Genomic DNA, 61,517 nt, shown 5'->3' with positions numbered 1-61,517 from the left:
AACGTCAAGGTTGATAGCCTAACATTTATTAACTTCCAAGAAAATTATCAAACTGCGGAAATATATTTCTACTTTTATCATGTTACTCCACTTAATATAACAGTATCTAATTATTGTGTCAACTAGCTTCTTCCAATTTTATTCCGTAACGCTACTGTTTCTACTTAAGTTACGCATCTTTACTAAATAGAACGCAAAAGGTCGGTTGAACTTTGTAAGCGAGAGAATAATATTTTTAAAGCTTGTTTACAGGATTAACAATACTCGATACAGCTTTCAAAAAAATAAGCTGCCTTTTAAACTTCTAAGACCACATTTTATAGGGCGCATACTTTCGAATTAAAGTCTATATGTAAATATCAATTATTGCTTCATTGGAAGAGATTTGAAAATATATGATCTTTTATACTCTACCCAGTTGTAGCAGGTGAAACAGAACTCATACTGACGTGCGTTGTACTGATAGCCGAATTAGGTCAGAAATGCCTCAAAGCAGCATCCACACTTAAATATGAACCCTTAAACAGCTGCATCACTGTTCAAAGCGTTTGAATCATGAACATATTTTATGTAATGCTTCCAAACACCTGTATCCGTAATAAAAGACGAAAAAATTGTGAAGGATCAAGATGGCGGTCTCAAAGTGCCCTTGTTCGACCTTTACCAATGCCATGTTTAAATAGATGCCAAGATCTCATTGGTTCCTAAGCATCAACTCATAGTACCTTCAACCTTATTGGCTCTTGCAACAAACATCCCAACATACAAAGCCACAAAGATACATACGCTCACACCACTGACATATGAGCTGTTTTTTCAAAATAGCTCAAAAAGCCGGGCCTAGCGTCAAAACATTCACGGACAAAGAAACTACAAACCAAGGCTCCTTGGTTTGTAGTTATCCAGATCCAGGCATTTTAGTTGGAAAAGACCAAAAGAAGCTAAAATATTTACTTAGCCGCAATAAAAAGCTTTAGGCTTTAAGAGTGGTCAAAGAAATTAGTACTTTACAACTGCATCTGAGATCGACAAATTCTAATCAGCAACACGTACAGAAGCATTAACCACAGGAAATAATTACTCAATATGGATGAAACAAACCAACTTCATGACCTCTAAATAAATGTAAGACTTAGTGCAGCAAAAATAAGATCTACTCAGTCAAGTTTAGAACGCAGTGTAGTCACCTATGCGCGAGATAGCAACAAAGAAAAAACCCTGTGTTTGTTCAAGCAAACTCCAATTCCGGCCAAGGTCACGTTTTACATTATATCACGAGCTTTTGTGTCGTGTTTAGGCTGTCAACACTTTATTTCTGATTGGTTGGGAAAACTGAAACCAAACAAGTTGTCAACGGGATGTCAAAATGAGTTGAAGGGGGCGGCAGCTGATAAGGCCACGAATCCGGGCAGGCGGTTTTTATTTTTCTTACAGCTTTGCTGCTCGTTCTCGCGTGCTTCACTGCTCGTTCTCGCCCTTCGCATGCAAATTTCGCGCCTTCGCCGCTTGTGCGCCCGGCTCAACAAAACCGCCATGTTACACAGGCTAGAGACTTGGAGGAATGAGAATGTTTGATCAGAACATTATTCATATTTAAGGAAGGTAGAGAAGGTAGATTATTAAGCTTTTGCCTTGAGCCGTTCAATTTGAATTCAGTTTTAGTCATATGTAACATTAATTTATTTGCGATAAGCCAGCGATTAATGTTGAGCAAGTCTTCATTCAGGGAAGACTGAATGGAGTGGATATTGCCTTTCGAATAAGTCAGACGGGTCATCAACATACAAGTCATTCTTTGTTCAAAATGAAAGAGACAATTAGGCAAATCATTGATATACAGCAAAAACAGTAGAGGCCCTAATGTTGTTCCTTGGGGAATGCCACACTTGAATCTGCAACAGTCTGAAAGATAAACCATTGACAAGACATTTCTGAGTATGATTATCCAAATAGGAGGAAAAACATTTATGGGTAACACTTGATCGACATACCATAAAGATGACTAATTTAGACAATAGTTGCGTTATCATGATCGACTGTGTCAAACGCTTTCTTAAGGTCGCAACAGCGTTAACATTACCTATATCAATATTACAGGCCTCTAATAAGGCTGTAACTGTTGAATGGAGCACATGGAATCCGGATTGGCGCTTAGACAAAATATTACGATCCGATAAATTGGCGTAGAGTTGATAATAGAGATAACTGATATTGTACGATAACTATGTCACTTCTTTCGCCACTTACTTGAATAGAGGAGTAAACCTTGCGGACTTCCAATCCTCAGGAAATATACCATTAGCTAAAGAACTATTAAATGTAATTGAAATAATATGAGGTGCAATTAAATTAGCACAATCTATAATAAGCTGACTATATATTCCATCTGGACCAGCACCTTTAGATTTATTCAGTTTTTTAAAAAGAGACAACACCTGATTACTATCGCCTTAAATGCCAGAGATATTTAAATTCCTGAAAACTGGGGCCATTGTTTAAAAGTATTTCGCAAGCCAGCTTCGGGCCAATTGTAGAGAAGTGAAGCCAGTTTCGGCCAATTGTAGAGAAGTGATCATCGAAAGTGTTTTACAAAGCGGTATTAGTCATAGAAACTCCATTCAGACTTAATTCCTTAACAGATTGACCTGCCAGATTTATGAGAAGTATTAGCTCATTTATGAAGTGCCACGTTTTATGCAGGTTGCCATCAGATTCACTAAATTTGTATTTATAAAATGTTTTGTTAGCCCGTTTGATTTCAGCATTCACTTTGTTATGCATTCTTTTAAAGTAGAACCAATTGTGCAGATCATTGGACCTAATTGCTTAAAGTGCCTTATCATCAGTTAAAAAGGGATACAAAGTTCTAAACTAGGTATGTGAAAGGGGTACCACATTTTGTCAAAAGAAGGTATACGAAAGAGCTGGGTACCTTTTCGGTCAAAATGGTTTTTCATGGGGTAAGGGGTTAATTGGACCTCGGGGCGGAGCCTCTCTGTATAGAACTTTGTTGAGTACCCCGGCTCCCCCGGGGGGCAATCCATCGTGTTGTTGTAGTAATTTGCATGGCTTCAAAATAGGATTATTTCTCATATTTTGATGCCATATTTACCATCTTTTTATTATTTTCAGGATTTTATGTCAGTTAAATTAAACACATACAATAAGTTAGGTAGAGTGAAGCCATCAAAGGAGAAGGAAATTTAGCAGAGTTTTATGAAGTTGATTGCAGTAAAATGGTGAAGGGAGTTAAGATTGTAAAGCTTTCTTGCATGACTAGAGTATCATACCATTACCTTACTAATTTAATTTAGATGCATTCATTAAGTATTGATTACAGTACCCAGTAGAATGGTACAGGCCAGAAACTGTCAACATTCCAAACATTTCGTGCATAATGCTGTAGTGTACCATACCTTAATCACTACTTGTATGAACCTCTGTTACATGGGTAGTCTTTTAGAGGACGGGTAGCTTGCAAACTAAACTGAATGCAGGGTTGGCGGAACAGCATTACAAGAAGATTTACTCCAAAAAATGAACGTAGTTTCCACAAGGTAAAATTCTACAACAGGACTAATAAACTCAATAAACTTACATGGCGTCTGCGAACTTGAATAAATACTGCCTCCGTCACACTTGACGAAACATGACTAACATCAAATTCTCTTTGCTTGTGAAAACTAGTGAAACCTTCGCTCCGACTCGCCTACTTATATACTTTTACAAATACTCTAGAACTTTCTCAATTTAGAAATTCTAAATAGTCTAATTATAGAAAGATTAAAAAATATACCTCTTTACAAACGCTTACACAAGAACCTAAAATAAACAAACTATGAACTCTTGTGAAGCTTCTAGAAAGTCACGCTTAAGTCACTCAATACAATTTTTCGTAACAACCTCTCTAATACATGGTACAGTCAAACCTTTGCTAGTAATGGAGCCCTCCTCTAAGCATAGACTTAATTAGTCATGGTCTCAGTCACTAAGACTTAAGAGTGTATTTTTGGCCATGCACTGCAGACACTTACAAACACTGGATATTGACCTTTGTGAATCAGACCCCTTTCCATAGCAAGAACAAGTCCAGTGGACCCAGGAATTTTCAAACACTACATTAAAATTGACTGTTGTGAAGTGTACACCATGGCCAGCTCTACTAAAAGTGGATGCTAACTCAAGTCATGGACTAAGGCACGTACAAACACTGCATATTGACCTTTATGAAACGGAACCCTTTCCACAGTAAGAACTTGAGTTGTGTGGATCCACGAAGTTACAAACACTGTTTAATGCATATTGACCTTTGTGAAGTGGATGGACACCTCTTCTAAAAGTGAACACTAACTAGTCATGGACTGAGGCACATACAAAATCTGCCTTTTGACCTTTGTGAGGCAAATTAGAACACCTGGATCTTTTACCTCTAGGTGGACACTTCACGTGGTCACCATACAGTAGTGTCCACTAATATAATGAGAGGTTTGACCCTTAAAAAATATAGCTGTGACATAAAGGTAATTAATTAATAAAAAAAGTTGTTTATAAGTTATTTAATGTGGTGATCGTATTATAATTAAATTTACACTCTTTAGGGACATCTTTAACTGATACTCAATGGCGCAGCATCAAGATCTTAAAAGAAAAGGAGGTGCTGATCCTGATCATCAGATGTCAAGAAATCATGCCCCTCCTCCTCCTCTGAGTATTGAAGTGCCTAAAATAAGAGATCTTCCAAACAAGTCAAACCCTTGGAGTGATGTCCAGCTTCCTGTTGACATTCTTTTGCTGACAGTTGAAGACTGCGAGTTTTTAGCTTGTTATACTTTCTTGGAAAATTCTTTTAAAAGTTATGACCAGACCCTGGGATATGTGTACTTTGGGACCATGGGTGAAAGTGGAGAAGAGGCACTGAAAGTTGCTTTGATGAGATGTTATAAAGGTTCTTCTGGTCCAGGTGGCTCTCAAAATGTTATTAAAAATGCAGTGATGAAACTGAGACCCAAGGCTGCTTTTTCCGTTGGCGAATGCATTGGTTTAAAATCAAAAGACACTAAGCTTGGAGATGTAGTGGTATCCTCTAAACTGTCAACTGAAGAATTCACAACTCCAGTAAGAAGAAATATTGGCAACCTTAACTTGTTTTCAACTGAAGGCTGGAATCCACCATTAAAAGATCCAGTTGGTGAAGAAACAGTACAGGTACACCGTGACAGTGTCATATTCAGTGGTAGTCAATTCATCACCAAACAACACCTTATGTCTCAATCGCACGTGATTGCAGTTGAAAGAGAAGGGGAAGGTAAGATTATATGCATATAACTACTATAAAAATTTGATGTAACATTCGATTTGAGGTCTAAAACTCTAAATTGTCACTGAGAAGCAGCTTGTGACCATGCAATGGCAGTACTGTACAGTACCTAATATTGCCAATCATGTTTGACTATAAATGGGACCAATGGTGACGGTGTGATTATAGGTTATTGTGGGGTGTGGTTTATTATCTTAAAATTTTGCCAGGAAGTCAACATAAATTATTATTGAGCTTAAAAGATTATAAATTTCAGTCACTACACTGCAGAGAAAAATTCTGAGTTTATGATCTAAGCTGTGCTAGATTCTTGTTCACAGTGGATTGAATAAGGATCATTTTCTGATTGTATTGTCTGTTTTTTTCTTTCCACTTACAGGACTGTTTGCTGCAGCCCATGATATGAACATTGAATGGGTGATTGTTAAAGGGATATCACATTTTTCCGATGATAGCAACACTTCTGATGAGTCCTGGAAGTCATTTGCTTCCATCATGGCAGCTTCTCTTGTGTCCAACATGTTAAATGATCCTGTTGTTTTTAAAGAATGGCCTCACTATGAAGGTATGTCACATCCCTGTTCTAGTGATTGATTATTAATAGCGATGAATTTTCTGTTCAGATATTTTTGTGTAAACTGTTTCAATATTATCGTTGGTTCACATTTTTCTCTCTGTTTCAAACTCAAATCATACATCAATATTACAATACCAAATAACCAAGGCCAAAAGAAAAATTTGTTTTTAGGGGCTTTTCAAATTTATATTACTTTTCTTCTATACAGACTTGACAGCAAAGAATCAGCCAGAGACAACCACAAAGCCAGACAAACAGATACCAGGTACGTATACTATCCTGTCAATGAAAATACACTGTTATCTAGGAGGATTTCTAGATTAGGGTGTGTTTAAACAAAAAATGGTGAAATGACGTTCCTTAAACAGTAAAACAAACAAATGACTCCCTGTTTTTTTGTCGTGTCTCGTTGTTATTTCTTTGTCTTCTATGAAACGGCAAAGTCTGCTCAGCATGCAAAGCCTCACTAATCTTGTTGTAACAGGGGCGGATCCGGGATTTGTTTTAGGAGAAGGTGCACTCGTCTCTTACTCTACTTCAACACCAATAAACCACATAGTTTTCTTTTTTTTGCAGAATACCAGTTGTATTAGAAAAATGCAGGTCATATCTGAGGGGGGGAGATATGTCCAGGATCGATCTTGTTAGCAAAAATTTGCTAGCAAATGTTTTTCGCAATTGTCGCAAAAGAAATAATTGAGAAAAAACTATGTCAGAAAATCACTAACAAAAATCGCAAAAATCGCAAGAATAACAAATCTAACAAGAATCAAGACTTAGAAAAAAAAGAAGCCAAAGAAGGGCCCCGAAATGTCCGCAAATATCGCAAAAATCGCAAATATAACAAGGATTTTTCTTGCTAGCGACAAACACCCATGAAAAATATCGCAAAAATCGCAAAAATAACAAATCTAACAAGATTCTACACTTAGAAAAAGAACAAGCCAAGGAGGGCCCCGAAATGTCCGCAAATATCGCAAAAATAACAAGGATTTTTCTTGCTACCTACAAACACCCATGACAAATATCGCAAAAATCGCAAAAATAACAAATCTAACAAGAATCAAGACTTAGAAAAAGAAGAAGCCAAGGAGGGCCCCGAAATGTCCACAAATATCTCAAAAATCGCAAATATAACAAGGATTTTTCTTGCTAGCTAAAATCACCCATGACAAATATCGCAAAAATCGCAGATATAACAAATGTAACAAAATTCCTGACTTAGAAAGCAAAGAAGCCAAGAGGGGCCCCGAAATGTCCGCAAATATCGCAAAAATCGCAAATATAACAAGGATTTTTCTTGTTAGCTACAAACACCCATGACAAATATCGCAAAAATAACAAATCTAACAAGAATCAAGACTTAGAAAAAGAAGAAGCCAAGAAGGGCCCCGAAATGTCCGCAAATATCGCAAAAATCGCAAATATAACAAGGATTTTTCTTGCTAGTTACAAACACCCATGACAAATATCGCAAAAATCGCAAAAATAACAAATCTAACAAGAATCACGACTTAGAAAAAGAAGAAGCCAAGAAGGGCCCCGAAATGTCCGCAAATATCGCAAAAATCGCAAATATAACAAGGATTTTTCTTGCTAGCTAAAAACACCCATGACAAATATCGCAAAAATCGCAGAAATAACAAATGTAACAAAATTCTAGACTTAGAAAGAAAAGAAGCCAAGAAGGGCCCCAAAATGTCCGCAAATATCGCAAAAATCGCAAAAGTAACAAGGTTTTTTCTTGCGTGCTGAAAACACCCGTGACAAATATCGCAAATATCGCAAAAATAACAAATTTAACAAAATTTCTGACTTAGAAAGCAAAGAAGCCAAGAAGGGGTCCAAAATGTTCGCAAATATGGCAAAAATCGCAAAAGTAACAAGGATTTTTCTAGCTAGGTTAAAACACTCATGACAAATATCGCAAAAATCGCAGAAATAACAAATGTAACAAAATTCTAGACTTAGAAAGAAAAGAAGCCAAGAAGGGCCCCTAAACGTCCGCAATTATCGCAAAAATCGCAAAAGTAACAAGGATTTTTCTTGCGAGCTGAAAACACCCGTGACAAATATAACAAGGATTTTTCTTGCTAGCTAAAAACACCCATGTCAAATGTCGCAAAAATCGCAAAAGTAACAAATCTAACAAGATTCTAGACTTAGAAAAAGAAGAAGCCAAGGAGGGCCCCGAAATGTCCGCAAATATTGCAAAAATCGCAAATATAACAAGGATTTTTCTTGCTAGCTACAAACACCCATGACAAATATCGCAAAAATCGCAAAAATAACAAAGCTAACAAGATTCTTCATTTAGAAAAAGAAGAAGCCAAGAAGGGCCCCAAAATGTCCGCAATTATCGCAAAAATCGCAAAAGTAACAAGGCTTTTTCTTGCGTGCTGAAAACGCCCGTGACAAATATCGCAAATATCGCAAAAATAACAAATTTAACAAAATTTCTGACTTAGAAAGCAAAGAAGCCAAGAAGGGGTCCAAAATGTTCGCAAATATGGCAAAAATCGCAAAAGTAACAAGGATTTTTCTAGCTAGGTTAAAACACCCATGACAAATATCGCAAATATCGCGAAAATAACAAATTTAACAAAATTCCAGACTTAGAAAGAAAAAAAGCCAAGAAGGGCCCCTAAACGTCCGCAATTATCGCAAAAATCGCAAAAGTAACAAGGATTTTTCTTGCGAGCTGAAAACACCCCTGACAAATATAACAAGGATTTTTCTTGCTAGCTAAAAACACTCATGTCAAATGTCGCAAAAATCGCAAAAATTACAAATCTAACAAGATTCTAGACTTACAAAAAGAAGAAGCCAAGGAAGGCCCCGAAATGTCCGCAATTACCGCAAAAATGGCAAATATAACAAGGATTTTTTCTTGCTAGCTAAAAACACCCATGACAAATATCGCAAAAATAGCAAAAATAACAAATGTAACAAAATTGTAGACTTAGAAAAAGAAGAATTCAAGGAGGGCCCCAAAAGGTCCGCAATTATCGCAAAAATCGCAAAAGTAACAAGGATTTTTTCTTTGCTAGCTAAAAACACACTAGACAAATATCGCAAAAATCGCAAATATAACAAATCTAACAAAATTCTAGACTTAGAAAGAAAAGAAGGCAAGAAGGACCCCGAAATGTCCGCAAATATCGCAAATATAACAAGGATTTTTCTTGCTAGGTAAAAACAGCCACTACAAATATCGCAAAAATCGCAAAAATAACAAATCTAACAAGAATCAAGACTTAGAAAAAGAAGAATTTAAGGAGGGCCCCAAAATGTCCGCAATTATTGCAAAAATCGCAAAAGTAACAAGGTTTTTTCTTGCTAGCTTAAAACGCCCGTGACAAATATGGCAAAAATCGCAGAAATAACAAATGTAACAAAATTCCTGACTTAGAAAGCAAAGAAGGACAAAGTATGGCAGGATCACTAGGCACATGAACCAAGATCGCTTCCTGTTTTATATTTTAAATATTTGCGATTTAAAGAATAAGAAGATTGTGAAAAATCGCATATTGCATGCTTAGGATTTTCACCCTAGTAAAATGTCACTGTTACAATTTGGTCAAATAAAAAAAATAGCCAAATAATTGTGACAGTAGGCTTGTTATAGCGCTTTCTTAGTCGAAATTTAGTGTTCTGCAGTATGCCAATAATGGGTTAGACTGTATCTGTGACAATGTAATTTTCATTTTTTGGGTTTTTTGTAGCTTCAAACGTCCACAAAGGGTATTTCTTAAAATCAGAGGTTGTAAGTGAACCAATCATGTTATGACATTTTGTATTTGTATGGCCTAGGTCTTTTGGTCTCTTTTCTCGGTGGTTTTGTTATTTTTGTTCATGATTCGTGAGTAATAGAGCGAAGGACACATAAATGCACAATTGGATCAATTGTTATTTAAAATAAATGGATTGGCATACACATATAACATTCATTGGGATGGTTGTTGTTTAACTATAAGCCTTGATTTAAAAGGGAAGGATTACAAAGTCACTGGCAATCCCTGTTTAAAAAACTTTGGGTATTGCACAGCGACATTCATGTATAATGCCTGTTTTCTTTCCCCCAATGTGCTCTTCTTGATATTTTGAACGATGGTTGCGGTGGGTTCTTTGGCATGAAAGTTCTGCTACCACCCCCTTTTATTGCTTAAAATTTGCCCCCTTCTGTGGGCGGCACTCCTTTTTATGCATTGTAGCTGTATGTTGATGGAAGAACGAAGCATACACAGATTGATATGACAGTATTTTGCTACTGTCAGTAATTTCGGGGTCCTTCTTGCCTTCCTTTTTTTTCTAAGTCTGGAATTTTGTTACATTTGTTATTTTTGCGATTTTTGCGACATTTGTCACGGGTGTGTTAAGCTAGCGGGAAAAATCCTTGTTACTTTTGCGATTTTTGCGATATTTGCGGACATTTCGGGGCCCTTCTTGGCTTCTTTTCTTTGTAAGTCTGGAATTTTGTTACATTTGGTATTTTTGCGACATTTGCGATATTTGTCATGGGTGTTTTTAGCTAACATGAAAAATCCTTGTTACTTTTGCGATTTTTGCGATATTTGCGGACATTTCAGGGCCCTTCTTGGCTTCTTCTGTTTCCAAGTGTTGATTCTAGTTAGATTTGTTATTTTTGCGATATTTGTCACGGGTGTTTTTAGCTAGCAAAAAAAAATCCTTGTTACTTTTGCGATATTTGCGGACATTTCGGGACCCTTCTTGGGTGGTTTTAGGTAACATGAAAAATCCTTGTTACTTTTGCGATTTTTGCGATATTTGCGGACATTTAGGGGCCCTTCTTGGGTGTTTTTAGGTAACATGAAAAATCCTTGTTACTTTTGCGATTTTTGCGATATTTGCGGACATTACAGGGCCCTTCTTGGCTTCTTCTGTTTCCAAGTCTTGATTCTTGTTAGATTTGTTATTTTTGCGATATTTGTCACGGGTGTTTTTACCTAGCAAAAAAAAAAATCCTTGTTACTTTTGCGATTTTTGCGATATTTGTGGACATTTGGGGGCCCTTCATGGGTGTTCTTAGGTAACATGAAAAATCCTTGTTACTTTTGCGATTTTTGCGATATTTGCGGACATTACAGGGCCCTTCTTGGCTTCTTCTGTTTCCAAGTCTTGATTCTTGTTAGATTTGTTATTTTTGCGATTTTTGTCACGGGTGTTTTTACCTAGCAAAAAAAAAAATCCTTGTTACTTTTGCGATTTTTGCGATATTTGCGGACATTTCGGGGCCCTTAATGGGTGTTTTTAGGTAACATGAAAAATCCTTGTTACTTTTGCGATTTTTGCGATATTTGCGGACATTTCGGGGTCCTTCTTGGCTTCTTCTGTTTCCAAGTCTTGATTCTTGTTAGATTTGTTATTTTTGCGATATTTGTCACGGGTGTTTTTGGCTAGCCAAAAAAATCCTAGTTATATTTGCGATTTTTGCGGACATTTCGGGGCCTTTCTTGGGTTCTTCTGTTTCCAAGTCTTGATTCTTTTTAGATATGCTATTTTTGTCACGGGTGTGTTCAGCTAGCGGGAAAAATCCTTGTTACTTTTGCGATTTTTGCGATATTTGAGGACATTTCGGGGCCCTTCTTGGCTTCTTTTCTTTGTAAGTCTGGAATTTTGTTATATTTTGTATTTTTGCGATGTTTGTCATGGGTGTTTTTAGGTAGCGAAAAAAATCCTTGTTACTTTTGCGCTTTTTGCGATATTTGCGGACATTTCAGGGCCCTTCTTGGCTTCTTCTGCTTCCAAGTCTTGATTTCTTGTTAGATTTGTTATTTTTGCGACTTTTGCGATGTTTGTCACCGGTGTTTTCAACTAGCAAGAAAGATCCTTGTTACTTTTGCGATATTTGCGGACATTTCGGGGTCCTTCTTGGCTTCTTTTTTTTCTTAGTCTTGATTTTTGTTAGATTTGTTATTTTTGCGATTTTTGCGATATTTGTAAGTCATTTTCTGACATAATATTTTCTCAATTATTTCTTTTGCGACAATTGCGAAAGCAATTTGCTAGCAAATTTTTGCTAACAAGATCGATCCTGGACATAAGTGGGGGGGGGGGGGGTGCGCACCCCCTGCACCCTCCCCCTAGATCCGCCCCTGTGTAATGTCTCTTTCTGTTGATGACTTATCGCAGTCATGTGATCTTTCTTGTTCCAAGGTCTCTCCTCCTCCCGGGGGATTCTTGATTTTCAAAATGGTGTCAGTTTCTGCCCCCCCCCCCCCAGGTTCCCCCCAGGGAAGGGGGTACTCGACCAATATTTGGGTATAAGTGAGCCACTGAGGGTTTGAAACCTGACCCAGTTTAGGACAAAAAAAAAAACTTTTATTACTCATGCCCTGTTTAGGACAACACCCTCACTTTTATTACATATTGTTTAGGACAAAGGACAAAAATTATGCACGCCATCTTGCTTTAAGCAATTTATTGGCAATTGTAATTAAGCACATTCACGTTAACATTATTGCTTTTGTATACTTGGAATGCAAACAAATTTTATCAAGCAAAATTATTTACCCTGTGTATTTGTACCTGTAGAACTGTAAGCATTTTTTTTTACTTTGGACTTTTTACTCCTTCATCTTCACATACATTTCCCCACAGACAAGATATAATTCAGCGCGTGTGATGAGCTTGCACACGTACATCACACAAGCTCTGCATGACAACAATCTCATCACCAGAGCCTTCAAATCAGATTATGGCTGCGCAAAAATCGCTGTGCAATGGTGTGGAGTGTGCGTGACAACTCCACCTTAAGAATAGTAGGGAGGAATACTAGTAAAAGAAAAATATGTATTATTTCTAAATAATTTTAGTCATTTTGCTGATTCGTCATTTTGTCGTTTCGCCATTTCGTCATTTCGTCTTTTTGCATTTTAAACACGCCCTTCCAGATTAAATGATTGATGAACATTGCTTTCAGTAGAAATAACATTAATCTTTCAATATAGTTGTTTGTCGCATCTAGAGCACAGTTTTCTCTTATTATTGTGAGATATGTCTTTGCCAAGAGAGCAGTCTATTTTTGCCTGACGTGTTTTATAACCCCTTTTTCTTTCCCGGAAATTTTGCTGAAAAATGCTGTTTTTGAAGCTCATTTTTTTTATCTATTTTCTGGTCCCTTAATATGGCCAAAAAGATCCTCAACTTTGTAAAATGCTGTAAGTCCAACAGTAACACTACACTGCCTTTTATTCCCTATGCTAGAATAGGTTATTAATATGTGTTGTTTTGAAAAGTGACACAGCCCCCTCAACTTTTCCCTGTTGCTTTCTCTTCTCCCTACTTCTATCATCTTCCCTGTATCTATCTGTGTCTATCTATCCACCCACCCACCCACCCACCCACCTATGCTGCCTCAACAAAATAACCTATCTATGACCTGCTTACCATATGAGTCCGCGGCCCATAGCTCAGTGGTTAGAGCATCCTACCAGTATCTGGAAGGTTGTGGGTTTGATTCCAGTTTAAAAGGTTTTGGATTTTTTTTTTCTGAGCATTTCTTTTTTTATACCTAATATTTATTTTTCGCAATCATTCATCCACTTGCTGTTTTCTTTTATTTATTTTTGTCAATTGACTGTCTGCCCCTCCTGGTAAGGGTTGCTAATCAAGTCAGTCAACTACTAAAAAACCTCTAGGAATTGACAAAAAATCCTTGTTAACAGATGCGGTATGCCTTGAGGAGTGCCAGAAACAGCTGCGATCACTTTATGAAACCAGTAGCAAAGTCAAAATCATTCCATGGGACCAGAACTCTGCTGTTCATATTGACAAGATCTATACAGACTTGTCTTGGGTCATGGATGACAGGACACCCAGGGGAGTGATACAGGAAAACCTTGACCACTACACTGAGATTTTTGCTCACAGAGAACCTCGTTCTGCACCCAAGCGAATTTTGGTTTATGGACAGCCAGGTAAGTGAGTAAATTAAGTAAAAAACTGTCTTAATTTAACTGGAGGGTAATTACATGCAAAAACATACAAGAACACAGAAACCGTTCATCTACTAACATAATGAATCTGCACGAGGTTTTAGCGTCAATGCAGTATTTCAGCTGGTGATATAGGACGATAAACTGTAGGCCCCGTCTCACAAGCTCTTGCACATTTAATTAAAAAAATCTGTGGGACTTTAAAGAGCCCACATACTCTTCGTAAAGAGTAGGGCAGGTAGTGCCCGGTGTAGTGGTCTATCTCACTTTCACACTCATGTATGGTGGCATCATTACTCATTCTTCATTACTTGTAAACTGCACTTTAAGCAGTCTGGCAAAGTCCCCCAACCAGTGTTGTAAATTATCCCTGAAAAGCCTGAAGGGAGTGGATAATATGATATTTACATTACATTACATTTACATTTTACATAGGTACATGTTTCTTGAGTGTTTCACTGGCATGTACATTCCAAGTGGGGTAATTTTTAACCCTGAAGTTTGGTCTGTTGCAATAGACTGAAAGTTAAAACAAAGTTTTGCAGTTTTTTATGAGTTTAGCCAGCCTGATAAACAATTGGCTTTATAGAGCAATCAGCAGAACATACACTGTTGGTTCCAATTAATGTAGTAACTGGTAAGAATATTAATATTGTGACTCAAATTTATCTGAAGTTCAAGTTTAAATAAATGTATGCTGAAGGGATAAAAAGGAAAAAAATCATCCCAGGACAAAACTGAACCACAACCCATATAATTTGACTAATTTGATATCAGGTAAATAGTCTGTATATGAAGTTCTACAAGTACTCATAATTGAGTTTACAAATTCATTTCCATTGTCTTTATCTTTCATTGATAATTTGTCATTTGTAAACTCCTCGTATTAAATTACATTGTACCGTTCAGACCTTTTTTCCAAACAACATTTTTTGTTGTATTTCAATTTGATCAAACGTACAGTATGTGGTCCTTGGTCCGCGGAAGTCCCCGATGCCCTTGGTCCGCGTCTTTTCCGAAAATGATAAAATATTTCGTCAAAAAAAAAATACGTTGAATAATGAAAGATATCGTGATTTACTGATTAGCATTCTTTCATATGACGAAGTTTCAGCTTTCTTGCTGCGGGTGAAGACGCGAAATTAAAGTTTGTTGACAGGTAGGTTAATTTGTGGCAACGTAAATTACATGGTCATGTTTACTTAGCCTGCGAATAACTAAAACGCAACGGGAAGACTTGCCTTTTTGCAGAACATGTTTTCAGATCAACTTATTTCTGCTGTTGGAAGCATATTGCTGTAGACTCTGAATTTTTTGTTTTAGCGACTCTTGAAAAATATCACCAAATTTCGCGAGCCTATGACCTTGGTTGAATAAAACTTCCCAAAGTAAAAAGCGACGGCCTTTGTTTTCGAAGAATGTTTTGAAAAGTCGTCCCTATACATGTCTACAAGTTCTCTTTTTTTAATACCTCGGATACATACAGAGTTTTTGGTAATTATTTTCGACGGCGCTAAAAACCGCTGGTCGACGCTCGTGTGGGAGACTCGAAGAGACTGTTGTCTGAAGTCTTTGAAAGAAAAGCAGATTATTTTATGCTCACAACATCTTCCGAAAAAAACTTTAGCTTAATTGCATCAAGAAAAGAAAAAAAACAAGAAATACTGTGAAAATCACGTTTTCGAGTAGAAACTATAACATTTTTACGTTTTTATCGTGCTGCTTACCTGAGACGCGGACCAAGGACCAGATTCGCGGACCAAGGACCATCGAAAACGTTGGCCTTTTTGCGAATTCCAAGCAAACTATTTATGTCTAGAACTTGAAACTTCAGGATTATCGACAGGAACATAAAAGCTATCTTCAGGGAGTATTTCAGCTCGTTACGTGAAGATTCGGGTAAGATATTCAAGTTAATGACTTTTACACGCGGACCAAGGACCACATACTGTACTACTGACATTTATCACATTAAACTACCTTTATGTACTCAAAAACAAGGAAGGAGAAAATCTGTACTGAGAGAATTAAATTTAATGACAACATACTTTAATATGTAAAAGAGACACCATTGTCGATGGATGTAATTCTTTTAACAACGCTGATAATTCCAAAATGTCCCCTTGGCATAATTTTAGAGGCAGAGGGCACCCATCATTAACTGATACTTTGTTAAATTGTTAACCATTTTATATCCACCGCACATGGTATTAAAAGTTGTTCTGTAAGAATAATTTAAAAAATTCCCTTAAAATTAAGTTGTTTGAAAATGAAAGAACATTTCAATATTTTACATTCCATTTCACATGACTTCCCATTATTATAAAGTAAAACAAATCTATTAAAGACGTATTGACAGTTTGTTGTTTAATTGCCACCTAGGTATCGGCAAGACTGTTTTCACGAAGAAAGCAACTTTTGACTGGTCCCAGCAAAGCTATTCAGAATCATTAGGAGCATTTGATCTTGTCCTTCTGGTGAGATTACGTGACGTTAGTAATCTCCAAGATGTTCCGTCCATTCTGAGGGCTTGTGAAGTGCTGGATAGTAATGGTGCAATTTCCGTACACAACCTGTATGATTACGTTTGTCGCCATCAAGAAAAAGTCTTGCTTATCTTGGACGGCTACGATGAGTATGTTTACAATTCAAAAAAAGAGTCGCCTGTCTTCAAAATCTGGAAAAAAAGCCAATTAAGAGATTGTTGTGTTGTAATTACTTCAAGGGAAATGAAAGCTGAGACGTTGAGAAATTGTAGTGATGCTCAATTCAAAATTGACGGCTTTAATGATCAGCGCCAAAAAGAGTTCGCTCGTAGGTTTTTGAAAGATGATAAAGATATTGAAGATTTTTTTATGTACTTACGGCAGCACAACCTAAGTGAACTAGCACAAATTCCCCTTCTTTTACTAATGTTATGCTTACTGTGGACGAAAACAACACGCAAGGCACTACCAAAGGAACGCGCACACATCTTCGCCCAATTTGTCAAGACTTTGTTTGATCATTTGCGTGAAAAACAGTCTGCTGAATCAGTGGTTGTTAAAGATTACTCAGATGAATTATACGCTTTAGGACGCTTGGCCTTTGAAGCCCTTTTGCAAGGCCAGCTTTATTTCCCTTTTAGTCAATTACCTGCTGGCTATAGTTCGATCGAGAGGCTGATTGAAGTCGGCCTTTTTCAGGTTTTAAATATGGCGAGTTTGAATCCTGAAAAAGGCGTGTACTTTATTCACAAATCCGTTCAAGAATACCTGGCTGGGAATTTCCTGAAAGAAGAGCTGACATCTAAAAAGGCTGAAGGCACAAATTCCCTGTCAAAAGTAGACTCAGTTGAAAAGATCTTTAAAATAAATGAAGCGCTCAAATTTGCTGTTGAGTTGTCAGAAGAAGCCGCGCGCGACATTCTGATTCAACTTGGAATAGCGGCGACGAAAGAAGAACTGACAGAGTTTCGCTTCGACAACGAAACACCGTCACAGAAGGACTTGTCAGAAGAACAAACAGATTTTATTAATCTTTGTACTCAGTTATTTTTCTACTGCTCAGCTGAGACAAGAAAAAACCTCTTTCCTACATTTCTTTCCTCTTTAGGGGGAGTTCTTGTAATTAGTGCAGAGCAGCTAAATGTTATCGTACAGGAAAAATTGGTTCAAACTACCGAAACACACAACTACGTTTTTTTTCATGAAAACAGTTTTTTAAATAGTTATACAGAGCAGGACTATAGTAATTTAATTATTTTAGCCCAACAATTAAACGCAGTTATTGTTAGCTCTGGGGGAGAAAAGAAAGCATCAGAATTTTTAAGCAACTTAACATGGCGTAGGATTGATGAATTTTTTTTAAAGAAAGAAAACAACACTCTCCTTTATTTAGCTAAAATTGTTAAATATGAAGAGGAAGGCATTCCTTTTCCTTGGGATATAATTATGGCGCTTATAAGTAAACAAGAGACAAGAAAGAAGACAAACATGAATGGTGCTGAGTCAAGTGAAGAGAGTAGCATCAGCTGTTGTTCAAACCGTCATGGTCTCTCCAGGGTTTGGGAGATTGAAGCTCATGGTGTGAACAGGTCAGGTGTGGAACTGATGATTGAGATGATGCCGTTTATCACCGCTCCACACGTGATAGAGGTTGGGGGTGAAGACGGTGAAATGTACGATGCTGAGGTAACAGAGTCTCTGCTGAGGAGCATCCAAGTAACTGAAGTAACACACAAACTGGAGAAATTAAGACTCTGTGGTATCGATGTAACATCATCACCTGCTGTGGAGTTCATCGACAATGTATTTAAAAAAGCACCAAACTTGGAGTTGCTCGACATGTCATTCAATCCTCTTCTGGGTGCAGGAGTAGACAGCTTGATTAAGCATCTCAGCTGCGCTCCTCACCTGAAGAGACTGAAGCTTCAACAGGTGAAGATGACTCCACAGCAGGTGAAGGATCTGTCATCAGCCATCAAGCAGCACAGCAACATCACTACACTGGTGTCATCCTACCACGTAAGTTTTCCAATTTTATCGCAATTTGTTTCTTTATTGTTTGTTTACAGTTTATTTCTACTCAGCTCTTGCCTTTCGCCGTTTTCCTTTCTTTGCCATTTTTATACTCGACAAAACACGAGATTTACTTTTGAAAACAAATGACAAACTTTAGTAGATTCAAAGTATCGTAGCTAAATCCAAAAAACTGCTTTAACCGAGAACAAGTAAATTAATCTGAAGGTGTTTTGACTGTCCAAAATAAAGGATCAGCGAGCAGATAATATATAGGTTTAGCCAAGGCTAAAAGCGAAGCTCTGGTTAATAATACGTGTAAACAAAAAAATTATATCGTGTAACGCTAAACAGGGACGACAATGAAAATGGCTTCAAAACTAAGGGCCTGTTTACATGGAGTGGAGGACCCCGGTCTGGTGGGGTTGGTTTCTTTTGTTTTCACGCTCTGGGGGACACAAAACAAAAGAAACTTACCCCACTAGACCGGGATCCCCCGCACGCTTTTTTGTCTTTCACTTGCCGTTGTTTTGCACGACTACAACGCTGCGCTGTTTTGTACGACTAAAACGTCAAACTTCATTGTTACACATTATTTTTTTGGAGGAATTGTCGTATGTGCTTACCCAATATTTTGTTTCCTGTGTTCATGTTCGCTTTTATTTTCACTGCCGCTTGCATTTCTCATTTTCTCATCGCCGCTTTGAATTTTCATGTTTTTCTTCCTACCAATTTTCAATAACTCGCTCTAGCTCTTTCTGTGTTATCCACGTTAGTGTAAACATAAAAAATAGCGCCGAAAAAGACACGACATTGTCGTTATTTTTTCTTTCTAAAAGTCCGGGCAGCCATGTGATTTCCTTCCAAATAAAACCTTGAGTTGCCATACCTGTTGATTGAGTTATTTTACATTGGTATGCCTGTGGTGTGGACGGACGGTCGCTCGCTCGCTCGCTCGGTGTACGGTCACGTGATTACCAAATTTTCTCGGATGGGCAGATTACCACATTTCCTTAGCTATGGGGCTTCAGCTGTCAAAGTAAACAACTTTCAAGATGCTGCATAAATTTTACGCATGAACTCACCTGTCAAATTTTAACCAATCAGAACATAAAAATTGGACGTGGAGCGTGACCAACACGTGACCATGGCAAGAAAAGGTCTTCCCCGCCTGTATTTTAAAAAAACTGGCTGAATTTTTGCGTCTGAAGTCAGTTTGAAATCAAAATCGTAAAAGTGCGGGGCGATACTGACATAAACACAACATATTTGATATGAATTTAAAACAAAAGTAAACGTGAGCCTGCGATCATTTGAAAACGAGTAAATTGTCAGCGGATAACTTCAAAAAAATACTCAACCTCGATGGGTCGACACCTGAGCCCTCGATTCGGTCAGGTGATAGTGGTCAGCGGATACCCTGTTTTGACAGCTGTCAATTGATGACAACATTGATGTGCAATCAGCTTTCTCCTGGGCTCCCACAGTAGCTAGAAAGTGTGAGAGTAAACATTGGTATGCCTGTGGTGCGGACGGACGGTCGGTCGCTCGGTCGGTCACGTGATTACCAAATTTTCTGGGATGGGTAGATTTCCTTAGCCATTCGCGCGCGCGTGGAGCTCCGCTATAATTCCTCTGAGACACTTTGGTTGAGAATTTGACACCATACATTTAATCATAGGTAAAAGCACTCGTCTTTGGTACTGTCTATTTTTGTCGGTTACTTGTTTTCCAGTTTTCATTGAGTTTTACGACGAACACAACAAATCCTGCCTCACTTCGCGTCTTGTGTGAATGAGTTGAAGTTCATAAATGTAGTTTCCTTTAGCTTCCACAAAACCTTTGACAAATTCCTGAGTACACGAGACGAATTTTTCTCTTAACTGGCATTTTACGGTATTTTCTCATTCTTTTTGAGTCGATTTTGAGTATTTTTGCGTTGAAGATTTTCTTTGATGAGCAAACTCAACTGAAGTGAACAACAAACTACAAAATCAACAAACTGTCATTTAAAGTGGCGTGAGAGAAGGCTTGTGGCGTGGCGACAGCTGATTGGTTATATAACTACCCACGTGGTAGAATTTTCCCGCCTTTCGTTTGGCAGCGCAGCAAGCGTTTCTTCACACGAGTCGCAGGTTTTTCTGCGCCTCCCCTCCCAACCCCCACGAAGGAAAAACTGATCTGTGAGAATATTATCAGACCATGAGACCAAGACATCATGTAATGATTATGCATGATCTCTTGATCAAACTAATTTTCCAAGGTTTCAATAATTCACATTCTTAGAGTATATCGTTTAATCCATGATTTTGCTGTTTTGAAAGTCTTGCATGAGAATTTTAGGGGTTGAAAAGTAGAATGCGCCGGGTCTTTAAGCTGCGGGCACCTTCAGACGTGCGTCTAAGAAGTCAGATGTATTTTTTGTTGGTTTTGTCGCTTTCCCCTCTTTTTCGTATTTTTAACTCCTTTTTTCAACAGAACTTTAATTGGTGAGGATCGAGTTGTTTTAAGTACGTAGGTAATTTCTAAACACTAGCGGCACGAAATTCGGAAATTTGGGGTTGACAAGGAAAAATCAGTAACTTAATTGCCGCGCACCAACCTAATTTTGAGACACTCACTAGAACGTTTTGTATCACACCAGTTCTGACTCGCAAGACCATTCACCGTACAAAATTACTGTTTAGGGTATGCAGATTTTAAGACTTTGAACTAGAAAAGGCTTGAAACGGATTGATAAATGAGCAAAATTTCTTGTTTAGTCCTAAAGTTAGATTCACTAAAATAGTAGACTGAACTAAGTCGCAAGCAGAAATTTCTAGTACTACTTTGACTAAAGTGTTGTAGAATGACCTCTTTCGAGGTGGAATCAGCTTGAGCCTTAGCCAGATCGGCGGGGGTAACATTCTAGTTGTCCGATTAGTATTCACGCCCCCTTTACTTAGTGGTTAACCCCTGGGGTTATTTTTACCCTTTAATTGCTTATCACTTAAAGAAAGGTTTTAAGATCTAGCTGCACTTTCGATCTTTTAAACGTTGCTTTAAAAGTTGAATGGTGTTTATGTTATGTTGTGATTTGTTCTAGGATCGTAAAGGGAACCCCAAGCCTGAACGTAAATGGCCATCAGAAGAAGATTGGAAATGTTGGTACCCCAGTCTCTTTTCTCGGTCATCAAATGAATCACAGCCGCAAAAGCAACAGGTTGGTCATCAACTTTGCTAAAAAAATCGAGTGTAATATTTCCTGAGTTTGGTTATTTCTTGAAAAAAAAAAAAAAAAGAAAGAAACAACCCGTTTATAAAAAGTATGGTTTTTCTTCAGCTTTTCAGGAGTTCACTTATCATAAGGTGAAACTGGCGGAACGGGAAATGTGTTTTGTATCAGAGTAGTTTCAGGCCGTTCTGTTTTTGTTGTCGCGTTTTCATAAAAACTGAGTCAAATCAAAACAGTTGATTTGAATTTATGTCTTACAAATACTAACAAGTTAGTTCTGTTGTCTTAGGCTCTTATCTGACTTCTTAATCTTAGTTTTAGTCATAACAAAACGGTTCTCTTACAAAGATGGCTTTTAATTGTGGACGTTACTGTCCGAACAATATTGCAACGGACTACAATCAATTCCGGAAATACCTCTGGTTTTGGAAGCGACCTTCATACGTTTTTTTGCCGGTTTTCGGTTTGGTGTGAAAGGAAGTGCTCTTGCATGGTTTGAATCTTACTTAGCATCTCGCAAATACTACGTACAAGTTGAGGGCTACAAGTCTTCCCTTCGGTCCCTGGATTCTGGTGTACCCCAGGGCTCAGTACTGGGCCCACTCTTGTACGTGTTGTACACTTCTCCAGTAGCTGACATCATCAAGTCTCATGATTTGCAGTACCACTTCTACGCTGATGATACTCAACTCTACATCACCTTTAAAACTGACTCCGCTGATGATGCGTGCTTGGCTAAATCAAGAGTAGAACACTGTGTAGAGGAAATTGACAGGTGGATGATTTCAAACAAGTTAAAGTTGAATGATGATAAAACGGAACTCATTGTTTTTACCTCTAAATTCCGTCCAAGACCCTGTCTCAGCAATGTTCAGATTGATAGTGAGGATATAGAGCATAGCAATACTGTACGCAGTCTAGGTGTTTTGTTCGATCAAACTCTATCTTTCGGGGAACATGTAAGCAAATTATGCAAATCATCTCATTACCATCTTAGAAATATTAGCAAGATCAGAAAATATCTAGATGAAAATTCTACTGAGACGTTAGTCCATGCATTTGTTTCATCAAAGCTGGACTATTGTAATGCTTTACGTATTGGACTTCCAAAATACCAAATAGACAGACTTCAGTCAGTATTAAATACTGCGGCTCGCATTAAAACTTTTACTTGTAAATATGATCATATAATTCCAGTTCTAGTTAGACTACATTGGCACCCTGTTTCCTATCGTATAAGGTTTAAAGTGCTACTTCTGACTTACAAAGCACTTACTGATTTATCTCCTGAATACATATCTGAGCTACTTAATAAGCCCAAATATACCCGCAATCTTAGATCTCAGTCTCAACATCTGCTAAATCTAGAACTGTTACCTATGGCGATACAGCATTTTCTGTATGTGCTTCTAAGCTATGGAATGAACTGCCTTTTCAGTTGCGCATGTCGTCAAATATACAAGCATTTAAATCAGGACTGAAGACAATTCTTTTTAAAATGGCCTATCTTTATATGGGCATTTGCTTTATTATTTTGCATACTATTATGTATTTTCTTTTGTTTCCTATTTTTTTGTAGTGTGTAAGATGTAATCAGTAATTATTTTTTAATTATATATAATTGAAGAATTTATTATAGTAGGATGAAATTGTAAAAACTATTTTATAGTTAGTATAAGGTTTAAAATTGTAAAGCGCTATGAATAACTAGTATTAATAGCGCTATATAAATGAATTATATTATTATTATTATTATATTATTATTAATCGTTTTAAGGGCACTTTGAAAAAACTTGCTGATTTTCATAAATGATTTTTTCACTAGGCGGATTCTGGAAAAAAATGTGGATCTATGTGAATTTTATTGACTTGCAAATTTCACCGTTATCGCTGTAGTTGAGCATTTTACGCATTTTAAGCAAACATGGAGCTTGAGGCTTGGATCAAACCAGTCAACAGTAGACTGAGGTTCTGTCTTTGTAACCACAGTCTTGTTTTCATTACTAACAGAAGAGTTTCTTTTTTTCCAAACATCTTGTTGGCCCATTAACTCTTAGCCTGTTCCAGGCGTTTAGATAGGGGAAAGTGCACTCTCCGCTATCGGGTTCATCAACTCTTGTTTGCTTTTACCGTTCGCACAGATTCCGGCAGAGACTCGCCTCAGTATTCACGACTCACCATTCCCCGCTGACGATCAAGACACCGTGGAAACATTTCCAGCGCCTCCTGATCCTATTGGCGGTAAGTTTTATTGTCCCCTAACCCCTCCCCCCCCCCCCCCCCCCATCACGGTTTCTTGCCTTGCTAATCACAGATGTAACAAAACCTATTGGCGGTTAACACCCTGAGCACTAGTAAGAGGTTGTACATAAGTTCGTTGCGGTCAGACGTCAGTTTTCTTTTCTGAGATTTCCTTCTTTTTAAAGGACCGTTCATTTTTTACGAGGTAGGGGGGGCTGATGGGATTTGGGGGGGGGGGGGTCACGCAAAAAAAAACGGCTTAAAAGGGGGGCCATCCCAAAAAAGACGCAGGGAAGGGGAGGTCACGCGAAATATTTTAGTTCATGTAGAGTTGACATGATGTTTTATTATTAAATAAAACTACATATACAGAAACAAGCAAAAGGTATCTAAATGTATCAAAAACTTTTGTTCAGCGTTTACATGACAGCGTTCGGTTCCACGACAACAATTTTCAAAGCTAGGAAACTATCATGAAAAGATTCTTTATCAGGGTAGTGCTGTGCAACGTCTCTCTGCTCATGTTCCTCTTCGTCATCATTGCCAAGCTCTTCCTCATCGCTTGTGCTGCTGCTAGAGTCGCTTTCGTCGTTTTCAGTCATAGCATACTCTTCAGGGTACATGAAGCAGTACACGTTATCTCTAACCTCCGGCTTGAGGTTTGTGATAATTCTGCTTCTGCAAGAGCTGTCCAATGTATGCCGCACCTCGATCAAAAAGCAATTCGGAAACTTTCTCAAGGTAGGAAACAATTGCTCTTTTCGTAATGAATGGACTGGACCACCAATAGGTCGATGTCCGAAGCCTTTTCCAAATCATTCCTCTCTTCCCGAGTACCACTACCTACCATACAACGAAACTCCAAGGGAAGGCCGTGATCCTGACAATTGCATTGGCAGCCCAGAGTTCAGTTAAAGAAGGAGCGTAGCAGTGGTAGGTTGCTTATGTCAGATCCAGAAAGTGTGGCTGTATTTTCCGACAAATTTACCGTGAAGGCAAACTTTGTAGTGGATTACCTTAAGCACCTTGAGGTGATGGAGTTCAAAAAGAAGAAGAGAGCAGAGGAGCGTGCGAGGGAGAGCCAGAAAACCAAGGAAAAAGTCTATGCTGATTATGCTTGGAAAGATCTGTGCGAAGATTCGACCAAACTGAAACAGCTTCGAGTGCCAGAGCTTAACAAGTACCCCAAGCACCATGGACTACACCAACACATCAGAAGCCCTAAGAACGACAAGGTGAAGGTAATCGCAAGGCATTGGCTTCTCCAAATGAATCCTGAACACCCTGATCCATTAATGCTGCAAACACGACTGAGAGAAAGAGATGGAGCTGATAAAGAATCCTTACAAGACAGTGACAGCGATGAAGATGAGTACAGCAGAAGGACGGGCCAGAAGTGAAAGCGATGATAATAATAAGAACGACAATGATTCCATCAACTCTGAGGGTGAAGATGTTATCCTTGCCTTTATCGATGACGAGGAAGAAGTTGAGAGGCCAGCAACGACACGCTCTGGAGGATCCATAAACCGAAGATCGGAAATTGACTTTTCTTTCTTTTGATTCTCTATATTTTTTTATGTTTGAAAAATAGTGAAGAAGTGCCTTAGCAAATGGACAGAATATATTTTTTGAATTAACAGAAGTGGCTGCTACATCTGTAGAATGAGTTGTCAACAGCTTTACATTGAACAGAAAATACAAATCATATTGTACACTGCAAAATATATGCATGTCAGGTTTAATTATGATAATGTCTATTTTGAAAGGGGGGGTCACCCCCAAAAAATGACCGTCTGTGGGGGGGGGGCTATGAGAAAAAATGAGGACTGAGTCGGGGGGCCATGGTAATTCGTAATGGGGGTTCGAAAAATTCCACCACCCCCCTTACCTCGTGATAAATGAACGGTCCCTAATAATTGCGGTGTAGACGTGCACCAAGTTGCTGTTGTCACATCCTGTCCGTAATTTTGATGAAAGAAATCGGACTTTCACGATTATGTTTATTCATTAGTCTGTTTATAGACCAAAAAGGTACTCTACCTAGTACTACCCGGCATGAGTATTTAACGAACCAAGCCTCGCTGTCATATACAGAAACGAAAAGCAGAACAGTCACTGGGGAAGTTTAAAAGGAAAAGATCTTGTTCCGATGTAGACATTTTCCTGGTGTTCCGTAAAGTGAGCGTTGTTTGCAGTAATTATATAAACTTAGTAGTAAAACAGGGGGGACATAACATTAAGAAAGGATAAATGTTCTAGAAGTCTATCAGTCAGAAATCGATGGTTTCCTTAATACCATCATGTGACGTGGTTTCTTTTTTGTTCCTTCAGCAGATCCAATGTTAGCAATGCCGTCCATTCCTACAGCGCATGGATCCAGTCACGGTCTGACACCTGCTGCAACCTACAGTGGTACCCTCCTTTATAACGTTCAGTATCCACAGCATTACTCCTCCCCTGATATATACACCTACCACCACAGTGCCCCGTCCACCATCTTAACACCTGGAGGATCCTTGCGTTATGATTCGCATCTTTTCAGAGGTTCTGACCTGTCTGCAGTCACACGGGACGAGCCCGAGGTAGGTTGTTTGTCTGTCAATGAGGTAATGAGATTGTATTCACGAATTTGTTATTAAACATGGATTTATATTTACCGAGAGAGATTTCATGGATCAGGCGCTTTCTCAGTAAAAAAAAACGTGTTAAGAGAAGAGTTACTCAATTTTGCTGGACTATAACGTGTTAGAACTCGACGTACAACACTGTAACTAACCTCTCTACTCTGCCGGTAAGACGGACACCCGGTGCTGGTCTCTTCTTGGCAGTTTCCCAACCATTCTAATGTTACTAAACTCTATCTACTAGTAAGCCAGGTACCACTCTGAGATGGAGAATTGAATGGAGTTGATATCCATCTTAGAGAGATTTTACTTAAGACAGAAACGGTCAGCTGGTTATTTTTCAGATTACATGTATACACTTAGCTGAGTAATCTTAAAACTGTCAGATGATTGTTAGCAGGAGATCACACTTTTACTGATGTTGATTATTCTGTCTTTGGTCCCATTTTCAGAGCAAAATTCGCCCCAGTGCTCAGGACGTGCCGTCACTCGATCCTGGAACCGCAGGACCAGTTCCAGTACCTCTCCATTCTGCCGGTAAGGTTTTCATCCGTGTTACAACTAAAACAAAATTCTGCAATTTAATAGGCTAATAACGCCGTAACTGACTTGAGTAGCAATAAGACAATGTAGGACTTAACGTAGTGCTGCAACTTGTATTAAGCGGTCCTGTCATCCTTATTACAATACACAGAAACAGGCTCCAATTTTTTAATAGTTGGATAGCGCCATCCACCTGAATAGGCACAAACCAGAGGATAAATATTTGAGAAACCCAAAAATTGTATGCATTTGATAATGAGATACCCAGTGAATAGCCCTGTTTACCTTTTGCACAGCTAGTGCTGAAGGCACTTTTCTTCTACAGTATGTCTTCTAATATCTCCAAAATGGACATTTTATTGTGTTTACTTCACTCAAGTAAGCGATGCTTTAGTTTCTAATATTGTACAGTAACCTAAGAAGGCGTAAAATGCTAGAAAAGGAGAAATCTATACTTAAACAACAAGAGTGTGAAACCAGTCGTTTACACTGTACCTCTGTGTTAACTCGCGAGAACTTAATTTTCTCTAGGAGCTCCCATTCCTGCGTCGCATTTCTCCAGCCACAGCCTGGCACCCTTCAGTGAACCTTCATGGCAACCGCGAAGTACATTTCCAGGGTACCCATATCCTCGCAGTTCTGGCATTTCTACCGTTGCTCTCCCTCCGGTTCACCCTGGATATCTTCCCCTGCGTAGAATGCAGGATCCACCACAACAAAGAGTTCAGTCCCAAAATACCATGCCGCGTGATTTAAATCTCGAAGGTTCCGCAGTCAATTACCCGCAAGAAATCCTGGGATTTGTTCCCCCACATGGAATGCAGGGAGCGCGTATTCATGGATTGCAACCACAAAGTACGATGTCAGACGATCCATATTTCATTGCTCCTGGCGTATCAACCCATACTCACTCGACAGTTAATTTGGGAAGTCTCCTCCGTCATGAAACGCTGAGATCCCCGCAGTATGGATTTCATTTTCAAAGTTATCCCCATGTTCAATTTAGTGATCCTATCAGTACGTCTTCAGTTACAAACCAGCCAGTAATCCTCGGATATTCCTACCCGTATGGAAACCGCATGACAGCCCCACTGCAGGCACTGCAACCGCAAAGTGCAAATCGAGGTGATTCGTATATTAGTTGTCCTATTACGTCTTCATTCATGCACCCGCCAGTAATCCCGGGATATTCTTACTCGTACGAAAACCGCATGACAGCCCCTCTGCAGGCACCGCAGCGGCAAAGTGCAAGTCCAGGTGATTCCTTTATTAGTGGTCCTATCACGTCATCAGTCACGCACCCGGCAGTAGACCCAGGGTATTCTTACCCGTACGGAAACCGCATGAGAGCCCCACTGCAGGCACCGCAGCCGCAAAGTGCAAGTCCAGGTGATTCGTATATTAGTGGTCCTGTTACGTCTTCAGTCACGCACCGGCCAGTAACCCCCGGCTTTCGATCTCCGCGCGGAAAACTAAGTTCGCCACTGTCTGGTATGCAGAGAGGAAGTTCAGAAGTTCAACACGAACGAAATCCTTCGACTGAATCTGATACTCAGTCCAGTCAATAAGTGGCAATGAATTTCTTATGGTGTAAAATTGTATAAACTTTCCCAATTTGTGCTGCAGTTATCTTTATAATATGTATTTATCACTTTCTGCCCAAAAATTGGTTATTCTTCAGTACAATTTGGCAGCGAACACAACACATTCATTTGGATGAATCTAACGCAAGTTTATAAGCGACAATACTACAGTAAATAACATTTCCCAAAAATGTAAAGTGTATATAAATTCTTATTTTCCTCAGTTGTGGATGTATTATTGTAAGGAGTATTTAATAAAAGTTTTCGATTGAGAGAAACTGTAGTTCTGCTGTGAAATTTGTATTTCAAAAAGTCTGGTATTGTTACCCTGTTTCCCCTTGTCACCAAATTTCCTGAGGGGGATAGTATCAAAAAGGTTAAGCGGATTTCAAGTCAAAACTCCTCGTAAAATTTTGATTTGTCACTTTAATCCTCTAAAGCTTCGGTAAAACGGGAAACAAAAAACGTGCAACTTGTTTTGCAACATTGCTGTAAAACTAGTTGAATAGCAATGTTGCGCGTTTTACCAAACACGTTCAAACCTGTTAACAACCTGATTTGTTGCAAGACAGGTTTCATGTTCCCCTTTTACCACTATTATTATTATTATTATTATTATAATTATTATTATTATTATTATTATTTAGTGAAGAAAATTCTAAAACTCTGAGCGAAAAAATATGAAACAAAAGAATTTTTCGTCCGAATCACTCAGATTTCATCATCGTTGTGAGGTGGCAGATTGCATAACAGAATCCCCAAGAGAGGATTGTAAATTGCTGGTAGGTCCAGTCCCTCATCCATATTCAGCGAGGTTTTCCTTTGTTTAATAGCAATGGCCTCCTTGACTCTGCGCTTGATGGTGTTGTTTTCGTCAGATAGTACTTTTACAATGTGTGGGTTGATGTTGTGACCTGTGGTCTGGCAATACTCAAAAACGGCAGAAGTGTCAGGGGCCTGGTGTTCTTTGATCCGGGTACTAAACAAAGGGAAGGGACCTGGCAGTTTCGCCAATGTAATTGTCCAGGCATCACCATCAAGCGCAGAGTCAAGGAAACCATTGCTTTTAAACAAAGGAAACATAACCACCAATTCAGCACAGGCCTACGCGCAAAAAGAGCAAAAGCGATTTTCCCTTAAAATTTCATCTGCTTTTGATAAGCTCTATTTTTTGCTCAGTATTCCAGGTTCAAAGTCCCAAGTTTTCTTCATTTCGAAACCCAGAAGTATCTCCATGTTCTATTCATAAGCAGTACAAATGGAAAATGTAAATAGTATTGCAAGCTTAATGGACAAAAAACAACAAAAAACGTTTGAGAGAGACACAACATGGCAGGATGCAAGAACCCAGAGTATAAATGCTCAGTTTATAGGCTGCCTCAATACTACGATTCAGACTGACAGAGTTCACATGTCTCCCCGTTGTTGTACTATGTTTGCACAAGGTGAGACACACAAAGAAAATCAACTCAGCTTGCCCAAAGAGCAAGAAATTAACTCAGTTTACTAGCCTCTGGTGGGGGCTCCAAGCTAGCCCAAACTGTATTCAGTTTGCTATTTTTCTTAACAAGCCACGAAACTTTGCTTTACCATTGGGCTACTTGTAAAGAAAACAATACAAAAGCCCAACTAATGTTTTGCCAGCCCTTCATTGTGGAAAAATTTTTACTTGGTTCGAGTTAACATGTTGAAATGAATGCTAGGAACATGTTAACAAATTGAAAGAACTCTAGGTATAAGCTTGCAAAGTGAATTTAGTTAATTTCTGCTTGTTCCAGTAAACTGATTGCCTCTCTTTGGCTCCTCAGTTATCGTAGAGACTACAATAACATTTTCAGTAGATTAAACCTCAAAGAAGGTACCCAGTATATCAACATACTGAAGTGTATTCCAAGTTATTCTTTTTCTTTGTCAAAATCAACTTTGCATCAATGGACTACCACATCCAAGGCTGTGCTCTAAGGAAAATTTCAGGGAGCCCTTCGGCTGCCAAGCGCCCAGACCTCAAAGTCTGTCGCCCGAATAAAAATTTCGGGGAGCCCTTCGGGCTGGGGTGCCCAGGCCTCTCAAGTTGGTCGCCCTGATGAGGACGTATTTTGTACGCACACGAATCTTACTTGCCTGCTGATCACCAAACTCGGTAATTTTAGCTTTTCGGCTCCACAAAAACCCGCATGTCGTCTTATGAAACCCATCAAAGTTTTCGTTCCATTCAGATTTAAAACCAGAAACGTGAGCAATGCCGCCGAATTGTTTAGGTTTTAAAGAGGGAAAAGTAAAAAATTTCAGCAGTTTTACGTAAACTTCATTAAGATCTTTGGATCAAACATAGGAAAACTGTGCTTTTCACCAGTAATACTAAACTTGAAAATAAATTTTCAAAAGGTGAACACTCTTGAGGTGAATCAATGCGGCATGAAATATAGTGTGACCTGCCTCGTACCAAGACGTCTCTCTTTGATGAGCGCGCAAAGAAGGAGAAACGCGAAACGCGAGTGACTGGTGATGAACCGCAAGGGACCATGGGAAGGGTACAGGCTATTCAAACACAGGAAAAAAGTTTTCTATTGCTTAAATATTGCTTTTTTACAAAAATACTGTTACTTTGCCGTTTACAAGCAATTTATTTGTAAACGTTACTGCGCTTTTCACAAACATGCGAACTCTAAAGGTCAAAAGCCGTCTTCGCGATTGCTTTTTTCGCTGCCGTCAATCATAATTACGATCACAAGCAACGAGCCTTGAAACACAGAAACACACAAAACGGATCGAAATCCACCAATCACAAATCACAAACCTTGACCTTTTGACTCCGTTAAAGTAAAGTTTTGTTTTCTAAGAGGTCCGTTAAGATGATTGACAGCAGCGAAAAACACAATCGCCCGTTGGCTTTTGAACTTCAGAATTCGCATGTTTGAAAAGCCCAGTAAGTTTCACAGTGTGTACCGAAATGTACCGAATTTACGCGAATTAGCGCCGCGGCGCTTATTAACTTTTTCCTCCAAAAATGCGGCCCTTATTTGAGAGCGGAGCGTAATACCATAGCAATACCGCTTAGTACCGTATTTACTCGAATAAGCGCCGCGGCGCTAATTAACTAACCCACCCCCCCCCCCCCAAATGCGGTGCTTATATGAGGGCGTGGCTTATTCTAGTAAATACTGTAATTGGCAGCTTAAGAGTTTATTACATTTAGGGCAAATTGTTATTACATTTAGGACTTTATTACATTTAATAGGACCGTTTATTACATTTAGGCCTTCTACACATCTTGCAACCTAATCTGCGCAAAGGAGACTAAGAGAGCATTTTCAAGGTATCATATGAATACGTCGCGAAGCGAACGAAAATGAAAAAGCTTAAACCACAACTAGGAAAACAAATAAAGGTGACAGAACAGAAAAATAGAGAATGTTCTTTGACTAAACCGATAAAAATCTGACACGATTTTTAAATTCTAAAAATAGCTTTCACATGATGTGCAGTGTACTGGCAAGAATGCTACTAACTTTTTTGTACCAACAAATCTGAGAACGCCTCTGATACTTTCGGGTAGCGCTTGGTTCTTCATGTTAAACAAAAGCCAGAGGGGTATCTGCTCTCACAGGCTGAATCTACTTTTGCAAAAAATGCCCAAGCAAAACTTTCATGAATGTGAGGGTCATTCACTTCCCCAGGGGTAAATTAATCCTGCCAACAAATCAGAGACCGAATTTTGGATTACATTAATTGCTTGATAAGTGACTGTCGTTTAACTGAATTTTAGGGACGGACCATTAGAAAAGTGAAGGGGGTGGGTGGTTTTTGGCTCGCAAGAATTTTTTTGTAGCCGATGGCCTGTGCAAGAATTGTTGTTTTTTTGAGTGCAACCCTTTGTAGGATTTTTTTTTTTTTGGTGGAGTGAAGAATCATTTGAAGGAAGATCGTCGCAGTTATATTCGCATCATCATCCTTTCATGGGTTTATAACAAACCAACTCAACGAACACTTCCCAACTGGCTTGTTAGCTTAATTGGTAGAGCGCTGCACCGGTATCGCAAAAGTCAAGGGTTCGAATCCTGTACAAGCCTGATTTTTTTTTTGTCAGGCTTTCTTTTCACAACTGCAAAAGTTGCGTATGTAACTGCGATGATATTCCTTCAAAAAGCGTTGGATTCGTTTGCACAGGGGATTTTCCAAAGATTTTCCTTTGATTTTCCTTTATTTTCCAACATTGTTGGGGCCACGCACGCGTATTACACATGGTCTCCAAAGTCTTATGGGTTGTATCCTTCCCCACGATGTACTACAGGTCGCAACGTTGTTGGTAGTTGTTGCAAACCACTACCAACACGGACACCACAACTCAGCCAACATTGTTAGCACAACAATGTTGGGAGTTTTTGCGTACTTTTTCAGGTAGCTTTATATCTGTACTTTGTACCTGTGCTTTTAACGAACCTTTAATTCCGTGTCTAACTGAATCTTAGCTTGCGAGAGCACACGCCTTTCCAGCGGAAAGACATCTGCTCTATTAGGTTAAGTTTTCGGATTTGAGTGTCGTTTAACTTCCCTAGGCAAAATGTGAAACTATCAATGAGAAGTTAAGTTTAACATGGCCTCTGGGATGCATGGCCTCAGTACAGAGAAAAAAACGATAAATTTTTTTAAGCATTTTACTCTTTTCAATAGGCCATTTGCCGGATGCGTTCTTTGACTGCAGCTACCGGAATTCTTTCTTTTTTCTTGAGCAAATTAGAGCTATTAACCACACTGAGAATATTGAACTAGATTTGAATAAGAGAGCAAACACAAAATGGATTCTAACAAGACGTTACGGAGCGTACACTTCGGCGTCGTGGAACTAATTAATTGTAAATGCGGAGGAATAGTAAGAAATGAAATATGGTAAGAGTAAGGTGTTAATTTGTGAAATTATGAGATTTGTCAGGATATTCTGAAAAGAGCAACATCCAAGAGGCCTACTTGCCAAAAACTAGCATTTTGGGACAAATTGTCTCTGAGATATTAGCCCAGTTATGCGCTGATGACTCCATACAAATCCTTCTAAATTTGACTTGGGTCTAAACGTTCAGAGCTAAGTCAAATATGAGGTTACTAGCGGTGAATAACAAGTCTAACAAAACAAACAGTGAAAACAGAATGTTCGATTTTTCTTAGTCACATCAGGCTTCAAAAACAGCATAGCAGTTTCATGTACTGATTAAAGATATGTAAGGCATGGGTAAGGAGTCAATTACGTTGAGCATGGAATTGGCTAAAACTCAATGTTACGAGTTCGAATGTTTTGAGGATAATTATTCACTGACTATCAGCACGCAGGGATGTCGGATTAACACAAGGAAGTTTAATACCAGAGGAACATAGCCTTTACAGAGCTTTAAAACACAGTATCCGCCAACACAAACTTGACTTGCACTTAAGTAAAACTAAACACCCTCTGCCAATAATAACAAACTCTCAAATTGAACTTCAGATATCTTACGGTGTTCGCCAACTTGTAAACACAGAACATGAAAATCGACCTTCGTCACACTTGACTAAGCACAGCAGTCCAGCTCGTGGGAAAAAACTTAGTTCGTCAAAAGAACTCGCGTGGAACTTGTATGCTGATTGAAATAAGGTTCTAGAAAATACTAAACAGGCGAATAGTGGTAGCTTTTCGACATATTTTATGATTTCAGTAAGTGAAGCAAATCTGCTGACTCATGCTGAAATGTAAACATGCCCTAATTAATTATTCATGAATCATCCAAAAACGTAGAGAACATTCGAGAAAGTCACGCAACACATGAAAGCAATTTTACTACGTAACACTCAACAAAGACAAAATGTCTCTATGCACCATCTTGTAACTTTGAATTCATCATAAAACAGTTCGAAAGGACGGCTCACTCGTGAAATGTTTTTCAACACTCGAAGAGAAATTTCGTGTCTCTGTGCGGCCAGTAATATCCTTTATTTATTCCTCGAGTAATTTAAAGACTAAACTCGAAGTGATCTCAAGAATACACGAAGTAGTCCGGTCTCATTTCGGGAAATAGCCGAAATAATCCGAAAAGTCATTAACTTGCACGCCCAATCTTGTCCCGAAACTAGTGCATCATTTCATAACTATTTTTCATAGCCCGAACTACATTGGGTCGCAGTAGCGCAATCGGCTAATCCCTCAACTTAGAGTCTCCTCTGATCTGACGGGTGACACAGGTGAGTCGTTTCAAACCCCGGAGAAGCCAAAATAATAATTCTTTCTTCCCCGAAAAAGTTAAAGAATAAATCAAAGAAATCGAAGTAATCTCGAGATATCTCGAATTTCGTCAAATACCCGAATAAGACCGAAAACCTACAGACTTTGCGTGCCCAATCTTGTCAAAAAAAGTCAACTTTGATACATTCCTAAGCGTCGCGAATCCCTTACTTCGCGCTCCGTCGAAGTAATAATGTCGGTTTCGAATTATCGACGTCATACTAGAAATAGCCTCTTCTATCGCTACTTGTAACCTTCATTACCTGGAATAATAAATTTTACCGAGGGAAAAGCGTGCTGTGGAGATCTTTACATAATGGAGTGTTACAATCACAACCTATATAATCATTTAAAGATTCTTCTCATTCTACTCTTTCTCAGATAGTTCCCTTTTCACCATTGGAAAGTCAGTCTTATTATTTTTCCCTGTTGCAGATTTTTCTAACGCGTACTTTTTGAAGCAGTGTAAGAAATCATATTTTAAAGGTACCATTTCCTTCTCAAACAAATACTTCAGCGAGTACGACACAACGACGATGGTTGTAAAAGACACGATCATGGCTAGGGTGCGAAACGGGAATAGCTGCCCATCGGTTTCGTTGTAATACGGGTATTTAATAAACGGTTTTAAGCCAATGTTTTTCTCCCCTCCCCCAACGCGAAGTATCAGCCCTAAAATGTACCCCATGAAAGAGCCATAGGTGTTGGCGCCAGGAAGGTAGATCACACAACACAACTGCGGAAACAGGATAACGTAGACTAAGTCACTGCACAGTGCAAACAAACTGTAGATTGAATTCACCAACAGGGACAATGACGTCGCAAGCACGGCAACTCCAAATATGGCAATACGTATCACCCACAAGATTTCTCTATCGGAGGCCTGGGAAAAAAAATTGAACTTAGTCCAGAACTGAATAATAGAACGCCAGGAGCCCATAACATGGAGTGAGTAACTTCCACGTACTCTTGTCACGGTGTTTTCACGGACCAGTTTATTTTTAGAACGGTTTTGGCGCGACTTTAGAATATCTTTCAAGTCCCACAAACCAGTCAGCAAAACCTACAGACCTGAAAATGATAATTGTTCGTTTTAATGACGTTACGTTTTCCTTTATGTGATCTTATATTTCGAATATAGACGTGGCCGAGATTCCATTTTCGCAGGAAAAATTGCCCTAAAATGTGTCTAAAAATAAACCAGTCCGTAAAACGCCGTGACATAAGTGAATTATGGAAGTTACTCGCTGCGGGTTATGGGCTCCTGAGAACGTTTATTGGATGCCCATCACTGAACCAGCGACTCAAAATTTAAGTATGGTTATATTGTAATAGTAATATCCCAGGTCTGAAATATCTCTGCTTTTCCCTTATCTTGCTTTTAGCCAAGTAAAGTAAGCACCGTCCATAAACACGATAAAACATCGCAACTATGAGCAAGGCACATAGGTCTGAAATATCTCTGCTCTCCCCTTCACTCCTCTTATCTTTGTTTAGCTAATTAAGGTAAACATAGTTCAAAAAACACAATAAATGAAAGACGCAATTCAGGGCGTGGCACGTAACTGAACAGTACTTTCACAGGAACTTAAAGTCACAAGTGCCTCGCTCTACCTCTTTCATAGTTTATCGGTCTGTCGGGGCAAATCACTGAGACTTCGGGTATTTTGCTTGCCGGTAGAGAAGAAGATAACCTCTGTATATCTGAAATCCTTAAAAATATGTATTTTCTTGGTGCTAAGACACCAGTTTATGGAACAACCTACAAGTTGTTTACAAAAAATATATCTCACGTTTTGTCGGAAGATAAGTTTGTAAATGTTATGAGAAAACATTGAGCTGGCTGATACAAAACTGGAGTCAGTAGAAGACATGACAGCAGCGGCCACAGCGCCCAGACCCACAAACGACACAGGTGTTGGAGTGAGATACTGAAGCACCATGGGAAGGATCATCGCCTTGTCAAAGGTGACAGTCGCAGTCTGATTGGTGACATTGCCTTCAGGTGGTGTATAGAAAGATGTCTTTGTCCAGTCTAGTGTAAAGAAAACAGAAACTTCAAGATGACAGGAATTTTATCTACATTGTTTTCATACAAGTATGGTGGCGAAAATGATAAATCTTAATACCCGAAAGAAAAGAAAGGGAGGAAGCAAAATCTTAGCGTTGTTGAAATAAATAAGTCCAAGCCTGGATAATGGCAAAGAAACAGATGGACTTAAACCAAACATAGGAAAATCAGCTTAGCCTGCGATCATATCCTCTGTGCTTACATCTCTATTTAAAAAAAAAAAACATATCGCAGGTTAAGGTTAAACCACAATTGCTGACCAAACTAGTTGGGACACTTTGTCCTCAGCGGCATTTTCCACGGAAAAAGCAAGCCCTCCCTCCACCATTCGAGCCTGCCTACGGTGATGGTCACTTAAGAAATTTAAAAATATTAATTTATATCGTCCTGCATTTTGGGGTCTTCTAGGTGAGTGCCGGCTAGCCTGCAAACCGCAGACGTATTTCCGGTCGTCGCTTCTCTCCCTCCGGTTTTTCTCGGCGGGTGAAACTAGAGCCCAAAACACCGGATGCCCTCGCAGGTTAAAGGCCGCCCCAGTAAGGTGCGGATCTGTCTAAGACTGCATTCTGAACGTACTTTACCTGTCTTGACGCCAACAGCCCCGATAAGGACAGCCGGTATGGGCATCAGAAGGCAACATAACGAGGCTACAAAAGAGACAATTTGGGCCTTGCGTGGAGTCTTGCAAGCCAAAGCTCGCTGAAAATAAACTTGCCATGGTATACCACCAAACATCTAAACAGGAAACAAAATCTTCATCAATGTTTGCGTTATCTAAATTATAAACAGTGAAACTAAGTGAGATTCCAAGTCTTGGGTAACTCGACTACACACTTCTCTGTTTCCTGAAGTTGAGAAATTTTTGCTTTTTTGGTTACAACATACAATAACAAGCTCTCAAAATGTTTCGCAAGTCCTGGGGGGGGGGGAGGTGTATTCCCTAATATTGCATATACGGGGATGTTCCACCGGACAGGGTATGGTTTTTTACCTCTCTTCTGACCGGGTATATAGTTTCACGCCAGTCTGTGCTAAACAGGGTATACAATTTCGTGCGAGTTTGTCCTTATCACTATCCCCCGGTGGAAAGTATCGTTATCTCCTGAAAACACGCTGCAACATTGCACACATAGCCTTATTTGCTTATTCACTCTTTTTGTTCTACGCAATATTTCACGAATATATTGCATCAGTAAAATCTTTTTGTTGGAATTAAAGACCCAATAGATAAAATAGAAGGCAAAGGACAAGAGGAACTCAATGGGGTGGTAGATTTGACCGGTGACGGTATAGAATGCAAAACACTCCCTATTTTTGCGTCTTCAAATACGCACGAGCCGTCAAACAAAAGGTCCGGAACTAGGCTGAAAACAGAGAGCGAGATTGAGGAGATACGCTAAAATACGATTGACACGCTCGGCGTGTTAGGCTCTCGCGCAAGTTTTTGGAGAAAAACACCGACTGTTTTGCAGTCTAGTGACGGTAAATTTTTTCCACCCATCTCTAGACCGCCTGCATGAAGTAATTGTGTTAGGAATTTGGAATTTTGAAAGGATTTTTATAAATTTACGGTTAACGCTTGTATTCACCAAAATGACTTTGAAACCGGAGAATAACTGCCTCAACATTGGTCAATAATTGTTAAATACCAATATTGATCAATATATATTGTCACCGATTGGAAAAGTCGTAGTTCGTAATCAGAGCGATCCATTTTGTTGGTGTCATATTTTCTAACTGGAGGAGAAGAATGTCATTCATTACACTGGAGCATTGTTAAAAGAGGGTGGAGTATGTTTTTGGTTCTCATCCTTTTTCGATGAAGTATTTTCCACGAATACTCCTACTTTCCCTTCTACTTAAAGCAACTTCGATTCTTGAGAGCTTCTATTAAAGCGCTTTGGGTTCTTAATGGATAAGTTAAATTTACTTTTTGTCACATCCCAGGGACAACGTATTTGTTATCACTAGGTTTAACTAACAATTAACCTGAAGTATAAAAAGGGCTTCATGACTTACATATAATGGAGTCCAAGCAGTCATATGTGCTTTACGCTGTTTTCGTTTCGACGCTATCGGAGAAGTATTGTGGTGGAAACAAAATTTAAAGGAATGGGGCAAAATATCGTCCTAATTATGTAGTTAGAAAAATCAAATCAGAAACAAAATCTGTATTTACCAATAACAGTGCGTAGTCCATCCAAGGGCCTAATTGCTCGACGGAAAGCTCTCCTACCCATTCCTTTGAATCAACACTAATGCTGCTTACTGCTGGATGTGTCATTGCAAATGGAACACTGATCCACTAAAGAAGAAAGAACAGTACAGGAAACTTAAAAGGACAAAAAGGGAGCATTGTAGAGGATAGATCTAAACTCGTGTCGAATGCCATAAAGATCATTATCTTATATACTTACCAGTCCAACGAAGATGCAGATAAGTTGAATGATATCAGTGAAAACCACAGAATAGAACCCACCAATCAACGTGTAGAAAACGGAGATGCATGCAGAGACAATGACTGAGGTCACACGATCTAAGTTCACTACGACGCTCACAGTGGCGCCAAGGGCGGCAAGAATGGCCGCAGACCAAAATATCTCTCCAAGCAGCGCAGGAATGAACAACAGACCACCCATGCGAGGTCCGTACTTCTCTTGGAATGGATCGAGCATAGTGAAATACTCTCTTTTGCGCATAATCTTAGCAAAGGCCAGTCCACCTGAAAGACAAGAAGCCACAGTATGCAACAGGGAGCCCAATGGCGGATTAAGGGGGGTTACCCAGGGATAGCCAGCCCAGCCAACTACTGTACTAGACTAGTCTCAAAAATCCTGAGAGCCTGAAGAAGGCAAGGCTTGGATAAGCGTCGCCCCTTCTTGACCGCGCACTAACCGCGGCTTTTTACCACAAGGTCTGGATCTGCCTTTGTCTCTTCTTGAGGGTCTCCAATAAGTTTTCGAGATTCGGGTTTTGTCTTATTTCAAGGCCGGGATCAGGACCTAAGCGGGGGGGAAATTCGGGTTTAAAAGTATGCACAGGATGTGGAAAGGCAAAAATAACCCTCGGGATTACGAGATTGAGCGATAACTTGGGTCGGGATTATAGGATTGACTGAAGAACCCTTTTGGAGACCGTCCTTCATCTTTCGCTTCAAAGAGCTTATCCTTAGTGCTACTATTGGTTGGATGGCTCGAATGGAGGTTGGATGGCTCGAATGGAGGTCAGGATCACTTCTCTATTTATATCAAACAAGTTATTTAATAATGTCGGTACTATAACACCAGCGTACTCCAAATAAATGTAGCAATGTTCAGTCAAGCTTACCAAGAAGCCACAAAGTAAAACAACAGAAAGCTTAATGGATCTCGCTACTTACCTAAGCCAAGACTTAGTGCATATCCCCAGGGGGCCTGGGCAAACGCTAGACCCTCAGAATAGACAACTTCCGCTGTACCGTTAATGAATCCCCCTCCGACCCAGGTTGCTATGGAAAAACGGAAAAACGTCAGTTAAAGTTTCCTAATTCTTAAAATAATAAAACGCGTGCTTCGGGAGAACTTATACAGAACAGTGGTTATTTCTGTGAGGGAATTCAGGAAGAGAGCGTGGGCATGCGTGGAAAACCAGACACGTTCAATGGAAGGGAGGGGACAAAAACGTCCACGGGGAGGGGACAAAAACGACGTGGTGCTCATGAAAAGGAGGTTTTCTAATCGAATATGGGGTTGAGGATAACTTAAACTTTATTTGGCTCAATGTTGCCCATGAAGGAACTCTGCAAATACATAGAAGTCGTTGAAACTAGAACAAACTAAAGAAGAAGAAGCTTCGCTAAAATTAGAGAAGGTGTTTAGCCTGTGATGTTCTAACCTGCAGAACAAGCACTGTTTTTTTTTTTTTTTTTTTTTCGCGTTCTTCAGGTGAACGCAAAGAGGACGTGGAGCGGAAAAATAACCGCACCTTTCCCCGCGTGTCTCGCGTTCCACGCACGGTTTGCGTTCACCTGAAAACCGCAACAAAATAGCGCCTGTTCTGCAGCCTAATGAGGTGCCTATTTGCTAGTTTGGCAGGAGTGATAGGTGCTCATTCGAGAGCTGAGGGTAGGTAAAAGAGTTGAGTGCTTGAGGAAAGACGCTATCTTTCTTTCTGAATGTGGCTTTTAATTCAATAACAAGAAAAACACGAATATCTCTAACCCCGCAGGGAAATGGGTATCGGATACTAATCACCAAGAAATTGAAGAACTTAAACTAGTTTCTCTGAGAACTATCATTTCTCATAATAATTTTTCATATATTCACAACTATCATTTTTTCGTTTGTGAAGTATCTCAAACACGACTCGTGTTGCATTCAAAATTCAAACACCTTAAGGTCGGTCAAGAAACAACTTAGTTGCGCCATTTTTAGCGCTGTCTGAATGTGGGTTTAATATACTGTCTCGTGTTTGACACCTGATGAAGCACTCTAACTCGTGTTTTGTTTACTAATTCCAGGCGTCAAGAAGTGTCGTAATTGGCCTTTGAAATCAATGAACTGTACAGAACAATCGAGTGTACGAGAAAAAAAGTAAAATTATCGTACTTTAAAATACTTTATTAGTGAAATGATTAAAATTAAAACTTGTCACGTTCCAAAAGTGTCTGACGCCTTAAATTTTTTTGTAACCAAGAGATGTGTGTATTACTAAATGCAGTAGACCATGCAGAAGACCACTTCACACAGACTGAAAAGCAACGTTGGCATTCCACTTTCTGCTCGTACAAAGAGTCTTTGGTTGAATCAAGCCTAATTAAATTTTCAGACCGCTGCCAGGAACTTGTAGACAAACCATTTAAGGACCTTGTAGAGAACAAAGAGAATAAGCTCCACGGCTTTCTCCCTGCTCTTAATACCTCTAGGTCGAACCTAAGAAACACACGGAAATTCAAGACCCGTTTTCAAGACAAACAGATTCTGTAATAGTTTTATTACGTACAACCCCCTCAATTCAAAGCTTAAACTGTATTCCCGATCTATAGTTTTAGAAGATTCGACTACTTTTTATCGTGTCCAATTTTTTTTATTTTTATTTTTTATTTTTTAACAAATCACAATTTTACTGTAGTGTATTCACGTATTGTTTCTATTAGCTTATTAGTGGTTGTTTTTTTTAAGTAATCATAATTATTTGTAAATAATCTTTTAATTCAACCTCTCGGTTGCGATATGCTTATAAATAAACTATCTATCTATCTATCTAACAACAACAAATAGAGGACTTTAGATAGGGTGGCTGTACGCCAACAGTCTCTTGCTAAGGTCAAGAGTGCACACACTTTTGCTCACTGCTCCACGTGAAAAAAGGCTTTTGTAGTCAAAACGATAATCGAAGATAAAACGTCAATCAAATCATTCCGGCTCCATTTCAAGTCTTTTTTTAAGCGTCATTTAAAATCATTCCGGCTCCATTGAAGTTGAGGTTTTATTATCGCTTGAATTTTGCTTTAGCTTTGACAGTGAGAAGTACTTTACCTGTCAGAGTAAATATACCAACATACGTTCCAATACTTCGACCAGCTAACATGGCTTCTTCTTCACCTGCCTTGCGCCGTCGACTGGCCCAAATGCCGACGGCAAGAACTAAAAGATAAAAAACAACGATACCCACAATACCAGGGATGTTTACCTCCGCCATTTAGAATGATCAACTTTCTTAGTTAACAAAATGCAAAGGGAGAGTGGAAGGCAATTTTCTGAAAGATAAAAAAGTCATAAAACCAGATAAGTAAATTAATAAATGATGGAATATATATGGCTTCTTTTTGGGGGGTCACATAATTGTGTTAACGGTGAAGCTATCTATTCAGCTACCCGCTATGTTATGTGGGGATCGAAACAATATTCCTCTGATCCCCTTATTCAAACAAAAAAAAAATAACCGGTGTCTTTATATGTTTTTAAGTTATGTAACGGTGTAAAATTTCAGAAAACCCGTAGAACAGATCAAAATGACAAAAAAACATACCTTTTTCAGTGCATGTTGTTGCATACGTATTGTCTGATATTTTGAAGGAACTACAGTATTACATTAAACTAAATTCGATTTTGAGGCAACATCAAATATGGCTTTATAAAAACGAACTTATCATATGTCGCGGAAATCGAATACGAGTACTAATTTTGAAGTTCCGAACTGTAAATCTATCCTTTTGCTGAATAGCACATAAATAACCATTAGGAAATAATGTGTATGTAGCTAGCTGAGGCACCCAAATTCGTTTGGATGAGAAGATGGTACTGGGTGGTGTCACCGAAAACGTAATATGTGTTCTCCCAGAGCCGTCATTATGAAGCCATTAAGGCGCATCAAAGTCGAATTTAGTATTTTTTATCGCGATTTAACTGTTTTTCCTGAAAGAAAATGAGGCAAAACTTTAAAGTAACGGTTGGTGTTTAAAATATAACTCCTTATTAGTCACGAGGCGTTGTACAAGGCCGGAGTTTTGTGTAATACGGAAAATATTCCTAATATTCCTAATTGAAGATTATATGATAAAGCTGGGTCATGTTAGCCTCAACGTTCCAGCAAAAAAAGGCATTTTGAAAATAACATACACGATAGTTTTTCACTGTTGTCAGTGGAATTACAAATGAAAACAACTTTGAGAAAAACTGAAAGACGCTAGTACTCTCTAGAATTGGGAGAGTTGAGAACGTACCTTTACAAATGCCAAGCTCCAACTAAGGTGATTATTAGCTAGTTTGACGCCTATTAAGAGAGCTAGTGCATGAATGATGAATAACACGATTATTAAGTGCAAGAGGTTTACCTAATTAGGTTTTTCTTAACAAGTGATCAAAGATCACTAATTTAGTGAGTGAGCTATGTTACAACTTATTATGAAAACTCAATGGTACGAAGGTCACTGAGTGCTCAAGGCGTGTTTGTAAACAGAGTAGCATCGGAAAGTAAGATCCTGATAGTGAAAAAAAAATTAAAACAAACAATGAACGCGACTTGACCAATAATAAGTGATCATAGTCACGCTTTAAAACGATGGGATCTTGGCTTGTCCTCTTCAATATTTCCGGAGACCTGCACGCGAAATTTCTTCTTTTGAAATCATTCCGCAGTTCATTCAACGCGATAGTCACGAGTTCAAATATGTTTGCGAATCCACAAAGAACATTTTTCATCAGATTCCAATTATTCAATATCAGTGACCACTTTAGCCTGAACCTTGCTTGCAGTAGAAGTGCTCATGAAGTTTGAAAAAAGTTAGCGACTTTATCATTTTTTCAGACTGCCACACGGTGATTTCGAGTTGCAGGATTCATAACAAGACAGCTTTCTTTTGGAGTAAGCTGTGGAGAAGAGATCAGAAAAGAGCGGAGAGTGGCGGTTAAGGCAACAGACCGTTCACCTCACTTTTTCTAATAAGTTCAAGCACAAGCTACACACTCATGAAAAACGCGTTGTCGTTATCATAATCATACATTTTGTTTAATCATTAAATATTTTTCTTCCAGCCGTTTAAAAAGAAAACTCAAGGTCTTGTTATTTCACTAAAAAAGTAGCCTAAGCCTAATCACTGAGGACGAGAATGGGCCAATTACACACTGACACGACTGGCGCTGCACGATTCTAGCAATAGTCATGCGCGCAGGCCAGACCAGGTAACACTAGTGACTTGAACAGACATCTTGCAACCTGATCTGCACAAAGGAGACTACGAGAACATTTTCAAGGTATCATATGAATACCTCGCGAAGCGGACGAAGATGAAAAAAGCTTAAACCACAACTAGGTTAACAAATAAAGATGACAGAACAGACAACAATACTGAATTTTCTTTGACTAAATTCGCTTGATAATATATCTGACATGGTTTTTAAATTCCAATAGCTTTCACAAGATGTGTAGCGTAAATTTGCTCCATGTCTATCACACTGAGTCAAACTCACGGTCAAGAATGCTTATAAATTTTTTTGTACCAAAAAATCTGAGAACGCTTCTGATACTTTTGGGTAGCGCTTGGTTTGTCATGTAACATCTACTTAATGAGCCATAATTTATAAATGACTGCCGTAGAGTGTGAAACAAAAGCCATAGGGGCATCTGCTCTCGCAGGCTGAATCTACTTTTGCAAAATTTGCCCAAACAAAACTCTCATGAATGTGACGGTCATTCACCATGATTCACTTTCCCAAGGTAAATTAATCCTACCAAAAAATTAGAGGCCGAGTTTTGAATTACACAAACTGTTTTGAGTGATTGTCGTCAAACTGAATTTTAGGGAGGGACTATTAGAAAAGTTGGGGGTGGGGGGTTTTGGTTCGCAAGAATTTTTTTCTGGCAGATTGCCTGTGCAAGAATAATTTTTTCTAAGTGCAGGCCTTTGAAGCAATTTTTTTTTTCGGAATATTTGCTTCATACCTTTTGGCCATATTGAATTAACTGTAAACGACACTGCTTTGTTTTATTAAAAAGGCAGGTGCCCATGTACAGAGGACTTTTACTATTCCAGTTTACGTTATGACTCACAATACTTATGTTTAACTGATATATACTTACACAACGACTGTCCCAGACAACATGGCGCCTTACTTGTGCTCTTATGCGACGGGGGAATCTAAGTTTTTTTCATGAAAATCGTATGCTGAGCAGCCTGGGGGCCCAGTTGTTCGAAGGTCGATTATTGCTTAACCCCGGGTTAAATTTAACCCAGGTTTCTTTTTCTTTTGTTCAAAAGCATTTTCTCGGATAATTTTCTCTGTCATTCTAAGAGCATCCAATCATCAACTTGTTGACAAAAAGAATTAAACTGAATTTTCTTTTTAATCCTTCATATCTGAATTCAAATTTCGCACTAACCCTGGGTTATCTTAACCCAGCTTTGAACAACCCGGCTCTGGCTTTCACAGGACGTCAGAGTACTGTGTAAATCCATTTATTAACGTCTTACACAGAGCGTACTCATGTGCATCATGTCTTGATAGAAACACTGCTCAAAACATAATAAGATATAACATTTTCAATGCTATCAATGTCACAGTTAACTGTTGGATTAGCATATGACGTAATGGCTAGCCTGGTCTAGGCTGCGAAAACAGCCGTTTCTCCTCTCTCCTGGCGGCAAAGAGCGAGGAGAAACGGCCGTTTTCGCAGGCTACGTAAATGCCGGGCGGCCACGTTTTTTAGGTCGCCCGCCAAATCGACCCTAAATTGCCAACATGTATACAAAGGGGAGATGAGGGAGCTCCTAAGACAGGAAATCGCACCACGAAAACTAGAAATTGAAAAAATTCGCAAAACTCACGACGATTTACCGACGACATTATCATTTCTATCGAACAAATACGACGACCTTTTAAGTCAATACCGACCTCATAACTGACAAGCTTTATCATGCTTTATCACCAAAGTAACATTATCGAAGGCCTCAGGAAAGACCTTGATGAGTCTAGGAAGATTGCGAACGAAGCTCACATGCAAACAGAAGAGCTGGCTCACTACATCCGACGTGATCGCCTCGAAATCTCAGGAATAGCCCCGAACGAGGAGCTCTCGTGTGAAGGTGTCGTAAGATCGGTTGGAAACGCCATTGACGTGTCCGTGAGCGATATGGATATCTCAGTTTCGCATCCTATTCCCAGTTTCAATACTACGGCTCCACCAAAGATAATTGTAAAATTTACAGGACGGGAAATCCGCGAATGATTTTACTATAACCGCAAGAACTCAAGAAGCCTGCGAGGAAACAGATCGAGGACATCCCCGGTCTTGCACTGATTTGATGGCCAAGGTCGTGTGTATCAAAAATTACCTCTTATCTCAACAACATTAAACGTTATTTTCCCTCAACTTTTCCTGACCTCTTCTTTTGCAAATGCCGGTCACTCCTCTAGTGAAGACTGATTTTGACTTAAATGTACTGTGGCCCAGAAGGGTCACACATGCAAATTAAAAATGTTGCTGCAAACTAAAAATTTTACCTGCAAATTAAAAATGTTGCTGCAAATTAAAAATAGGACATGCAAATTAAAAATTGTACATGCAAACTAAAAATATTACTAACATGAAACATGAATGGGTCGACTGCTGTAAGGCCAGGTCGCACGGCTCGGACCAGATCCTCATCACTCACACTGCGCGCGCATCGATATGTTTTCTATTTTCAATTTGCAGCACTATTTTTAGTTTGCATGTACTATATTTAATTTGCAGGTAACATTTTTAGTTTGCATGTACAATTTTTAATTTGCGTGTACTATTTTTAATTAGCCTTCACACACTACGGCTTTGTATCATTGTCACCACGAAATGTTATAAATGCCTGTCTGTTTAACAATTATTCCACGAGTGTGCGTTGAGCATTCGCGATCGAGTGGAATAATTGTTTCATTAAAAACGGCCTCAAAATATCGAGAATTCTTCGGCCGACTTTACTTGTAAAAACAACCGATTTTCAGACAGTTTTTAATTTTGAGCAGACATGTACAGTTACCATATTGGAGAGCACGGTATAATGGCTCATATACCATGATGGCTAAGCCAATCAGAGCTGTAGAATTGCATTATCCAATGATTCAGTTTTTAATAAAGTTTGTTATACTTGTTTTGGAATTGTATTCAGTAATGTCAGGAATAGTGCAAATAAAGCAATTCGCGTCAATGTCTACGCGACTATTTGTTGTTTTTAACTCCATTTTTGGCCAGTTTGCAAATGTTTTTTACCTTCAAGCTGGGAGAAAGTTGACAGAAGTCGCTTGTAACACTCAAAAAGGTTTTAAAATCCATACTGCGATAATTCGCCGAAAAAATTCTTTTAAACAAAAAAAATGATTTGCACGCGCTATGGCACTAGCAAATGACAGCAAGAATAACGGCACTCACCTCCCTTGTCTACTAACTGTTAACTAATTCAAAAGTATTTCTCATTTCATTGCATCATGAACTATTGAGTTATGGATGCACTTGGGAGGATTGCTGACTAAAGCTTTCAAGGACTCGAGATTTTGGTTTGTTGACGTCATCAGCGTGCTCAACGCTGTTGAATATTTGATTAGGCGAATATCCTTGCCATGTTTAATATAACAACGCTTTGCAATTTGATGTAGCTAAGAACACTGGTAATAATACTAACAGGTGGAACTACCACACAATTCCCCCTTCTCATGACTGGAAAAAAATAGAATCAAATATTTATTCTTGCAATAAATTAACATGTTTATTCTAGCCGAAAGAAATCAAAGTGATCTCGTGACATCTGAAAGAGCCTCCGGTCTCACTCACTGAAAAAGCCGCAGGAAGCTAAAATGTCAGAGACTTGCATACCAGGTGACAAAGACGTTAACCTCAAAAAGGCATCCACTCCAGCTGTGGCAGGATTGCAAAATCGAGAGAAAAAACGCGGAGTCTTGGCATTGTAATACGGGGCAAAACAATCAATGATCGAGGACCCACATGTGTTCCAAGGTATTTAAAACACTCCGAGGTAAGTTGCAAATCATCGCAGTCCTAGATTTCACTTATGAAATCAGCTTGAGTATTCGGTCACAATTAAGCTGATTAAGCGGTCGCGGTCACCTTTGTCGAGGTCCCAACGAGTTCAATTTTATTGTCTTCTCCTCTATTTAACGGTCGCTTTTTCTAGTGCAACATGCAGATACACTGTGTGTGGCGTTTAGTAGTCTTTTACTTTCTTTCTTCTGGCCAAAGAAGAAGTAGAAATAATACTGTGAGGTCAATTTGTCGTTGGATATTTTTTCGCTCTTTCATCATCTTTATTTTCTTTTTTACTCTTTGGTTTGCCAAACTTGTATCAAACGACGTCACCCAAGAAGTGCATTCGTATTGCAGCAAACGTCGTCGCTCTGAACTATTTTAATTTATCTGAATGAGTTAGTTTTAAACTAAAAACAGGAGTATAATATCAGTTACATGGGACGCGCCGTCCGCCAGTTCGAAAAAGAATGAAGTTGAGTTGAAGAAGAGATGAAGAGAGCATCACTAGAAGATAGGCTAGTATCATGAGTATGATGTGCCTTCCATTAAAGTACAGCTTAAAGTATTCTCTCACTGACAGTTTCGAGGTTTGAAAGAATTGTGAAAAAACTTGTGATCGCCTTACGCTTCACAAAAAGGCCACAGCTACCTCTGCGCGGCCCAAAATCAAGCTTCGTCTCCATAACGCACGGTTGGGGCCTAAGCTGAAGTTGAACATTTTAGTTAGAATAGTGAAAAGGTCTGGCTTTCCGTGCAAAATACACGAACACAGGAAAACACGAACATGTTGTAACCTAGCACCCCACTCATAGCTGAAAAATTCTTTACGTTTGCGTGTCAACATTCTATAGATTTTGTCAAGTTTTGTTACTTAATAAATCATATCATAATGCAGGGTGGCGCAGCGATATAAATTTCTTTACAAGTGTTTTCTCCTGGAAACTAATTAAAACTTTTAATTCTTACCTCAGAGTAGTCGGGTTTTTTTTAACTTCCTTTCGCTAACAGTGAGAAAAATCCTGCAAATCAAGAAAAATCCTGGAAATTAGCCCGCATGTATTAATTCATATGTGTAATCAAATGGTGACAAGTGAAATTAGGGAATAACTTCACGAGTATACCATTTGATTACCCAGTAATATCATGGGTGACGAATTACGTTAGCAATCTTGGATTTTTGACATGTTTATCCTGGATCGTATCGATCGAGAATTCAACTCTCTCAAATGTTTAGACCTTCAATTTGGCTCATAAAGTTCAGAATTTCTCAGACTTTTTCGGTAAAATACCTGTTAGAATCCTTCTTGATGTGCTCTTTCCTGTGTTGAGGTTTTCTAAAGCGTCTTTTTGTGCCCTATGATCTTCATTCACGGCATTTTAAAACTTCGTCGCCATCTTGACACTGAGGCGTACGGAAGGTTGCCATGGCAATTTTGTAATTTCACATGTGAAATTACAAATTAACGCTGAAATTTCGCGCCAAAATTAAGGAGTAATTCGTCACCTATGATATTATTGCGAAAATAACATCCACCGGCGCATTCTTATCCATTCTCACTACTTCCAAATATAAACAATTCCCGACGGAAAGAAACGACGAGGAGGTGAAATGTCAGATCTTTGCTTTAGCAATATATTCCAGCTACAACGCCAACGTTTCTAGAAATTGTGAGGAGGCGGCGTCTTAGGGACTTGACGCGCAAACAAATTTATTCTGGCGCGAAATGATGATTATCTTGCAATGTACGCTGATATTGAATACATTTAAATATCCCCGTGATACATAAATGTTAGCACTTTTGAGGGGCGTGACATATTAAATGGGGTTAAGTCCCCATTCCTACTCACAAAGCTTAGAAGTCTGCAAGGTACCATACATCCAGTAAAACTTTCTGAGTCCTCTCATGTACTGATGCGCTTCCCACACCTAGGGTTATAGATGTCAAAGTGCAATAAATGCCGCCTAAACTGGCGATTTCTAGAAATAATTTCGTTTATTCTCTACAAGTCCACTGATTTTTAAAAATGTGCTGAAACGTGAGTGAAATGAATTTCGATTTTTTACAAAAATACTAGAAATTTTAAAACCGTTTTATCCGTTATGTGTCCTCTTGATTTGCTTATCGTCTTAGTAGTACAGTAGGGACCGAATTATCCTTTTTTGAGGTGAAATCTTATTAACTTGTACGGGAATACCTTAACGCGGATGACGTCATAGCCTTTTGTCTTTTTCATGAATAAAATGGGGAGAATCTTATCAGGAAAGGTAATGTGCTGTTTCTAGGTGAATTAACTGGATTGATTGGCTTTAGATCGATGAATGTCTTCCGTTAAATTGGTTGACAAAACACTAAGAAAGGTATTAGTTTGCTGATTCATGTTGTCGAGAAGGAACACGCGCCAACTCGACAGTGAGCCGTAATGAAATAGAGAGGAGAAGTGTGACGTCACATTACCATGGTAGCAAAATTTCTGGATCATAACAATAGGAAGCTAAAGCAACAAACTTTTCACATGCAGCACGCTTTTTTGTACATTTCTTGGCTGCGTTACACGACTGCGACATGAAACTTCCTAACTTCACGCGCCTGCTTTATGGAGTGTGTGAACACAACACAAAAATTTTGTTTTTCTTTTTCTAAACTTAGATGCGGTCCTTTCGGTTTCAACCCAAGAAATTTTCCCCAAATAAAATGAAATTCAGTGAGATCGATGAAGTTTGAAACAGTGCGAATTAACTTTTTATATGACGTTTTCCGTTTGTTGTCATCTAGAAATTTTGCTACCATGGCAACGTGACTTAACGACTTCTCTCTGTTTTGCAAGTTCTATTTCCTATCGCGTTCATTGTCCACTGCAGACAACAAGTAATTCTAGTTAAGGGGTAGTGCTTGCTATAGAGCAAAACTTGCATATTTATGAATTTGAAGGCAAACAGCTGTTTCTAGCACTAAACACAATTTTTACTTTCCCCACTCCCCTTCCTTCTCCTCCAGAATAAAGTTATTTCGCTCCTACTCCAAGTTTATATCCCCCCCCCCCCCACCACATTTCTATTGTTTTCCCTCCACAACCAAAACCATCGAGTCGATAAATGTAAATGGAGGAGAATGAGGGAGAACCATAGAAATGTGGTGGTGCTGAAAACTGGTAAAACTTGATAAACCACCAATAAATAACACATGAAATTATCTTGATGAGGTTCTCCCGCATTTTATTCATGAGACGAAGACAATAAGCTATGACAATGTAGCCTCGTACCCAGGCCTGTTCGCGCTATCCAAGTGACCAGGGGAGGTTTGGAACCGAGCGCGATAGCGCGAGGCGTCCTAGGCGAATTTTCCCGACAAGCTTGACAGGTGACGTCACATCCGAAATCGCCGAGGACGACTGGGAACGAGGCTGATGACAATGTATTCCTCCGCAAGGTAAGAGATTACCCAGCTGAAAGGATAATTCGACATCTAGTACCCTATTTACGTCAGGGCCCATGCTTCTAAACTAACAAAGGACACCTTCCTAACTTGAGAAATTTTTATTTCAAATCACTTTAAAAAAATCATTTACAATGCAAGTATGCTAAAAGAGGGAAGAAATAACAATAGCCAACAGTCACTTTAAATGCTTTGTAGTGAGATCAAAAGTGCTGCATTTGTTTTAAAAGGCGAGAAAAGGGCGTTTGAGTTACCATGCGAAGACGAGAATGTTTTGTTCGACTAACAGGCCATTTCCGTGTTCTAAAAACTCTCACTTTCAAAACGAGGCTAAGAGCAATACCGTAAAATTCCGAAAATAAGCCCCGGGGTTTATATTTTTTCAAAGACCCTTTTGGAGGGGCTTGTATTCGAGGGGGCTCATCTAAGGAGGGAAATTTGCGTTTCAAAATCGATTGGGTTAGCCTTATAGTTGGAAGTAAATTAACCGTTTTTGCTTTGTTTTACTTTGTATTTGAGGGCAATTTTCCAAGTACAAGCCCCCGGGGGGGCTTATATTTGGAGGGGCGAGCTAACGGACGGTTTTTTGCGTTACCGATTTGGGGGGCTTATATTTGGTGGGGCTCATACATGGAGGGGCTTATTTTCGGAATTTTACGGTACCTTTCTTGTGAAAACGAGTTTTATTTGCATGAGAATGGAAAATCCTTTTCATATCAATGTTCATTTTGGGTGGTTCGCGAGTCATCAGCAGTGCATAGAATATTTACATATTGGTGACAATGAGTAGGTCTGAAATATCACTCGTCCCATTTCGACATAAGAAAAAGCGCGTAACCCTCATGTTTTTTTATTTATAAACAAATATTTGGATAGGACATATAGATTGCAACAGTCATCAACATCGTTTGGTCAAACGAAAAATCTAGTGCCTCATAACCGCTGAAAGAAAGATTAAACCAAAAAAGAAAACGAAAAAAAAGGTATACATAAGATAGTTAAAACGATGAACACTAGACTTTCGTATTCTTTATCACGTCCCAAATTTCGGCGAGATAGATTAAGTAAGATGTTTTGTATCTTGAATGTGGAATAAGTTTAACCAGATACTACTAATGCGTATAGCGTATCAAAAACATAGTTCTCAATGTAAGTGGGCAGTTACTAATTTACTTGAATTACAGTTCAGAGCTCCCTGATCTTCCCCTTTTCACCATAGGGTAGCCGTCGTTTTTCTCTTTTTCTGGTTTCTCCAGCTCATATTTCCTGAAGCAATGCAGGAAATCTAGTTTTAAAGGAATAATTTCTCTCTCAAACAAGAACTTAAGCAAATACGACACAACAACGATGGTTACAAACGATGCAATCATGGCTAAGGTACGAAACGGAAACAGCTGTCCATCGTCTTTGTTGTAATATGGGTACTCAATAAACAGTGGTAGACCGATACTCTTCTCCCCTCCCCCAATGCGAAGTACCAGCCCCACTATGTACCCCATAAAAGAGCCATAGGTATTGGTGCCTTGGAGATACACCACACAGCACAGCTGTGGGAACAGGATGACGTAAACCAAGTCACTGCACAGAGCCCACAAGGTGTAGATTGAATCCACTAACAAAGCCATCGCTGTAGCGGCCGCACCTACTCCAAATATGGCAAAGCGCATCACCCATACAACTTCCTTCTCGGAGGCCTGGGAAAAAAGTTAGTTCAAAACCAAAACTCAGTTTTCTTGTTTGCAACTAACTCAGTTTTGTTTGTCCTTTTTCTTATACAGCTTACCGATTCCACGCGCAATTTTGGTTCTTAGCTGAAATAACCTAACAAAAAAATTGCGCTCATTTCCGTCAACGTGGCGAACAGTTTTGAAATTTATCCCAGATTAGGAGAATGAATATGTTCATCACAACCGGAAAAGAATAAAAAAGAGAAAACCTTTGCTGAAATCATTGCCCTCAAAGGAATTTAGGGATTAGTTTTTCTAGGTCGGTTTTAGTATTAAAGCCTTAGTAATCATCAGACTCTATTTTCAACCAAACGAACGGAAAGGTGGTGAGCAAAGAAATTACCACCAAAAAAACACAATTTTTTCTTAAGGAATGCAAAATATACATCACAATTTCTCTCTGTTTTTGTAACTTTGACGTATGGTAAATTATAACGCTTGGGGAAACATGCTTGTTGTCATGAAACTTTTTTGAAATTCAGGATTAATTTCTTCGCTTACGACAAGTTGCAGAGCGTTTAATTAACAAAACTGCACGGGTCTACTCATTGAGAATGACGACTTATCAAGAGAAGGTGACTTCTTAACCACAAAATGTATTAGACTGCCCTAACACGGTCCCTCTGAGGGACTAAATGTAAATTCGCCATTTTTATGTCTTTATATTTTCTAACGGTACCTCACCTTCTGTCTGAAGATCAGTTTGTAAATGTTTCGAGAGAACATTGAGCTGGCGGACAAAATACTGGAGTCAGCGGACGACATGACAGCGGCGGAAACTGCACCCAGTCCCACAAATGAGACCGCTGTTGGAGTAAGGTACTGCAGCACCATGGGAAGGATTAGTGACTTATCAAATTCCACTGATGCAGTCTGATTGGTGATGTTGCCAGACGGTGGTGTATAAAAGTCAGTCTTGGTCCAGTCTGGTGTGAGACAGCAAAAGAGTAACGTTTGGTAACCAACCTAAAGCTGATTCGAACTCAGTGAGTTCTTGTGTTTTGCGCATGCGTTTAATACATTTGCGGTATTGACCATGTGTGAGGTCAAAATGGCTGGATATCGGCCAAGTTCTTTCTTCGCGTTTTTGTGGACCGAGACGAGGTTGAGGTCAATGAAAACGCAAGTAGGAACGAGGCTAATGCTCAGCTATTTTGACCACAGGCAGCCCAGCCGTACTGCATGTCAATACCGGTCAGAATGTATTGTCGCGATTATAGATCGACAAATAAGGATCGGAGTTGGTAGCCTGTGCCAGGCTGTGCTCTCGGTCAGTGTAGATCCTGGAGCCTGGAACGGGCTACGGAATTGGAGAGTCGACTATTTTTGACTGAAAAGGAGTCAACAAATATGCAGCAGAGCAAAGAAATATTCTTTTTTCTACTATATCATAGTCTGTTGGTTCGTTCCGGTTAATTTTCAACTGAAATTATTTTCTCTGTTTCTCACTGAATTCGACACTCCGATCTTATGTGCCGGTTCAGCCAAAGCTTGTTTAAATGGATTGCACATCGGACTAAATGGAAGCTCGCACACCTTTAAGTAAAAATTGCCTTGCTCTTCCTGGCCGGTTTAAATGGCATTTTGTCGACTTTTACACTCAGAGGTAGTGTATACAGTCAAACCCCGCTTAAAACGGACACCTCATTATTACGGACAGTTTCCTCTGTCTTTGGGGAAAGAAAGCCTTTATATTTTCTCTTAATTTAACCCTCTCACCCCTTTAATACGGACTTTTTTTATGACCCCCCCCCCCAGTCTCCGTATTAGAGGGGTTTGACCGCACTACCCCCGAGTGCAAAACTTGTTTGGTTGACATGATTAACTTGTTGATCGATATCGGGTCTTATACTGAAGGATTTTTCACCCGTAGTCTCAGTTTATGTTAGTGGCATAGAATGTAATACCTGTGGAGGCTCCTATAGCTCCAATGAGAACTGCCGGTACAGCCATCAGAATGCACCCAAACGCGGCTGTCACGGAAAGTCCTTGGGCTTTACGGGCTGTCTTACATGACAATACACGTTGAAAGTACACTTGCCATGGAACACCACCAAAAGTCTGCATACGAAGTAAAACACAATTTCGAATTCCTAGTATCGAATACACCTCATATAACATGGTGGCTATGGGGAAGATGTACATAAGTATAATCCAAACGGTAACTGCGTTCGGCCGCAGAAAAGCGCAACCTAATCCCGCTTAAAAATTACATTTTGAATGTCAATACCAGTTCGACACCAAAAAGATATTTACTGTGCCGTTAAATGTAAGTTGCTGAGGCTCTACGTTTTCGTTTGTGCATTCCCGTCAAACAGCCGGTGAATCTGTCTACTTTATGTGAGATGCGACTGGAGAGGTATCTTGCCACACACAAACCTACAAAGAGTGAAAAAGAAATTGACCGCAAACTATCTCTACAGCGATAATAGATTTACCAGTAACAGTGCATAATCAATCCAGACGCCAACAAACTTGGTAGACCACTCTCCAGTCCAACGCTTCCCTGAATCATCAGCAATGTCGCTTACTGCTGAGTTTGTTAAGGCAAAAGGGATACTGATCCACTGGAAAATAAAAAGGATGATGAGCATTAGATCAGAATTAGAGGAATTTAAGTAACGGCAACATAAAGGTTAAGAGATACGAAGGGAATTTACGAAGGGTCAAGATGCACAAGAGAGTGAAAAAGCGACAAAACCACGTGCAGTACACCCAGAGCGACATGACACGGGACCTGTGACAGCAGTTAATCAAGTGCGGTGCAAACGCCGGGACGTGTAAAAGAGACATAAAACATCAACAAAATCACGTGCAGTAATCACACAGGGGCGTGCAACAGGAACGTGTAACAGCGAGAAAACCTCGTGCGGCAGACATACCGGAAAATGTAACAGGGGCGTGTTCAACTACCCCGGGTGCAAGAGACTTTTCCAGCGCAGTTTCCGGTTTCTGTAAAGTATTTATAGTGACCCGTGCGAAACTCGTGGCTTCGGCCTACGGCAGAAGATGTGTCGGCCTTCGGCCATCACCGAAAATTCCCGTCGCACACAAGAAAAAACTCTGGTACCCAGGGTAGTGTTCAACAGGCCAGGACGTGTAACCAGGGTCAAAATCATGCGCGGCACACCCTGCGACATATAACAGCGACGTGTAACAGCGACAAAATCACCTCAACTACACACAGAGAGACAAGCAAACAGGGACCTGAGTAAAGCGGGAACATGAATTAAGAACAAAATTACAATGACCGCACACACAAGGTACTGATTTGCCCGGAAACTGTTTGTTGCACGAGCTAAAAAGTATAAGCGCACACAACAAATCACTCGTTTCTCCGATCCTAGCCTATTTCGTCTGTGCATAAAGGTAGGCAGTTCCCTACTGTAGCTACCTGCTGAGTTTAACTTTTAAGATGTGCATGTCAGCTGTTCTTGACTTACTTACCAGCCCGATGAAGATGCAGATAAGTTGGATAACGTCAGTGTAGGCAACAGAATAGAGCCCACCAATCAGTGTATAGAAAATAGCGATGCACGCCGATGCAATAACAGAAGGAACACGATCCAAACTTATAACAACGCTGATAGTGGCACCAAGAGCAGCTAGGATGGCTGCAGACCAAAAAATCTCTCCTAGTAATGCGGGTATGTACAAAAGACCGCCCATGCGCAGTCCATACTTCTCTTGGAATGGATCTAGCATTGTGAAGTACTCTTTTTTGCGCATGATCTTGGCAAAGGCAAGTCCACCTGAAAATCATACAAAAGCCCAAAGAAAGTGAAATCCCGTTCTTTCATCCATTCTTTCTTTCCATTGACAAATATGTTTGTGAAGGTTTGTGAGACAATTTTGTAAGTACAAGACTAAATTCACTGATACTATATACAACGAAGCACAAATCATTTTTCCACAAGGCTCACTTGACGCTTACTTACAAACGCCCACTTCCAAGTAAACAACTCTTATCTAATAAACGCTCCCTCTACGCTGTTAAAATTGTATTAGAAGCCCCTCCCTAATAAACGCCCCCTGTCTAATGGATATCCCCTATGAGAATTACTCCAAAATACTACGAATTCAGTAGCAAAAAGGAGCAAGATCATTCATCAATTCATTCAGTTTCTTGCTCAGTTAACAAGGGTTCAAGTATTTCATCTTGTTCAATGTGAAGTTTAATGTAAGGATAGACTAACGATGGCAACACAATTAGGATTAGGAACTAGGATTCTGACATCGATGTTGGGATTTGAAATAGCGATATATGGATCTCCCGAAAAAAAATTTTGGGGAGACCGTCCCCCGCCCCTCCCCTCTTATCTAAGGGTCTGGATGACTAGACCTCCTCCCTTATCTCAAAGGTCTGGATCCGGCATTGATAAACGCCTCCTATCTATTAAACGCCACCGCTTGGACCCCTAAAATTAACTAAACGCCCCGGACGTTTATTAGGTCTGTTATCGTTTGTTTTACAGTCGTTATATATAGAAAGCTGGTCAGCAGTTCTTTGTTCCCTTTAAAAGTGTCTACCGGGTAATGATGATCAACGTAAACAACGCCGGTTTCTCAATTGGTGTTTTTGAAATAACACTTTGGGGTAAGCCATTTGAAAGGAGGTTTGTAGGGTTAAGACTAGCCTGAGAAAACTGCCAATATTTCGTGAAGCCACCGCTAGTTTCCCCGCGAAGTATCGTCTAAGAAATGAGCACAGAAATTGCATACTGATGACGTGTCACTACCCAAATCTGGGTAGTGCTTCTGCTATGATGACGAAAATTCCCTTCGCGGTAAGACCAATCAGGAGCACTACCCAGATCTGGTTAGTGACACGTCATCAGTATGGAATTTCTTCGCCCGTTCCTCCTCAGACGTCATTTCGCGGGGAAACCAGTGGTGGCGTTGCCGAATATCGGCTGTTTCCTCAACCTCGTTCCCAGGGTTCTCTCTGGGTTCGACGGAAGAAGAGAAAGAACCCTGGAAAGGAGGTTGTTCTTTTTTTCCCTATTGGAGGTTCCGACTACTACTTACGCATAGTACTCACCTATTAAAAGACTCAGCGCATAACCCCACGGAGCCTGCGCCCAGACCAGACCCTGCGCAGTATCATAGACGACTTCTGCTGTGCCGTTTATGTAACCTCCACCAACCCATGTCGCTATAGAAAAAAAACCAACATCATAAACACAGAGTAGAAATGTGAACCCGTAGCAACTGAAAAATCACATTAGACCCTGATATGAAAATCACGTTAAAACAAACAATGCGAACGCAAATATTTCATTTCGGAATGTTCCCTTTGCCGAACATTAAATATGGGGCATTTTCCAAGTGTACTTTTTTAGCACCTTTTTACTTCATAAAGCACGTTTAATATTTTTAGGTTAAGATATTGATAAATGGCATGTGTTTAAGGTGCGCGGAAACTGAAGCAGCTGTCAATCGAAAATAAAATACATGTTAAATTCTTACAACAATACAATACAACAATGAGTCAAAGTTCGGCGATGCATGGTATAACAGCAAACTTAAAATCATTCATTTTCAGCGAGGAGAATAGACTTACCTTACCTGGGTGTCAGTACGAGATTTTTTTTTTTCTCATCTTGTTCTTGATACTTCGCGGTGAAGCGTCTCCAGAGCTTTATCAAACCGCCGTGAGCACAGTTTATTTAATCCTAAGCATTTCAGTCGAGAACGGACCTCCAAAGCCAGGGTAAGACTTAAAGGTCCAGCAAGGGAGAAAGTCTCAACCGTTTTAAACTTCCAGGAAACCTCAACTTGAACACCATGCGAACAGATGTTTCTCTCTTGCATGGCTTTTAGCATTTGCGAAGTTGTTCACGTAGCTTGTCTATGGCGTCGTTGGATGACAAGCCACGCGAATGACTTCGCAAATGCTAAAAGCCATGCAAGAGAGAAACCGCTCAGAAACCTCTGCTCGACTTAAAGAAAGTGAATTATCCGCAAGATATGATCAATCTACCGTCCTTCTATACGCTTAATTCTTTTTTCCTGGATCAGAAACATGTAAATTACCTGTCATGGTAAAGGTACCAACGAACAACCCGATACTTCTTCCTGCCAACATGGCTTCCTCTTCACCTTCTTTGCGCCGACGAGCTGCCCATAAGCCGACAACAAGAATAAGAAGATAAAACACAACGATCGCAACCACACCCACTATGTTTATGTCCGCCATGTTTATCGATCAACTTTGTGAGTGCACTTGAAAGCGAAGGAGTCTGGAAAGAGAACGAAACTGAGTCAATGTTATGAATAGGTCTGAATCGATAGGCTGCGCTGCTAAACCGCACGGTGAAAGACCGTCTTTTGATTTATTTGTGCAGAAACTTTTCAATCACTATTTATCTTTACCTCAATACTTACACCCCAGAAATTCTACAAAAAAGCGACCCAGTCCCGTATATAGTACGATTTACTCTCAAACAAAGTATAATATCACTGCCCTTCTATTTCAGCTCTTCGATTCTTACCGCAGCGACTCCAAATGTAAAATGCAATCAATAGATACAAAAGGTTTACCGTGCAGCAATGAAATTTTTATAATTACAGAGCTTACTAAATCAGATGTATTGGCGCCGATTTTTCACATGGCTTTCTAATTACCTCTTCAGCGAGTTGTTTTAGTCATCAAATAGCTAAGTAACTAAATGACTACTATAAGATTAAAAAAAGGAACCAGGTTTTTCCGGCAGCACCGGTGAAGTCTTTGAAACTCTTCAAAATAATCGGAATACGTATTCAGTTATCGGGATTTAAGGTTAGTGATTAGATAAAGAATTTTATGAGTGCCTTACACCTTTTTAATCAGATTGGATTTTTATTAGTTTGTTTTTGCATCACAAAAAGTCTCACCTTGTATCAATTTTAATAAAATGATTTCAGCGATAAAAATTTCAAAGTAAGATCAAAATCAGGGTAATGGGTAACAGAGTAATCTATTGCTTAACTTCTTACTACAGTCCTAAAACTACAAAAAGCGTTTTCAAAATGTCGACCCAAATGATATTTTATGTAGACCACTATTAGGTTGCAAAAACAGAGTTCTTGGCTCTTTTCATCCATTCTTACTGCATGCAAGCTGTTGTTTATACACCAGGTTATACATTTCCTGATCCCAGTGGTTATTTTTGTGTTTCGTCTCAAAAGAACTTTTAAGAGCACCTCGTTATCCACCGCGGTCAAGCGTCTAGGATGCATGATTAATTCTCTAACGTAATCTTTTCATTTTTCTCAAAATAATGAGCTTCTTTTTGTTGGAAAACGGATCGCGTAGAGAACTTTTTTATAGTAAACTTCCAATGGTTTAGTAAATGAACAGACTAGGAATATACTAAACTTAAATTAACCACTTTTAATTTGGAGTTCTTATCTTAGATATTGCAAATTTCTCTCTTTTGACTGCGATGAAAGCTCATATTTTGTCATCCCTCGCATTTTAAGGCTGATCTCATAAAGTTGATGAACTACGGGGCAAATAGTCAGCCGGTACAGATGCCTACCATATGCTAATTAACTAGTATTTCCCTTGTCCTTCATTTTATTTTGTTATTATTTTTACAAGCAGACAACAGGTTATTGCTTGGTATGATTACGGCCCCACCCCAGTCCTCTTGAGCTTACGTGCTAGCCTGCGAGTGACGTAGCTATGCACTTAACAGTGACAACTCAAGATTGTAGCCTGTTCCAAGCGTTCAGATAGTGGAAGACTGCCCCTGAAACAACTGTAAATCATGCCATTTGCTTTTTAAGGGTCGTCGCTCAACTGTGTTTCAAATATCATCTTAAGGAAGCTGAACCATTACGATATTTTCTAAAACTATCCAAGACATGAATTTTCAAGATTGGTTAAGGAAATGTTTAAGCAAAGAAATTTCAGAGACTTAAAAAATGAATTAAAAGTAAATGGCTTCGACACCTGACTAAGTACTGTAACCAACACTTACTGGGAATTGCTAAGGTCCT

At 39.3% G+C, this 61,517-nt stretch overlaps 3 protein-coding genes across 3 annotated transcripts in view; 1 reads left to right on the top strand and 2 right to left on the bottom strand.

Annotated features, from left to right (window-relative positions):
• Nucleotides 1-4,602: 4,602 nt before the first annotated feature.
• Nucleotides 4,603-28,754, top strand: LOC140937648 (uncharacterized). Its single transcript, XM_073387203.1, has 10 exons — nucleotides 4,603-5,305; nucleotides 5,697-5,882; nucleotides 6,103-6,159; nucleotides 13,583-13,834; nucleotides 16,235-18,357; nucleotides 21,437-21,553; nucleotides 23,707-23,806; nucleotides 26,141-26,391; nucleotides 26,886-26,970; nucleotides 27,508-28,754. The coding sequence occupies exons 1-10, from the start codon at nucleotides 4,621-4,623 to the stop codon at nucleotides 28,542-28,544; spliced, it is 4,893 nt and encodes a 1,630-aa protein (XP_073243304.1). The 5' UTR covers nucleotides 4,603-4,620; the 3' UTR covers nucleotides 28,545-28,754.
• A 5,132-nt stretch (nucleotides 28,755-33,886) lies between these two features.
• LOC140937166 (high-affinity choline transporter 1-like) lies at nucleotides 33,887-43,666 on the bottom strand. Its single transcript, XM_073386698.1, has 8 exons — nucleotides 43,581-43,666; nucleotides 42,394-42,614; nucleotides 40,257-40,364; nucleotides 39,295-39,599; nucleotides 39,057-39,182; nucleotides 37,459-37,612; nucleotides 36,600-36,841; nucleotides 33,887-35,689 (listed from the first exon to the last, which is right to left on the bottom strand). Exons 2-8 carry the CDS (start codon nucleotides 42,554-42,556, stop codon nucleotides 35,174-35,176), a joined length of 1,614 nt encoding a protein of 537 aa, XP_073242799.1. The 5' UTR covers nucleotides 42,557-42,614; nucleotides 43,581-43,666; the 3' UTR covers nucleotides 33,887-35,173.
• Nucleotides 43,667-51,956: 8,290 nt separating this feature from the next.
• Nucleotides 51,957-61,517, bottom strand: part of LOC140938727 (high-affinity choline transporter 1-like) — a 10,490-nt gene continuing 929 nt past the window's right edge. The window contains exons 2-8 of the mRNA XM_073388237.1: nucleotides 59,568-59,773; nucleotides 58,573-58,686; nucleotides 56,979-57,283; nucleotides 55,970-56,098; nucleotides 55,439-55,592; nucleotides 54,216-54,457; nucleotides 51,957-53,498 (exon numbers count right to left, since the gene is read on the bottom strand). Coding sequence (XP_073244338.1) covers nucleotides 52,983-53,498; nucleotides 54,216-54,457; nucleotides 55,439-55,592; nucleotides 55,970-56,098; nucleotides 56,979-57,283; nucleotides 58,573-58,686; nucleotides 59,568-59,730 — 1,623 coding nt within the window. The 5' untranslated portion in view covers nucleotides 59,731-59,773 and the 3' untranslated portion in view covers nucleotides 51,957-52,982. The remainder of the gene's footprint in view (nucleotides 53,499-54,215; nucleotides 54,458-55,438; nucleotides 55,593-55,969; nucleotides 56,099-56,978; nucleotides 57,284-58,572; nucleotides 58,687-59,567; nucleotides 59,774-61,517) is intronic.

The sequence above is a fragment of the Porites lutea genome, chromosome 5 (assembly GCF_958299795.1).
Source record: "Porites lutea chromosome 5, jaPorLute2.1, whole genome shotgun sequence".
In the NCBI taxonomy this organism is placed as follows: domain Eukaryota; kingdom Metazoa; phylum Cnidaria; class Anthozoa; order Scleractinia; family Poritidae; genus Porites; species Porites lutea.
The sequence above is the reverse complement of the archived record's forward strand: the minus strand, read 5'-3'. Positions and strand labels throughout refer to the sequence as shown.

Excerpts from the sequence above, each read along its gene's own strand:
- LOC140937648 (XM_073387203.1), top strand. The coding sequence starts at position 4,621 with ATGGCGCAGCATCAAGATCTTAAAAGAAAAGGAGGTGCTGATCCTGAT. Across the intron at positions 5,883-6,102 it reads AGAATGGCCTCACTATGAAG|ACTTGACAGCAAAGAATCAG; the intron begins GTATGTCACATC and ends TCTTCTATACAG. Across the intron at positions 26,392-26,885 it reads TCACACGGGACGAGCCCGAG|AGCAAAATTCGCCCCAGTGC; the intron begins GTAGGTTGTTTG and ends TCCCATTTTCAG.
- LOC140937166 (XM_073386698.1), bottom strand. The coding sequence starts at position 42,556 with ATGGCGGAGGTAAACATCCCTGGTATTGTGGGTATCGTTGTTTTTTAT. Across the intron at positions 39,183-39,294 it reads TCTGCATCTTCGTTGGACTG|TGGATCAGTGTTCCATTTGC; the intron begins GTAAGTATATAA and ends TTTCTTCTTTAG. Across the intron at positions 35,690-36,599 it reads AACTTATCTTCCGACAAAAC|GCCTCCGATAGAGAAATCTT; the intron begins GTGAGATATATT and ends TTTTTTTCCCAG.